The sequence below is a fragment of the Corvus hawaiiensis genome, chromosome 26 (genome assembly GCF_020740725.1).
Source record: "Corvus hawaiiensis isolate bCorHaw1 chromosome 26, bCorHaw1.pri.cur, whole genome shotgun sequence".
In the NCBI taxonomy this organism is placed as follows: domain Eukaryota; kingdom Metazoa; phylum Chordata; class Aves; order Passeriformes; family Corvidae; genus Corvus; species Corvus hawaiiensis.
The window spans coordinates 17,705,689-17,777,777 of record NC_063238.1 but is presented as its reverse complement, the minus strand read 5'-3'; the positions used below and the strand labels follow the sequence as shown (position 1 = coordinate 17,777,777).

Genomic DNA, 72,089 nt, shown 5'->3' with positions numbered 1-72,089 from the left:
CTAGGTTGAGGGGAGGTTCAGATTTAATTCTACGAAGGTGGTGAGTGTGTTTCGAAGGCTGACTTTTGATGCAATTTCCAGGAGTCAACCCTTTTGTTCCCTTCTAATTTTCTTAAATGAAATGGGCTACCCTTCTCTTTCAACACTCTAATTATCATTAGCCTCAGAAATCAATTTTCAATTCATGAAAGTCTGAATTCTTCATGTTGACAAAGCAGAACCTTAATAAAAACAAACACTTTTTGCAAACTCATTCCATGGTAATTAATAGCATAATTATATCTGTTTAATATCTGACATACATCTGCAACAGGCAAGGTTCTGTTCTCACTGTTGTCTTCCTATTGCTCAAACTTGCACACTGGAAACTCAACAGTCAGCATGTGTCTACAGTAAATTAAAAGCAATCTGTGGTAACTGTTTTACAGAATTCTGTCTGAAGCAGCCAAAAGCAACAGACATGGTCTTTCCTTAGATTATGGACAGATAGAAAGCTCAGTAAATTTCTCAGACCATTTACATTTCTGAAGATCAAAATGTTAAAACAGAAGAGGAGGAGTATCTTCCTGCCAGAACACAGGTCAGAGAGTTTGCCTGCAGCAGCAGCAAAATATTCAGTAGGTGTTTTCATGAATGGTCATGAAAAGGGAGGGACAATTGTCCTACAGTTTCTCCTGAGTAACTGAATACTCCTCCAGGGATGCAATGCCTCAGTAATCCTGCAGTGCATGAGTCAGCATCAGTGCGTGGGAGAGTTGTTTTGTTTTTTATAGATCATGATAGAAATTAGAATATTTGGAAATTTGAAACATTTTCACATTTACAAATGTAAACTTCTGTAGGATTTTTTTCAAGATTTCCATCACTACTGATGTACCCTTTTGCAGTAGTTAGAGGCTTAAAAGGATATCCATACTGTAAATATGAACGTGGCATTATAACTTCTGTGTGTAGCGAATGGAAAGGGGAAATATAATTTACTGCATCTTTTCTGTACTGGGAGGGCAGAAAAATGAATGTGAAGACTGCAATGCAGTCTACTTTGCTCCTGGATCTTTCCTCAAATGTGTGGTGCAAACACAGTCCCTGAAAACACTCCCAGGTTAAAGAGTAAAGTAACATGGATGCAACACACCTTCCAACTCCTGGTCTTTTCTCTGTTGCTCTGAGCATGCACAGAGTCATGAATCATTGTGCCTACGTGGCCCAATGGGGTGTTTTACCCACAGCATTACTGTCCTAAGTTTGCATGTGAAGAAAATGGAACATAAAATAGCTATCTGAAATATCCTCCGTATATCAGCTAATCTCTAGCAGATCTGGACATTAAACTTTCACCTTCTGAATCCTAATCCTCTGCTTATCAACCCAGGCAGTTTCCATCTAACCTGTACTCAGGTGCACAGTATCTGCTAACTGCTCACCTGTGCCAGAGGAGCTACAGGAAATGCTCCAGGAACCATGACAGAACAATACATTTGCTTCTTACTATGTTCTATCTGATTATTTATACTGATGACTAGTTACAATTCCAGGAGGATATGTATCTCAAACTCCTTCTGTTTGCATCCTCAGCTATATTACAGTGGTATGTAATAGCATTTTTGCATTAAGGCATTCTGTCCATCACTGAATTATGCATGAAGTCAGCAGCTGTCCTGATAGCTATACACAGATACGGGTTGAATTACAATGGAAAGATGTCTCTGTACATATAGTTAGGAATGACCTTATTACTTCTATGCACACTGGAAGGGAAAGGACTTCCAGGAGGAAACTGAATTTTTTCTGGAAAATGGAATTATATGAAATCAGAATGAGTGTTGTGACAAGCCATGAGGAATTATCTAGAAAGCTATTCAACTCTCTGTTTATCACTTCACCTCTGATCTATCTTTTATAGGACTCCAACATGTGAACCACTTGAGACTTACAAATAGTGTATCCTCACATTAAGCAGATTAGCTCACACTGTCTTCCCAGCTCTTTAAAAATTTATTTTAATGTATCTTGCAAAACTTTCTTCTCTGTAAAAGCAGGATTGTGGATTTTGAAGGCGTGTCCATCCACATGTTTGTGTCAGACCAAGAATTCTATGAAGCAGTAGCTGGCAAAGTTTGAGGTTTCATTACTGTCAGAGCCAAATAAGAGTTGCCCAAATGTTTTCTTTACTAGGCCTATACAAGCTTTCTGCATTCTGTGCTGTTTGCCTCTGTCATGATTTGAAATATGCCACAGGAATACTGCATACTTAGGCCAAGTATTAAATGAAAACCGTACGCTATACCAGTGTCACTGAGAATGACAGCTTGAAAAGAAACTAAATCTGTTAATTTCTAAATCTGTTTATGCTGTTTAGGCAGCAGCATTGCAGTGCATTTCCTGGATGGTTAAAGTTTTTGACTAAAAAAAATTTTGGAAAATCAGATTGTCATAAAAATGAAAAGTTTCCTATGGGAATAAAGTTCTTAACAGCAATATTAAGGTTTCTATAGGCAATTCTAAGCTTTGATCTTTAAACCCTCCCCCTAACTTTCTCCTTGCCACCTTTGGTTTTTCAAAGCAGCAATGGAATTCTAAGATAATATACTGAAAATGAGTGAAAGGCAGAATTCTTACTGAGAAGTGAATGTAGTAAATATTACTATATTTCAAAGTTTCCCTGTTAGCTGAGCAGAACTGAAAGAAATGCAGCCTATCAAAAACATCCCATGGGCACAAACTGAGACTTTTAATATTCTGTCTTTGGGCTACAGAGTGATTTGATTTAGGCTAGACATGAGTCAACTGCTCAGTATATCAGCAGCATATCAGCTGCTGAGCTATGTCAGATCATTAGGTACTGATCCCAGGACTTTCACTGAAGATACTGTTGTTTACTAGAATTTCTTAAAGCTCAGTGTTCTATGTGTGGAATGTCATGTTTAATGATACTCAGGATTCATAACATTTTTACTTGCATGGGTATGCCTTTCCCTTTTCTTTAGCAGTTGAGGAATAAAGAAGTTACATAAAGATAAAACACTACTGCAATATAAATCAGAATATATAATGGTCTTCCATAAATCATTTTATCTATCAGATATTGCACGTGGCTGTTGCCATGTAATCTAGAGCTTTTACAACACAGCTCAGTATCTTTTCTCTGGGTTTGTTTCTGGCTCCAGAACAGTCAATGCTTCCTGTTTTGAGCCTGAGATCAAAATAAGATCCATTTCATGTTTTGGGTTTCAGTCTGCCATCCATGCTTGCATTTCTACCCTCCTGTTTTCCCAGGTATCATAAATGTTGTCATATGGACATAGGTATAAATGGTCACCTGCATATAGACAAATGTCTATCTGGCACAACCACTGAACTCAAGTTTGTGGGCTAGATTCAGTATTTCCTTCTCCCATCTTCTGTTGGGATTCGTTTGGAGCAGGAGTGGTAAGAGCATTGCAGACCAGTTGGGAAACGACATGCAAAGAACCAAATTTTTGTGAACAGAACAGTTAACAAACCTTTCACTTTTTTCTTTAAATTATCTGTTCACTCACATCCTGGGTCATGTTTATGACAAGCTTTTTTTTTTCTTGATTAATTTTAGTCTGTGAAAGTAAAGAGTGAGATACCACTCAGTTCCATGTGTTATACCAGGCTGCCACAGGGGACAGACCATTTTTCACACACCAGCAACACATTTTTCGGGCCTTCCTAAGCTTTATTTTAATTCTGTTTTTTCATTTCTGTCACAAAAAGACTATATTGTGGTGAGGAACGCCACAAGGGTATATCAAGGAGATTTTTATTAAATCATAATGATGTATATACACAAAACAAAATTCTGCCAGAAGGTGAATTCCATTTTTAAAGCCTACAGTACATTTTCAGACTTGCAGTATACATGAGCTAGGGAAAATCTACCAAACCATGTTAAAATATCTTGCAGAACAACTGATTACAAAACATTCCTTCTATTTTCAGGGAGAAATTTTAGTGGTTGATCTTTAACCCAATAATGGCTTTGATTTTAAAATACATCATATTCATTGGTTAGCAGAAAGGTGGCCTCAGGAACCTCAGAGCCTGGCTCTTAATAATAGGTAAAAAAAATAACAATAGGAAAACTGTGTGCTATACTTTTAATTGCCATGGGGTCCTTCTATTTCTAGATAGCCATTATTTATTGAGTTGACAGCAAAATTATTGAGGAGGCATGAAAACACACTTGAGCATATAGAACACATGGGATTTTTTCATAAGATTTTAGTTCCTTTGTTCTCTGTTTTTGCCAGAAAATACGGGTAATTCAGGCAATTTTCAGACTATACGCTTTCATTCCTCTTCTTGATTACCTAGCTTTTCTAGATTAAAAGAGACTTTTCTAACTTTGTAACTTAAAAAAAAAAACAAAAACCAAAACACTTTTGCATAAGAATAGAATCTTACTTTATCATTTTAATTCTTGGATTTATTTTCCCTTTTCTACTGTGTTTTTTATAATCCTACCCTGCAAGTGAGGAAAATGGGAGACTAAAGAAGATGCAACAAGTTCTATAAAATGTTGAAACTGAAGTATTGAAGCTACAGGTTCCGTTCAACTGAAATCACAGTGGCTATATGTTCGTGGTGACTAATTCTGTACCACTGCAGATTCTGGATGCAGAAATGGGTTCTTCCTGAAATCTGAAATCTCTGAGTCAGTGAGGGTCTAAAATATTTTTTTTCTTTAAGAAGTTTCTATTTGTGAAGATGGCTAATGATCTCCTGTGGGACTATGTATTAGAATAATTTCCTTAAGCTTACTCAAAGTAGGAGGACAGAAGCTGATGCCTCTGGTATTAATGAATAAACTTCCTTTATAAATAAAAAGTTGGAAGCATCTGAGTATTCATTCAGCCTTAAATAAAAGTTTTGCAACAATAACAGTTACCCCTTGATTTTTATAACACTTTATGCTGAGTAATTTCCAGCACATTTGGCACTTACAGTCTTAAGAGAGAAGAGCAGTTCTGCTCTAGAGAGAAAGATTAAGCACATGGGCATCACTGTATACTTACAGTAGTTTCTACTTTTCTGTAGACTACAGAAATACAGAACCTTGGAAGACCATGTGATCCAGTCCTTTGGAATGAAGCTGATCAATGGTCTACACTAAGATCATTCTGAGAGCTAAGATCATTGTTCTCCTATGAAAGTTGTGGAGTATACTTCACCAGAGGTTTTTAGGATGGGTTAGACAAAGAACTCTCAGAATGATCTTAGTATAAATTACTAACACTTCCATTTACTGCTAATCAATGAAATGATACCACCAGTACCAAGATGTATTCAGAGGAAGGCAAGATTTTAGTTACAGGCTACCACCAAAAAAAAAAAAAAAAAAAAGGTAGTATGCATACAGACTAAGAATGAGTAAAAAGTAAATCTCACAATCTAGCCAAGCAGGCAAATTTTACTCTGGGTTGCATTCACACAGGAGCTGACAGAGATGTGGGAGGTAATTATTCCTTCTACTTGATCCCAGTAAGATGAAAAACATTTTTCTCTGTTCTGTTCCTATAAAATGTTATTGTAACGAAGATGATGATAAGTAATTCTTCAGGGCCAATGAGATAAGAACAAACATAAATTAGCTTAAATTATACCAAAATTATCTCACTGGGTATAAGAGAATACTTCTTTTTGGCTGTTAAAGCACTGAAATTGTTCTCCTACGGAAGTTGTGAAGTATCCTTCACCAGGGGTTTTAGGATGGCTTAGACAAAAAGCTCTCAGAATGATCTTAGTATAGACCATTGACCAGCTTCATTCCAAAGGACTGGATCACATGGTCTTCCAAGGTTTTGTATTTCTGCTCCTCTATGAATCTGATTGAGTTTACCACCAGCTGGATCTCTTCTTGCTGTGCTTCCCATTGCATAAATTTCTTCCTTGCTGTACAAACTTCATGTTTATTATACTGTGAGTGTACAGGGATTCAGTAAACTTCCTGTTATTTGAGTAATCTTCTCACTGGTGCATTTCTGGGGACAAATTTTCAGTGTCTCCCTGTAATTGCATGCAACAACTCAGAACAGAGTTATAGCCAAAGTAAGCGGCAACTTAGAGCCCTAATGTCCAGTGCAAGTGCTGACTCTTCCCTTTCTTCTGGCTGTGCTCCTTATTGAAAAAACCAGCAGCTTTCTGCTGCCAGATATCCCATCTCTTCCTTTGGCAGCAGGATCAAAAAAAGCTGTGCTATTTTCAGAATTTCTCTTGTAATACAATCATGACAGGGTATGAAACTGCTAGTTAAACTCCTCAAGTCATGTGGGGAAAGGTTCTTGGAAGAGTCAGTGTTTCTTCAGATGTTACTGGGCTACAGTGGCTCCTCCTGGTACGGTTTGCCAGGGTCAGCGGGGTGCCTGCAGGGCCTCCTACCAGGCTGCCTCCCACAGCAAGGACGGGACAGCCCCACACATCTGTACTATCTCATAACACTTGCCTTAGACTGGAGGTGCAGGCTTGACAGCTCAGAGCAATCTGTGGTAGTTCCATGGAGAGGTGACACCAGGAATGCTCTCCCTTGTCATCTGTACAAAATCCCTGGCATGTCACTGCAATGCTGAGCATAAGAAAGATTAAGGACTTAGGACCCTCAGTCTGAAAAGCACAGAAGAATTTAACTGGGACTTCGGCTTTAGCAGGTTTTGCTACTTAAGTATTCAAAATGCAACATTTTGCTTTGCCTTATTTTAGAGTTGTCCAAGTCTCCAGTCACTTAGGTGCTCATTAGCAAAATCTCTAAAGTTTTACTTTTAAGTGTGTTGGAAATGCCCCAGTTTTAACAATATCCCATTCTAAGGAGACAGATGATGCATAGCTCACTCAAGCTTTGCAGATGAGGTTGTTTCTATCTCTCTTGCTCAACTGAGAAGCAGTTTAGATCACATCTATCAGAAAAGGCCCTGCACAAAATATAGAGGCTGCTGGTAGTTGCAGTACTTCAGATCTACCACCTAATGACCTTTAATGGTTTAAGCATTCACAGAAGGGGGAACAAGGCCCACAACAACATTTTCTAAGAGAGTACCTGATAGTGGGCTGGAGTGGAATTCTCTTAACTTCCACTTCCCAGGGAATAATTAAATATTTATTAGATCAGAGGAAGGAAAGAAGAGTAATATGAGGACACTAAAGGGCAACGCCTTAGGCTACTCGTGGAACAGAGTACTTCTTTTCAAATATTTAAATTTGAGAGTGGAGAAAGTGAGATTCTTCTCTTCTCCCAGATGAGAATCATAAGAAAACAGTGAGCTATAGTGGCATGTTCACTCATGTCTTTTTTTCTAGGACACAGTGAATATTTAATGCATCTACGAGGATGGATATAGCTTCCACAACAAAGAATCTTTTCCACCTGAGTACCATTGGAAAAGTAATTTGGGTGTGGGAAACATAGGTTCAACCTCCTATAGCACAGGAACTAATCTATTCTAGTTGTACTTTTTTGCATAAATATCCAGATAACTCCCCCATTGGAATAGAGCCACTGTTTAGGCCATACTTGGTGAGAAGGACTGGCAGAAGGGACTCATGTCTGGTGAAGTCTGGTGGTTTGAAACCAATATGGGATTAGGGGGCTCCACACAGGCTGGAGATGTGATCTAAATCTCACCAGTTTCTATTGGCTAACATGTGCCACCTGCCCAGCTTGCTAGATTTGGGGTTATCATATGTCTAGAGCCTACATTTTTCCATGTATTGCATGTGAAGCAATGCATGAAGTTATCTACATAACTCAGGGCTGAGGCATCCTAGCAATTTGGTCTTTTAATAGTGAGTGAAAACTTCCTTGTAAACCTAGATCTGGATTTTGCATTTTCAGTCTGCACTGCAAATGGCTGCATTTCAGGAAGGAAAGACAGAATAATTGTTGCTATTTTATACTGTTGCTAAGAAGTCAAGTTTTCTGGACATCTTCCAGAGGTGAGTGTTAGCTCAGTGGGTCAGTTGCCAAGAAAACTGCTTCTTGCACATACAGGTTTTACTCTTGTGATTCATGGTGTCACTGTTTCAATGGATGTAGCTGTCACCAGAGATCATGGCCAGACTTGCACTGCCCTTCCAGTAGCATGAATCCAGGGGCCTGCAATCTTCAATGGGAGATGGTATTTAGAATGTAGTGAAATAAAGCTTAGGCACCAATGAATTTCCAGGTGACCCCTCTCAGTGGATGTTATATGCAATTGAATGGTTAACCATTCAAGGTGGTGACTTCAGGGTTATATATAGAAGGCTTTTCTCAGCAGTTGCAAAATGGTGTGGCCACAAATGGACCGCAAGTCCACATTAGAGGTGACTGTCTGCAGTCATGCACATGAGAGAAACTCTTTCCTCGCTGTGAGTCTTTGAGTTCAGACACAGAGCTAGACAATTTCCTTGTTTATTCAGCTTTTCAGAAGAGAGAAACAGGTCCTTTTGAAAACTAAAAAAATATATACTGAAAGAAAAAAATTTTTTTTTAAAAAAAAGACTCTTTAGAAAATGAGCTTGAACAAAACATTTCAGCTTTTCACAACTGTAAGTGATTCAGTTCCCTATGAAAATATTGTATCAAAGAGGAGGATATTATCTTAAACTGCTCCTCCACCATGCCATTTCTGACTCCTCTCCTGAGTTTGAGAAACAGTCGGCATCAGCAGGGTGAATCATCCCTGCTGCACACAGCCCTTCTTGGCAAAGTGCAAGCATTCATCTCCTGGGACTCTGCTCCAGTTCGCACGTTTATCCCCACTGGAGGCCCTAGCTAAAATAAGGAACACCACATCTGCAATGTGCATTTATTCTGCTTCCTGACAAAATAAGTGCAGACAGATATAAAATAATCTTTGTGAGGTGGAAGGCAGAATGTTTAGTGAATGGGGATATCTGAAGAATCTTTAAAGCTTTCTGAAGGCTGGTTAAAAGCATGAGGTAAAAGTGTGGTCAGCAGGGGAGTTTACTTGGAAACTTGTTGGACTCCTTGCAGGAAGCACAAAAGGGTTTATATATTTGGAGTCAAATGTTATATTAAAGGTTAACCCACTCTAGTAGTGTTTATTTCTCACTTCTAATTTGGGTAGTTTACCCAGATCTCATGTAAGGCAAATAAGAAAGTTTATACATACTTCATTTTTTATTATTCAGTTGTTTACAGAGTCGCTGACTTTTTATTGTTTCTTTCTTAAAGATATAGAATTTATCCCAGGACTAGCAGCTGACATTCTAGGAGTTTTATAGTATAAAATATGCCAGCTACTAAGTGAGGTAGCTGTAGTGGAAAAAGATATGTTTCCTAAGAGGCTATGGAGCAGTGTGTGGCTAAATCTGACAAAGAAGTGAATGCTTGCATTTTCCATTGATGTCAGCTCTCAGGACATCATCTTATAAATGGGAAGCTGTCTGAAGAAGTATTGCAGTCTGACAGTGAGTGGGTAGATTTAAAATAGATTAAGAAATTAGTGACATAAGGAAATACATAGCCTGAAAGGACAACGTTTTTAATGCACCTTGATACCTTGTTGTGTATTCAGAGCTACTCTAGTAAGTGTATTGGGTGTTTTTGCAACATTTATAACCAAAAAGCTCTGCTTCATCAATCCTATAACCCAGAATTATTTTAATTGTGCTGCTAGGCAGGTAATTTTGAGAGGCTTTTTCCCTTTAAAAGTCCTAACAAATGGTTAATCAATGCACGTCCATCTCTAATCACTCTTCTGTGACTATCTGAGATTATCAGCGTTCCTGTACCTAAAGGGTATGTGGTGATAGGAAAGGGGGAGATGACTTTAAACTGAAAGAGAGTAGGTCTAGATTAGATATTAGAAAGAAATTCTTTACTGTGCAGTGGTGAGGAACTGGAACAGGTTGCCCAGAGAATTTGTGGGAGCCCCCTCCCTGGAAATGTTCAACACCAGGTTGGATGGGGTCCTGAGCAACCTGGTCTAGTGGAAGGTGCCTGTGCCTATGACAGGAGGGTTGGAACTGAGTGATTTTAAGGTCACTTCCAACCCAAACTATTCTATGATTCTATGGTTCTGTGATCTAGAGAGATGGAATTATATTTAATTCTGTTGCTTCCAAAGGTGTCTCACTGAATCACTGTGTTCCCTTCTCGACATGTTGCTTTCTATACCCCCTGTAACTGAAGACACTGCACTTTGAACTGCCAATTCTATCTAAAACCACATGATATTTTTACTGTTACATGGAATCAGTTCATTCCCTAAGCAAAAGTCACCTTGAAATACTCTGAATGTCTTTGATTCCCTCAAATGTACATTTGATTCCCTAGTTCAGTGATTATTATTTATAATAACATCAAGGGAAACACACAAGAACATGAAAAGTGTTAATGATGGCTCACAAGAGGAGGTTTCCAGTGCAATTTGATCAAAAGAATGCAAGTCAGATCCGATTTAAGATCAAGAATAAATTGTAGAGCTCATTTTAGCTATTCCAGCTTGTGACTCACTGTGCAAAGCAATGCTGCTTCTAAGATATCTTTCTGTTTCACCCAGCAATAGAACTAGCTCAGGAAGCAAAGAGCAGCAGGATGAAGAGAATTAACAGCTGTGAAAAATCTCACAGTTTATAAAAGTTTTTGAAATAATAAACTGAAGCACTTAAAAGACAAAGGCTTCACTTTTGTAAATTTTATTTTTTTAAATAGGCTTCTGTTTTTCTTTAATTTCTTATCCAAATGAAATTCACTGCAGAAAATAAAGCCATTTTTTTCAGTTTGTTGTAGATTGACAAAAATGTGCTTACTTACTCACTGCTTTGCCTTAGTGCTCCTTTTCTTTCATTCTGTAGAGGGCTCAGACATTTCATTCCCTAAAGGAAGGATTCTGGATCAGCTGGGACAAGATGTTCTCACGGAAATATTCAAAAATGCAATTATTATCTGATATGTCCTCACATGTCCTTAGAGCTCACTAATCATATGATACCCTGTTCTCCTGTGGAAAAGTCAGCCTACAATCTTCCCTTTCCCCATTTTGTGGGAGATTCTAAGGAGTGGTCTGGGTCTAACATTTGCTCGGTTGGTTAGAGCAGGATAGTAACAACACAGTTGTGGGTTTGACCCCCATATGGGCCATTCACTTAATGGCTGCACTCGAGGATCCGTGTGGATCCCTTCAACTCAGAATATTCTGTGAAATCTGTGTGGGTGAGGTGGATGGCTCTACCTGAGAAGATGGGTATATTGTTGCTGTTTCTGTAAGCTCCATGACAAAGCAGAGACTTTTGAGTTTTTTCATCAGTGCTGATCACTTTTTAAACATCACCTCCTAAGGACATGGCAGCAGACAATTCCCAAATGTCAGAAGTGAAGCAGGAGACGCAGAACAGGAATCTTCTCTTGAAAATAAAGGAAAAAAGAAAGGTGTATGCCCAGTGGATATGGGAGGAATACAGCAATGTTTCTTGCCGCTGTAGGGAGAAGATTCATGTGGCCAGAGCTCAACTGGAGTTAAAACTGGACAGAAATGTGTGGGATAATAAAAATAATCTTTTCAAATATATTAATGGCAAAATGCAGCATAAAAATAACATCAGCCCATTATGGGGTGAGGATGGTCACCTCAAAAACAGGAACATAGACAAAGCAGAGGTGTTTAACTCATTCTTTATCTCTGTCTTCAATACAAATGACAGACCAAGGGGGTCTCAGTGCCCTGACCTGGAGGACCATGACTGAAAGAATAATCAACTCCCTGTCTACCCTGAAGCTGCTGCTCCAGCTGGATCCCTACAAATCTATTGGGCCTGATGGCATTTATTTGAGAATCCTAAAAGAGCTAGCTGATGTCATTAGAAAACCTCTCTTGATGATTTTTGAGTGCTCTTGGGAATCCAGAGAGGTGTGAGCTGACTGGAAGCTGACTAACCATGCCCAAGTTTTTGAGAACGGCAAGAAGGAGGACCCTGGAAACTACAGGCCTGTCAGTCTCACTTCAGTGCCTGGTAAAGTTATGGAGAGGATTATTCTGGGAAGTATTGAAAAACACCTGAAAGACAATGCAGTCTTTGATCACAGCCAGCACAGCTTCGTGAATGTCCTGCTTGTCAAACCTGATTTCCTTTTGTGACAAGGTAACCCACCTGGCTGATCAAGGGAAGCCAGTTGATCTTTTTGGATATCAGTAAAGCTTTCAATGCTGTCTCTCACAGAATCCTTCTGGATAAAATATCCAGCACACAGCTGGATAAACACATCATGTGAGCTACTGGCTCATGAGTCAGGCACAAAGGGTTACAGTGAATGGGGTGACATCAGACTGGGGACCTGTCACCAGTGAGGTTCCACAGGGCTCCATCTTAGGCCCTGTGCTCTTTAACATCTTCATAAATGACTTGGATGCAGGACTGGCAGGGACATTGAGCAAGTTTGCAGATACAAGACTGGGAGGAGCTGTTGACTCCGTCAAAGGCAGGGAGGTCCTGCAGAGAGACCTGGACAAATCAGAGGGCTGAGAAATCACCAACCATATGAAGTTGAACAAGGAAAAGTGCTGGATTCTGCACCTGGGATGGGGCAACCCTGGATGTACAGACAGACTGGGGAATGAGATGATGGAAAGCAGTGCCAAGGAAAGGGACCTGGGGGTCCTGGCTGATGGAAAGTTGAATGTGAGTCAGCAGTGCCCTGACAGCCAGGAGGGCCAAGCGTGTCCTGGGGGGCATCAGGCAGAGCATCACCAGCTGGTCAGGCCCTTGAAAGGAACAAGTTTTCAGAATACCTGAAACCTTTTCTCTTTATGTGAGAGCAGGAGGGAGAAGAGGCTCCTAGAGGTCAGCTGCATGTGTGTGTGTATATCCCTCATATCTACTGTGAAAAGCATGCACCAAGAGCTTCCTGTTCTTGGAAACACATCGATGTAACTGACACTTTCTGACACCTTTACCTGCAAACTCGGAAAAAAATCTGCCTCTTGTGTGTTACTAACAGGAATCCCTCATGTCATTCTTCCCCAAATTTCAAACCTTAGGAATATTCTGCCCCACAAGACCCAGATGGGAATGTAATTGTCATTATCCATTGTAATGTCAGTGTGATTGCTTTCTTTATCTCTTTGTGCTGTACAAGTGAGAGAGAGAATGGCCAAGGCAGAAAGTCTCGGCTTGTCCTTCTGAATTCCTCAGGAAGGAAAGCCAGACTTGCAAACATGCTTTACCAATCATATACTGTATTCTTTGCTCCATTTTACTGCTTAAAAATGTGGCCATTGAGTCTACATAATTTTTTTTCAAAATACATTATTCAAAGTCAAGAGCATATAAACTGAAGATTTATTAATATGCAGGTGGTCTAACCTGAACATCTCTTCAAGAAATATTCCATGCTTTGGTCTCTGATTTGAGTCTTCTGGTTTGTACAATAGATAACACAAAATGCAACTGATCACATTGATTATCACTAAACTCAAGAGGATTTCTGCCACAGGACTGACAACCAAGAAATTTCAACAAGAAAACTTTTCCAAGCAAATGTTATACAGATATCTCATGAAGGACTATCAATCCAGAAGGATATGCCCATGTTGTCCATAAACTTTGAGCTAAGAATTATTATCCAGACAGCACAGAGAACACCTTAACTAGGAAAACTAATTTTTGTGGGTTTGCACCATTAGTTCCTGATAGTTGCATGATAACAGGACTCTTTATAAACCCTCTTATTAACTGCTTCATGAAGTCAGTGGTAGTATTCCAGTATATATTTCTCTTATTTCACACCACCTGTCTTCTAAGAATTTTTTTTCCTGAGGGGAAAAACCTCACAAGAACTCATAGAAATGGGCTTGAAAAGTAGTTTCTAATCCTGCTTCTTAAGTGCATTTCGAACTTTCACTGAATACAGACAGATATGGCCAGAGTATCTTTTTGTTTGTTTGTAAAATGTCCATAGAGATATACACAGTGAGTGTAACACGACAGCAGGGCCAAAATGGTGTTATTCTGCTTGAAGAATTCACTTGGAGTTCTAAATGGCTATCAGGGAAAAAATCTGATTAAAAGTAATTGTAAAAGTCTCTTTTACAACAGAAATATTTTTCAGTTTCTACTGCAGGAGAAATATATCTCCAGCAATGCTTGTCAAAAAGTTGTTACCATGAAACCGCAGGCCTAGAAGCAGATAAAAATCTCTGTGGCTCAGTTTACAGAGCTATGCAAGGCAAAAGAATGTACCAGGCACACTTTTACTCTCTGTATTGCCTGTGCCTCTACGAGATGACAGCCCAACATGAAAGAGACTTCTTAGCAGTCGTGTTCAAAAGGAGCAAAAATGTTGTTGACTTTCGACTGCAATCATCCCCATTACTCCATGGCCAAGCTGAAGTGGCAGCAGCTGGCCTGGGCAAAAACTCGCCTCAGATGGCTCATTAATACTGGGATTTGGTAAACTCCTGTCTGTAAGCATGTCCATAATCTACATGGTGCTCCCAGAGGTGAGTACAGTGGGTTCAGGAGTAACAGATTTGGAAGGGGCTGTGCAAGTGATAGAGAAGGGGCCTGGTACTGGGGCAGTGGCTCAACAGCAGAGAGCGAGGGCTGGTCTACACTGAGAGGTGGGGGAGTCAATGTCCTCCAGTGGGGATATCCTTAGTCTACACCTGATGCTCTTCCTGTCGGAAAGTCCACCAACTTCTGATGGGTTAGGGATGACCTACAGACTGGCTTACTACTCTGCTTTGAAGGTGAACTTTCTGGTCATTAAAAACGTGCTTTTAGTAGAGTGTAAGATCAGATAGAGGGGGGAAGTTGATCTGTGTTAGACAGTATGCCTTGAGGTAGTTCACACAGCGGGAGAGCACTTAAAGGAGATAGCTCACTTGAGAATTCACCTTCTCCATTAATTCTCAGTGACCTAATACCTCAGTATTAGAGGTGTTCCTCAGTGAAACCGATAATCAAAGTGGATTTTTTGGGGGAAAAAAAGAGTTCATTTGGTCTTTTTCTGAAACATAAACCCATTTTTGCCGTGAAAATTGCTATTAATTGCTTGTTCTAAACATATGTGCCTTTCTCAGGGATACTGGTTCCCTTCCCCATATCAGACTGTGAACTTTCTTTAACCCAGGCCTTCTCATGTCTCTTTGACCTGAGCTGTAAAGCAGTTGACCTTCCCACCTCCACCTCCCTCATTCATATGCACTTCTTCCAAGATATCTACATGACACAGGCCATCTTTTTGGGCGAATATAAAGAGCAGTCAGACTTAACTACCTAACAACAATGCCTATGTTTTAAAAGCCCTCAACGTCTGAAAAGTATCATTATATCTTGTGTAATATATGACATTGCAGAGCACCTCTGACTCTCTAAATGATGAGGCTTACAGGGAACTGGGACAGCCATTCTCATCTCTGGATATGTGAAAGCTTTGGAGTGAAGATGTGCAGAATTGTGACAAATATTCCTCCTAAAGAAGTTAACTTAAAAACCAGAAAGGAGGCAAAGCATCCTCTGTACTTGTATTCTGTAAGCTTTGTCCCTTGGTACAATAAAGAAGCCCAAGAGACTATAATTACATTTAATTTCCTTGCAGTGTCTCCAGATGGAGAGCTATGGACACAGTGCAAACCTGTCTTCTGAGCAGGAGGCAGATCTTGCAGTTTTATGTCACATCAAGCTTAACGGAACCTCTCATACTCCCTGCTGCTTTTGGAAAGACTTTTGGAAAGACTTTCGGAAAGTGCTTTATTCCTTCAAGGTCGTATAACCCATGGACAAACACTACTTCTAAAAAAAATCTCAAAATGTCTGTTTTGTGAGTGAAATACACTTGCTTTGCACAGATATAAATAGCAGCAAATATACAATAGAAGAGAAGACGCTACTTAAATACCTTTTATTTTGAGCAATATCAAATTTGTTGCTACCAGCCACCAGAAAACATGCATGTTTCTTATGTCTTACACAGAAAAATCTATGGCATGAAATAGGCCAGCAAATAGCATTAGTTCTCCTTTTGGCAGCTGATATTTGGTGCCACCATATGTTGATCCTGCGTGCTGAAATTTGTTTCCTTCATCTAATATTACCATTTTTCCCCACAGCTGGTTTTGTAGAAAATGAGAGATCTTAGTGCAGTGGCTGCTTGCATTTGTCCTGCCAGGCTCTGCTTGCTGCAATAGACTCATTATACATCTCATTAAATAGTCAAGGTCAAACCAGCAGCTAAGATCTCCTGTATGTGGTTCTCTGTGGGTGGCTAAATAAATGAAGATTTCAATAAATATTTGATGTCTTCTGAGAGATGAGAAGTAGCTTTCTTCGTTCTTACAGAAGGTCCTTGGCTAGTACCGATTTTTAAGGGAACAGCCAGCCTGTAATGTATGTTGAAAGGCAATTGACTTGGATCCTGAAGCTACAGTATTGGCAGACCTTCATGTAAGGATAACATCTTTGCTCATATGATTTATAGTGCCTGATGCATGAATTCAGCTGGCATGGCTGAGCATCAGCTCCTGTTAGAGCTTGTGTCTAAGTATCTTAGATATCCTGTTAGAGCTTGTATCTGAGTAATACCTGCAAAGAGCAGCAGATCTCTCTCCAACTAAAATCCTGCAAAGACATTTTCATGATTATGACATTCCCTTTCTGTCGTCTACGGTCTCAAGAGGACCAATCAATTACTTGTGAAATCCCTTGAGGGAGTTGTCAGATAGCAGAGACATGGCAAACTCCTCTCTTTGCACCCAGTGACACATTTTTCTCTGAGTAGAAGCCACTGTGTCCATGCCTGGGGAGTGATTCTGCCTGGAGTCTTGTCATATATTAAAGTTTCTTCTTGTTATATTTCCCAGAAGGATTAATTGTTGGGTGACAAAAACCTGGAGCTATTTGGGACTGCCTGTTTCAAATGTAGGTGTTGAATAAACCATGTATCAAGGAAGTGAATTATCAGTAATACAGTGACCTGGAATTTTTAGGGGAGTGTTCCTCCATTCTTCCCCAAAATGCTTTGTCCAGTCTCACAGATGAGATCTCAGAGACCAGTGGTCTTTGACCATGTCAAAACAAGGCCCTGGTCCAGGATCTGGATCAGAGATTAGCTTAGTTTAGTGACAACCACGAACCAGGAAACCAGGGAAAAGGCCTTGCCATCAAATGTAGCATCACAGAGACCTGAACTGATTAGATAAATGAAAAATTGTGATCAGGTGTGCAACAAAGCTGTCAGACATCTGCTTCTGTTCTGCTTGATATCTGGTGGCAAGCTATGGCTCGCGTTGTGTGTGTGAGGCTCAGGCAGAATAAGTCTCTGGCAAGCAAATAACTTCCCTTCCACCCTTCACAACCCCCAAGGATAATGGCTGTAGAGGGTCTGTTCACTGGCAGATTACCTCAGGATAGCTGTCTTTGGGATGTAAATGTTCTGCATTTCAAAACAGGACAAAAGAAGTTAATTTGATTGTGAGGCTGAACTTTGTAGAGACTGCCTGAAGAAGATAATAGGCTTCCCTGGGGTCAATAAAAAGAATAATTAAAACTCAGGAGTTGGACCCCAAAAGCATAACTCATGATCTAATACACATGGCAAAATTTCAAAATATCTGAGGCATATTTATATGAATGCCCATTCCATCAGGATTTTAAAAACCAAATGTGATGAGCGACACTAGAAAAACTTGTACTTATTTAATGCCCCTTCTCTTTGAGCTGAAATCTGTAGGGCTGTTCATTTCTTTCCCTGATTATTCCATTTCTAGAAGTAGAACAGTAGAATTTTGTGCTGATTTACATAAGATTTACAATTATACGGTGAGCAACTGTAGACTGGATGGGCATGTATATCTTCTTTTGTGTGATAAGTCAAAGAATAAAAGTTGCATTGACAGTATCACGAAATGTAGTTATGCAGTAATTGTCAGTTTTGGTAAAAGAATATAATACTATGAGTGTTATTCTCTTGAAAATTGCAATAGCAGTTCTGTTTCATTCTGAAGCTGAATACAATCCCTGTCATTAAAACACTGCAGCTCTCTCTCCCTCCTGTGACTAGCTGAAGTTTTTCACTTCAACAAACCATGGAGTCAGTCTCAGTCCCCACTCTGACATATCCCATATAAGCTTCTGAAAATATTGCATGTCAGTACCTCCATCTGGCAAAACCAAAATGAAATATTAGCACAATCAAACAAATAGGTACTTCCAGAGTGTTACCGATAAATGGATCCCAGTAAATTCACAGTAATCCATTGAGAGATCCTTTTGTTTATAACCAGACCAAAATGGCTCCAAGTGTTTTATATTCATTCATTTTGCTCAAAATCAGACAATCTTCTTTGTTTGAAGCATTCAGAGAACATATTTTTTTCTTGCTCTTAAAACAAGTGAAAGCATTATGATCATTACAGAGCTGGTTGCCGGGACTGATAAAATGTCCCACATATTTAGCCCCTATGTAATGGCTTCTCTTTTGGAATTTTACTTGCAAAAATATTGTCAGAGAAAAAGAAACTTATAAATTAAGTTTCATTTACTTGCAAAAATATTGTCAGAGAAAAAGAAACTTATAAATTAAGTTTCATTTACTACTACACTATGCCACTGTGAGTAAAGCTGCTGTACCTTGAGATAACTAGTCAGGGCTCATCGTCATGATTGTGGTTTCTGGAGTTACTAGTTCTAACAATCATTCTCACCACTGCTGTATGTGAAAGATAAATAGAGAATAATACAGGCAAATTCAGACTGGTTGACTTTGTATTACTTGGTTGGGGGCTGGTTTTGGTTTGTTGGGTTTTTTTCTATAGCAAAATGAAGCAAATCCTTGGTGATATACCTGAGATTTTTTATGATTTCTGCAGTAATACATTCCTGAAAATTGCCACTAAACTTCAGATCTCATATACTGAGTGAATTGAAGTTGTTTCACCGCCTCCCTGGTGTGTAGGTTGGAAGAAAACCTGTCTGCAAAAAGGAGGCTGAATCACAAGTAGTACCAGGCAGCGTGCAACAGACCTTTAAAAACGAGACGTCTTGTACCATTTGCCAAACAGTGGGGAAAGTGTGAAGATGACTGAGATGATTCAAAGCCCTTTTAAAAGCCCTCACATGCCTCATCATGTTCAATTTTACAGCGAGTAATTTACTCCCACCACAACACTTTGCTACATTCAAATGAAAACCTGGAAACTGGTGTTAAGTTAGTGTAGTACTAGTGGAAGGTACTAGACCTGATCTTAGAGAGCTTTGCTCTCTGTGGGGTCTGAATGGGATTCTGGGGGGAAAGGGTAATGTAAGAAATTCATTTTATGTTCACTGCAAGAAAGCAGGAGCTAAACCGGTCTCCACGTTCATGCGGGGTGAGGACAGGAGCCTACTCACACTAATGAATTCCCAATTAGAATCTCAGGCCCTATCCTGCCTCAGGAATTGCCACCATAAACCTGAATTAATGTTGAATGCTATTATACATATTGGTCTACAGCAATAAAAAAGAGACTGCAAGACAGTAAGATGAGAAAAAGGGGTTTTACTGTCTGTTTGGGCATCAAATAGTATTTTTTTCTCACCTTACTCTTTTCATATTTTTGTAGGATTTAAGTTAGCAAATTTCAGCACAGGCTACAAGACTCCACTGCTCTTGACCAAACTCCAGGGCAGCAATTACTCCAGCTCATGCATTTTCTAAAAGATAAGACCAAGAACCAAAGAAAAAAAGAAGTTGCTTCCAGTACTGAATTACCTATTTTGTTATCAGCTCAACACATTGGGCAATGTACTGCTGCCTGCTTTCAGAAGAGAATTCCTACTTGACTCAATGTCTACCTCTTAAAAATTGATAGCATGGTAACTTCATTTGTATTTTTATTTTTGATTTCTGGGATAAATACCTTCAAGTAGTGGGAAACTGTTTAAAGTTAGTGTCCTGATAGTGTTTTATCTTTATGGCCAAAAAGAATAATCTCGGTGTAGAAAATTTCCTGTCAGTTATCTCGAGAAAGTAATGATGTTACTGACATCTCTTTTTCCCTAGTTTGCTCCTCTGTGCATGGTTTGCTGTATTCAAGAGCTTTCATGGTATAACTGATATATTTAGACATTTCTATGTCTCTCTCTAATGTATGTTGCTTTCTGTGTGGTGATGATGAAACCATGGCCTAGCCCATAATAAATCCAGGTGAGGAACATTAAACTGAAAAGAAAAAAGACACAAGATGCATATTATCCCTTTAAAGTTTATAAATGCCAAGCTTTCTTCAACAGGTGTTTAAAGATGAACGCTTAAAATATTTTCGGCATAAGAAACTGATTGACACTTTAATAGAACCCCAATTAGAACAAGCCATTCAGTTTGAATAGATAAAATATGAATGACTGGGTTTTCACCAGGTGTTGCAAATCTGTTGAAAAAAGCTTGAGTTTTATCCAAATAGAGTGATAAATAACACGGCTTGTGACATTTCACTTCTGTGAAATGGAACAGAGCACATAAACAGTGACAGAAGACTTGCTGATGCACAGTTACAGCTGCTGGTAACCACAATGTGCAGCACTTATCAGAGGCCATGGTTGTTTCAGTTCCAGAGTCTGTCTTGACTTGCTATAAGTAATCACAAAATCAACCATAATCTTCTTACACAGCACCTGATTGTGTGCCATACAACAGGAAGTGATTCTTGTGCTTACACCATCTGGGTGATGTTTGTCTCATGGTTATTTTGCCATCAGTGAACTTCCCACAGATATTCTCTATACAGAACAACTAAGAACAAATCTCAGATAAATATACTCCTGCCTGCCATCCCCCTGGGAAACAGGTTTGAAGTACCAGACGAATACTCTTTTTTCCCCTTTTTTTTCTTGATGCAGTGGTTGCAGGAGGAGATTTAACTAAGTTGTCTGGATGTAAGACTCACAGATGACCACAAAGGAAGGTGGAAAAAAGCACAGAAAAAAATATTGTCAGACATTGTTGACAACACAGCTTCTATGAGAACACCAGAAGGATTCAGTGTAGTCACAAAGCCACAACCATAAAATGGATTTGAAGGTGTATGAATTTCCAGGACCGCATTTTAAAGCTCAAACTCACAGAAGGCCACTAATAGCTCTCTGTGAAGAAACTCTGTGGCACTGGTTTAGTTTATGGTCATGAGAAAAAGCCTAGCTTTTGTGTGCAAAAAAACCCCGCAGAACTGGGGGAAGGGCTAAATAAAGGACCTTTGATTGAGACATGGGAACAGAGGTAGACAGGCTCTAATTTAGTCCTAGCATTTTTATCTGGTGAAATTCCATTGCTACAAAGTTTCGTGGTATGCCAGTTTTTGCTGTTAAATCTATTTTTATTAACATGGAAAATGAAATAATCTCAATGCTCTGGAGTAATCTGACCAGTGTTTCACATAGACGTGCAATATTTTCAGTTTTGCTGAAAGAAAAATAGCATGTGCTTATCTGGAACGCTTTCTTGCCTAGCTCCGTCCTGCAGTGATTAATTACAGTTGCATTTCAGCCCCTTGGAACAGAGGATTTATAACAGAAATACTGCACAGTGTGCCACTTTTTTTCAGCTCTGCATATCCAGACTGGGCTTGTTGCTGCAGGTTTTGAGTACATCCTAAAATGCCTTGCAAGAGCTGAAGCTGTTGCGGATATTTTCAACCTTATAAGTCTGCGGAGATCTTGCGTCACAGTCTTCATGAGGCTGGTGGTATGTGCAGCAGCCTGCAGGAGGAAAGCTCTTTGGTGCAAAGCTGTTTAAGCACAGGCTGCATGACTGGTGGTGCTACTGTCTAACCCAGATTCCCTTGACTGCTTCAAAGGGCTGAGAGCCCTCATTCTCTCAAGCACATCTCTATTGCTCTTCCAATCAGTGGCTCATTTCTTACTGCTGGGAAGTAAAAATAGTCTCATTAGTCAATGTATGAGCCTTGGGCTTTTTTCTGATTGTACAGAGGATGACTTTGGAGATCGCTTTTATTTCTGTGTTTACTTTTATTTTCTCCATTGTAAAAGGCAGGTAATAGTTCCAAATGCTTTGCTTTTAGCCACACTGCTGTCCAAAGCACAAAGGAAATTCAGTTGGACACAAAACCAGAAAACCACAGCCAAGCAGACAGGAGAATCCTAATCTCCTAACCACAAGAAAGGAGCCAGTTGCCATAACTCAGCGATTCAGTAAGTTATCACTATATTATTTTAGCAGCAACTTTTTTCTTGTCCAACTGTGACTCCTGTTTCACAGTGCCCTGGTTATCCCAGGCTCTGTATTTGCAAGACATGGAACATGAAATGGGAATCTACACTGAGGGTATGTGGTGGTCTAGACCACTGTAATGTGGTCCTAGCTGAGGAAGCAGGCAAGTGATGGATGCTGTGGGAGTTGAGAAAGTGAGGGTTGTATATGACACCTGAAGTAAGGCACAGGGAGGCAATCATCAGTGGCACCTGCTGAATAGATTCTGCACTACATTTCAGTGACTGAAGGACCAAGGCATTCAGAAAGGCCTGAAAAGTGTGGTGATTATCTGTCTTCTAAGCACACCACCTCCCTGCTGGAATCTTGGGATACTTAGTCAGCTCTAGATATGCCTCAGCAAATTTTCCCTGCTAAGAAAAGGGAACATGCTGAAGGGCTTTCAGAGCTCAGGAAGGACTGATATCTTAATGGTGTCACTGCAGGTTGTGCATATCAATATAGTTTTCCATTCGTGACATTTTGCAATGCTACCAACATTCACAAATCATTTCTTATTGAAAAATAATACATCTAAGAACCACCTCTTGAAAGTAAATTGTCATTCTTCCCTATCTCAAAGAAAATATTATTAGGATTAAAAACAATGATGTCCTAATCTTGTTTTCATATTTGATCAGTTTTGTTTCTTCACATATACTTTTATGTTTTCAGCACTCAGACCAATATAGGTCAAAATCCTCTTACTGATCTCTGTGAATACACACTAATAACACTGGGGCTTCATGGAGGCATAAATATCTGTCTGCCTACACTGCACTGCAGAAATAACAGGTTTAGTCAGTTTCCCTTTTTCTTTCATCATTTTCTAGCTTCTGCTTTCATGGTAGCTTAAGTTTTGACAAAATGCTATATCTTATCTGGCAGAATAAACAGACAACAAATTCTGAAACTGGATGGAACAAGTGTAATAACGTTTTTAGAAACCCATAATTAGCTAGGTCACAAGATAAGCATAGAGCATGTACCTAATTCTGTCAACACCCTGCTATCACAAAGTTAGGGTCTAAAAGCTATTCCTGAATCATTCATTAAATGCAGATTAGACTTGCTGTCTTACCTAATCAAGCTTGCAGGCGCTGGATTTCCTAAGAGTCTGGTGTCATTAGCTCTTCAGTCACCAGGAATTCAATGACTAGGAGTGATGGCTGCCTATGGCACACCTCCTTTTTTTCTTGTCTCCCTATCCCTCTTGGGCAAGTTTCATTTGAGTCCTTGAAACATCTTTTAATAAAGATTTTATTCAACTCTAGTGGGAATCTTTAAGCAACCATAAGCAAATCTGTGGTGTCTGAAATACACAGTATGTGTTACTGGAGCAGACATATGACCCAGTTTTTTCCTATTATGAGTAGTGAATACTTCAAAAGGTACAGTTTTTGATCAAAGTGCAAATGGCTGAAGACAAAGCGACTACTTCCTAAGCACAAAATATTGGATTGGCATGATGAGGATTATTTGTTTTGGGTGATAATTGGTATATTGCTTTTCTATTTCATATCAACTCTAAGACAAATGGTCTCTGAATGCCAAAAATAAACACTTTTTCAAAGGTTTATATTACTGAGAACATAACATGCTGAAGGAGGGCAGACTTTTCCCTCTCATGAATTGGGATTGGGATTTATCATGCAGTCAGATATATTGCAGTAGTTAGATATGAGGCCTAAGGTCCAGCAAAACATTATTCATATACTTTGTTATTATCATATAACTTTATTAAACACAGTATGGTGATTGATGACAGATGAGGTCAATTGCTCTGACATTATTCCTCAATATGAAAAAAACATCAATACTCCAAAAGTTTAGATTTTTTTTCCTGTTTGCTATTTCTCTTTCTGAAAGGCAGAGATACTTTCACAGCCCCCTCTTCTTAACCTAGATAACTGCTCAGTTGCAATATCCTCTGAGAAATAGTTACAGATTTTCTTAGGGGAATGATCTGACACTTTCATTTACCTGGAGAGTTTACAAAGATTGGATGACTAGATGGGAATAGAATTTTACTCAGCAGAAATTGTGAGCTGGATCCTGCAAGTCACTTACGAGCATGCTCAGCTTTCTTCACATGAACAGTCCCAACAGCCCAGCTCACCCTGGTTCCTCCATCCTATCCCCTTTCCACTATTCCTCAGGATAAATTCCTAAACTGAAATCAAAAGGAACAGGACACCTGACCTTTCAAGTATTCAGCCTCCTACCTCTACTACTCACAGAAGGAGAATGGCCTTTCCTGTGCAATGAGTGTGGGAAACCAATTAAACTTCAATTAATGGATAGGATTACTCATTTAAGTGATTAGTCACATCAGAGTTTTCATGATCAAGCCTTAACTTCTGGTGTTTCTTCCCCCATACCCTTGATGATGTGACGAGTTCTCCAGGGAAAGAGAACCTTAGGAAATGCAGAGCAGAAGGTGGCATTCAAGAACTCACAGCAGGGACATTTTATTCATTCTGGGACTACTGCATTTTGTATCTGTAGGGACTATCATTAATTGAACACTGTTTATGTCTCTAAATATAATTTATAATACTTTGGTTTCAAAATGCAGTCTGGGTATGACTTCTGTTACTAGTCAAAAAGTATTTAAGAGAGCCTGATGCACTTCCACAGTGAGTAGGAGGAAATTATGTTTACCACCCTCTTTTAAGCTGATCTTCAAAATGCTGTCCTTTTAAATGTCTCCCAAGAACAGATTCTGAGTGAGGATGGTACATTTTCAAGCCTTGTTTTTCTCTTTTGTTCCAACAAAATGCTGCTTTTATTTTCTTTACTTTTACTTTCCTTCTTGGAGCATGATTATTAATCACTAAAAACACTTGCTCAGTGCAAGTATCTAGAGGCATTTAGGTATTGATTTTGATTCAAGGAATACATTATTTAAGGCTGTCGTTTGAGAATAACACAATTAGACTATGTATAGTAACCTTTGATGTAACTTTTTCTACAGCTAATAAAGTGGTGAAGAGATGCACCATCCAAATTACAATATCCTGCATCAACTTATGTATCAGCCTATTAAATAGGCTCATGTTCCTCTTCTTGAATCAAGCTCAAGTCAGCTGACTGAAGAGGAATTTAAGCAAACAGGAAGCTCTTCCCTGAACTTTGAGTAATTCCAACAAAGTATTCTGTTACACAGTTTTACAAACCCAGGATCACTTGGTATACTTCTTCCTTTGCTATGGAAAGGGTGCTCCATTTCCCTGCTTAGGTGCACTGGACTCCTGAAGGCCCAGCTGTGGGGTAGAGAGGGAGAGATCCCATGAGTCATTCCACCAGCCTGCTTTTTTCTCTGTAGGTAAGGTGGCACAGGATGAGCAAAGAGGATCCTTCAGTGGTCACAAGCTCCAGTTTTTACACTGGTGAACCTTGCAGGTGGAGTCCTCCCACCTCACTGGAGTGAGGATCCTTACACTTTGGGCTTCCCAAGACAGAAGGACACCAATACGTTGCAGCGAATTTTCCAGGTCTTTGACCACTGAGTAATATTACAAGCCTCATTAAACCCTACTCCTCAGGTAAAAACATAGTTAATATCCACCTGTTACTTGTTTATTGTACACTGTGTCAATGCACTTCTTCACTCTTTCAGCGTGTGAGTTCAAAAGACCAGTGACTGCCTCTATACCTACACAGAATACCTCACACCATGCAAGATTACAAAGATGAGGCTTACGTGCTGCCTTTTTCCAAATGTCCTGAGGGTATCTTTTTACTGTTTAATACGCTGGAGTGCACTGACATCCTCACTGGACAAAACTGACTGATGGGGAATTAGGAGCAACACAGCTACTCCATGTTAGCACCAAGTCTGAGCATCTGGGTCCATCAGCTCAGGCAACAGAGCTCTGTTGCTTCGAGCTCCAAACAAAGTGAGCACTTTGAAGAGCTCCTTGTTAGGGTGAACATGAGAATCACTGCACTGTAATCCACACTGGGCTGGGGACGTACCCAAATGGCTTTGGTTTGTGGCTTGGATAAAAACAAGAGCGAAATATGCTCTAAAATTAGTTAGGGATCCCTGAAAAGTTTTGTGCATCTGCTTTTAGGAAGTTGGCGGCTGGGGAGCCCCATGGCCTGAGTGAACCACCGATGGCATTAAGGCAGCACAGCTGTTTACCATCATACGGAAAGAGGAAGTACACAGCAGTGAAATGTCCAGTTCCCAAACAGACTTAAAATATACCAAAGATCAGTGTAAGCAACTGTCACCAAGTGCTACATGAATGTACGGGGTGCTGTGGTTTGGAAGAGGAAGTGGTGGATGTTAGAGGGTCCATGGGAGTTTTTCAATAAAGCCACTGCTTGTACTTTCATCACTCCTTTTTTCTGTGGTACTAGATTTGACACAGCTGTTGCTTGCACAGTTTTTCTTTGAAGAGTCAGAAAATCCTAAAGCTGTCATTTAGTGAGTGATACTCTTCTATAAACTATCTGGACTTCTATAAATATTGCTGACTCCATGCAGGGCATCATTATCTTATCTTCCAGGGAACATCTCTAATCACAGTCTACCCGCCCATGTCAATCTAGGACACATCCAAGCCTTAGAAATAGCAGTGGAAAAATCATAAAATGTTCTAACACATGGAGTTGGCAGACAAGTGCCAGACAAGATCACAAACTGTGCAAAATGAACAGTTTGCAACTGAATGTGCTTCCCTCTTTCCCCCATCCAAGTGCTGGCTGACTCCTATGATGATTTCAAATTAATGCACTAGCCTTTTTTTCCTTCTACCTGAATTTCTCTTTAATCAGAGCTGCCTACTTGAAAGTATGTGCAGTGGAACATCTTTGGTTCCATGACCAAAGTGGTCTCGTAATTTCCATTATGAATTTACCAACAGTTTTCCAGTTAAAACAGGATGATGTTAGAATGGGTGGTGTCCGCTGTGCAACAACTGCAAGACCTAATTACAAACTCTTCATATGAGCAAGTAGTAAATAAGAATAAAGGTCAGAAAGAAGAAGTGGATGTTTCTATTCACCAGTATCTTAACTGAACCCACCATTCAGGAAATGAATTGTGAATGCCAGGGAAATTGTTTTATTTCCCGTTTGAACTATGCGTCTCCCTTAGTAAAGGTTATCCCTTACACTAGAGTTCTAACTGCAATATGTGAATTTGGGATAAGTTCATGTATCATTTTACGCTGGAGAGGGGCTGGAAACGGTTTTTTTGGGAGGATTTTGAGGTGTGGTTCTGTAATTTGGCTTACTTACAGAAATAGAAAAAAGAAGAAAAAGACCGGTATTCCCGGGTAGACCACACAAGTAAAGACACACCGCAGGCTCTTCCTGTACACCATGTATGTGATCTAGAACACCAGCTTGCAGTGTCTGGCTGAATACAGAAGTACTTTATCCTCAGCAAAGGCAAACATATGGCACTGGCACCATTCCAGGTAAACAGACTCACACAAACAAGATGATAAATACATGGCTGATGTTGATTGTCTCTGCTGTTAGTTATTATTTATGGAGCAACCTTGAAGTGTGATGGAATACAAGATTTGAAACTTTTTACTGCAGTAGTGGCTAGAACTTCAGAGGCATTTCTAGGTTTTCAACCTAGCCATTAGTTCACACTCTCTGCCATGTACCAACCTGGATAATTTTTCAGCTGTTCAGGTACCAATGAGATTATCGCTCCTCAGGAAGTCTTACTGCCTAGTATTCAGGGTATCAGAGTTGTCAAGGTATAGGTTTAGAGTTCTAAAATCCAGGGCTCTTATATTTTATTAAGTTTAGGAGTAATTCTTTTAATCATCCTTAGAGATATTCAGATGCTATTCTGGCGTGGTCCTGGGCAAACACGCTGCTGGTGGCCCAGCTTCAGCAGAAGCAGTGGAGGAGGTGAACCCTAGAGATCTCATTCAACCTCAGCCAACCTGTAATACCGTATTTCCTCTGACCTTGCTTCAGCACCTTTAAGCCACAATGAATTGGATCTGTAATTCCCACCACAGAGGTGTAACCTCTCTTGCAGTGCTTAGGAAGAATGCATAGCACTCAGACCAGGGGACGGGTGATGCTTAGAGTCAGAAAGGTACTGAAACACTCAACGTGAATTTGACAGTATAGTTGTTGTAGCAAGAGAAAAGTACCTATGTAGCTCCATGGGAAAAAAAAAAATGAACTTAGAACAACGAACCTGTGTCAAAATAACATCTGTTTTTTCTGTTTTCTGGTTTTGGGGGTTTTTTGTGGCGTAGGGTTGGAGGGTGGGCATTTTAAATATGGAAGCTTTTCAAAGGTTGAGATTTGACAGGGTTTTCTGAAGATCTCTGTATGCATTTTGAGATGGCTTCAATTCCATCTCACACATTTCAAGGTCCAGGTGCTTCAGAACATAGCCTGCCCAACTGATACCTTATAAATTACAAAGTGATTCCTGATGGGGTAGCAAACTCATAATAAGTTAACTTAGAAACTAGGACCAGAATCTAATGAGCCCATTCTTCAGTATAATTTTGTTCAAAAGTTTTGTGAAGGCATCTTTCATTATACATTCAACTTTGATAATTTGTAGTGATTGCTTAAAATTAACACTTCCTTCTGCTATCACAGAGAAGATACTCAAAGAAAATTTCTTAACATACCATATAGTCTTGCATTCATGTTCAGTATCACTGAAGTTGATTCCCAATGTGTATGTTTAGTAATTATGTTTAATATGCAACCATGTGAACAGATTAGTGACTCCTTACTGGAATTAAAATAACAGCAGGGAAGCCAAAATAGAAGTATAGATTTATTAGAGATGTTATCTAAAATACAATATTATTTTCCTTTTTAAATTAGAACATATATTATTTCAATGAAAAGGTATTTTGTATTATTTCTATGGTAATAACAACTTTTAAAGATAACATTTAATTTAGAACATTTTTAATTAAAAAACCCAACACTACCATTAAGACATAACTAAGGTTGTTGACAGTATGGGTAAAAATGCAAAACAGTCTCAAAAATATTTACATGTCAGTTTCTTAAAATCTAAGAAGTCTAATTCTAAATATTCATTTTGCTTAATTTTCTCAAAATACTTTTTTTTCTAAATAATAGCTAGATTCTGTATTCCTGTGCTTCTTACAAAGCTTCAAGTTATCGTTAGTTACGTGTACTATCACACCAGTGGATGAGGTTTCTTAAAATGGCTTATTTTGCTACCACCATATCCTCTCCCAAGCAGCCAACATCCTATTATACCAAAGTGTCAGTCGCAGTAATAGTCACCAAAATGCACACAGCCACCCACCCCCTGCCTCCCCCAACCCCACACCTTAAGAACCCTTTCCCATTTGGCCAAGAGCCTTTCACATTTCATTAGCTGGCATTTCAGATGCAGAGCAAAAGAAAGAATGGATCTGGGAGACAAGAAGTTGCCTGGGCACGCATGGCAAAGTTTGATTTGGGCTTAGCAAAAGGGGCTCCTCACAAACACAGCAATTCCTAACACTCTCAGCACTGAGGTTACTGGAAGGAAGCTCTGACTTCTCTGCTCTTCAAAGGCTGACATGGGCGCCAGTTGTCCACCATATGGCACACAGGCTCATTCTCAGCATTGAAGCAAAGGCCACGGAGTTTGCACATCTGTGGGAAAAGGCAAAAATATCCTCAAAAGTGTCCTCTCACTTCAGCAGGATTTTTCGAAACTACACATCTTGGTCTGAACCAGAGCTCCAACTAAACAGTTTTGCCAGGACCAGTAGTCTAGAGATGGCATCAGCACCCACGTGTCTGTATTTCATCCACACCATTTCCCGCCTCGACACAGGCACGAAATACCTGTCCACAAAATATCCTTGCAAGAACAACTGTGAAAGCCCAGAAAACAAGGACACAGGCACACATTTTCTGAACTCCACAAGCAAAGAGTTGTTTGTTCTTGATCCAGACCTGAGTTGAAATCCTTTCAGAGTCCTCTGCAAGTTGTACAGTTTTGGCTCTTTTTTTTTTTTTCAGTCCACTTGAAATAATAATAATTTTAAAAGGCCTTACCCTCGGGTCAAAATAAAGCTGTTGAATAAATTCAAGTTACCTTGATTTTCAAATGCTGTGAGAGGGGAAAACTGCTTCACATCAATAGGAGCATACTGTATAGTTGTGGTACTTGTTCTTAAAGTACAATTGGTGTTTGCACAATCTGATGTAACAAAAGCACCTTTATGTCTAAATAGGCATCTCCAAAGCTCATTAAAAAGACTGTGCCAAAATAGTAACCCACCCCAAAAATGATCTCACACAGAGAGGTGGAAGCGCTGATAAATGTATGTAGGTGGGAGATAGGATTTCCTACGAGTCAGGTTCTAGAACAGGAAAACCTCATTCAAGGAAAAATGTCCTCAGCAGTGATCTGTCTCCCCTGGACTTTACCTTCAGGACCAACCAGAACAAATTTCAGAGCTCAACCTCTGCCAGGAACTGCTGTGCCACTACAACAAATGATAACAGGCCTGCTACACCCTGTTGTTATATCCAGCTTCTATCTGTCTTTGGAAAACCTATCCATCTTAAACCTTGCATCAATACTCTGATACATGGTTTCTTGTTTTGATCAGTTTGAGAATGAAAAGGCAAACTGCCAGACAGTGTGGAAATGTTGATGGTAATAGGGAGGGATGAGTGGGGGAGAAACAAGTGGTGTCTTTTACCACTTGTAGGTGGTTGAAGTAGGTATAGTAGAAAAAACCCACTATTTTGGCGAGTGTGCTCCTGCCTTATAATAAGTGTTTGCAAGCTTGGAATTATCAACAGCAATAGGAATAGCCTGAAGTAAGTAAATAGGGTCAACATTAGTGCTCCCTTGCAGTTTACTAACGGCAATCAATCACTGCTATAGTTATTACTTCCAACAGTTACTCCTCATCACATATTCTATCTTCTATTATGTTAAGTTCCACAACGGCTCAGTTGCATTTTCTTTCACATCAGCAGAATAAACCCCCTAGAATTAGGTGCAGATTGTTAGCATCTCTGTCATCAATAACAGAGACTTAAGAATCTGAAGGTTAAACTAAAGCCCTTCAGGGCTAGTTTGTATTTATAGGCTCTAGAATCTATTTATAGCTCTCAAGCACACATATCTGAACCCAAGAATGGAAACTTGCCTATACGTAATTTCATTAATGGATGGCACAGAAAGCTAGGGCCAAGAGGGATTTAATCCGCACAAGCGTCCTCCTACTAGGAAGACTATCCTTCTCAGGCTGGTCAACAAGAGTATTTTCTTAGGCAGCAGACTTCTGGAATCTGCAAGTTTTGCCTCTTCCAAACAATGGGAGCTTTGTTAGCATCATCACAATTCTGCGTAGGACTTCCCAGTCTGTTCTGTGACAAATAGAACTTGCAAAAAGAGCTCTGTGCTGGAAAATCAACAGACCAACTACAGCTCTACATGTGAGACTGTGGATGCAGCACACGTGCTCCCCAGGTGCTTAGTAAACCTGGCATTTTCAGGGCAAGTACACCCAGAGAGGTGACTGCACGTACAGCGAACCTGCTGATGCTCACAACACACGCTAGACTAACTCCACATGTGCAGATGGTCCTTTCATGCATGCCTCAGTTTTCTGGATTTTTACCATACGACAGCTCTAACCATATATCCGGAAAATATCTGATACAATTTTTTAAACTTCCCTCCCCTATCTTCCCTAGATGTCCAAATAGAGGACAGCCTTACATTCTCCAGCAAACTTTACATCCACAGGCAGCAGCGTCCTGTCAGAAGAGGATTACCACTTCAGATAGGTATTTCTGACATGTGATGCTAGCTAATACCCTGCACAGCTCTGCAGTAACACTGCCACTTCACAGATCACCTAATGGGCTGAACTGAAGCCATCAGTGTAACTGCAGTACACATCTACTGGCACCATCCATTGGAAACCTACCTGCTCAGAGCTCACAGTGATGGGCTCCTTCAGAACGTGCCAGGTCACACATTCAAGCAGCGGTGGAGTGGTCAGTGAGCCAGGGTATGTCCAGTAGTCTCTGCATGCAGGAAGGAGTCCAGTGGGGTCAAAATTTGTGAAGGAAGCTTGCTTTCCCTACGATAAAGTAAGCAGATGGGCTGATGTCAGGAAGAGACCACAACACACACTGGGATTGCAGTAGTGAGGTCTCCTAGGGAAGCTCTGTATTTGGAGGAAGGCAGAAATGGAATTTGGCATCAAGTGTTGCATGCCAACTGTAGTATATTTGGGATTAAATACTCTCAGCAATGTATTTCTTACAAGATTTTCAAGATATTGTTTCTCATACCAGATGCTGCCTTTATGTTCCTTGGTCTTAGAGATAAGATTTGACCTTGCTTGAAAAACAGTGAGATTTCAGATGCCACATACATTGATTGCACTGGCAACACAGAACCTGTGAGACCTATTGAAGAGCCCATTGCAGTAAACAACAATATCCATTTACCTCAAAGGGAGCCTGATGAGAAAGATGACAGCACAGTCTCCTTTTTTACCTTTCCTGTCCACATTTCTCATTGGTACAGGCCTTTACCCACTATGAAGGTACCTAATTACTCACTAAGTACTTTTAGTTTCTCATTACTCAGCACACTAAGACCACATACAAACTATACACAATATTTAAAATACAGAAAGCCTTTTTTTCCGTAAATTATATATCCTGATCAAACTGTTTATCTAAACTCTCTCTCTAGAAACAGCCAAGAGAAGCATGTTCTCTTGGAAAAAGGAAATTGAGGCCACAGATGCACAGATGAGGGGAAATGCCTTTTCCATCTGTTACCACCGACTAGAAAGGGAACCTAGGAAAGTACTTCAGATTAGGAAGATAAATCCTACCTTACAGGTTTAAATACAGTTAAAAGACAGAGAAATCTAGTCACAAAAATAGGAAATGATCACCGTTTCTAGTACTCCACGCTCTCTACCTCAACTTCATTCCAATCTGTTTTGTTTTTAGGATTATGAGTGCCTGCACTGATGGCAGGAAGGTTTGTTTTACTTTCATACATGCAGCAGGCTGGAAGAAATTAAAAAAAAAAAAAATCTACTTTCTAAAGAAGGTAACATAGCGCAGTTGTGATAGGTGTCAATCACTGCAGACAGAAAATGTTACCTTGGTTTGAATGGAGCTCAGAGCATCCACAACCTTCTGCATCTCGGGCTTGGCATTTCCCACCTGTAACACAAACCATATGAAAATGAAAATCACCAGGCATTCTCATTACACCTTAGTTTTCTGTTACAGCTCTTAAGGAAACTTTTTTCCAGCGGCATTTCATTACATAATAGGAGTATTACAGCATAAGAGACTAAAACAGTCTCTGTAAAATCATGCCAGTTGACAGTGAGCACAAACGGGTCAGCCAAGGACATTGGACAGAATAAAGCTATTTTCATTTACAGTGTGTGGATTTATTTTTGGACCTAAGCTGTTCTTCTTTTATGGAAGTCACACGCCTAATAAAATAGTCACCCTCAGTGAGGCCATGATGGAGTACTACATACTGCTGGAGCACAGACACCTCCTCCAGCTAGCTGTGGAGGCAATTCAACTAAGACAAAACACTCTGGCCATTTAACAAAGACAAGAAAAGGAAAACAGGTGCTATTTAGGCTGGTCACACTGCAGATTCATACACACATAACTTGGTCAGTTATGCACATCCCCTTTCACTTGTAAGAGTTATGGTAGCATCACTGTCTTGATGAAGGCAAGAATGCTGCTACAGGGCTGCAACACTGATGGATGGCAGTCATAGTCCATGGCTAGTGTACAGCTTTTATAGGTAAAGTAAGGTAAGAATTTGGAGCACCACCTAGTTGGCTATGGATTTAGGCAGTATAACACAATGCTGCCTTATTCTCTGTTTTCTGCTCTTAGGTTCCCCCCCACAACACAATGAACATGATGGACAAATAATACAAAAGAAAAAGTTCAACAAACCTTCATGAAGATGCCCACCACAGCTAAACCATCAGGGTGCTTCACAGCTTCAGCAAATTTACCATATTTTACATTCCAGTGAACAATATGGAGCTAGGAGCAAGAAAACAAGAAGCACCTGTGAAGATGATATTCCATCCAGAATACTTCAAAAATGAAGATGCAGGGAAGTAATTTATTAAAAGCAAGATGGTGTTTTACTGCTGAGGTTTGAAAGCTTTTGTGTATCGTTAAGAATTTGTTGAATTATTTATCTACATTGAAGGTTCATTTATTCAAAGAGATTTCTGTAATGTATTTAATTTTGCTTCTCAGTCCTATTTCCAGATGAGTTTTAAAGGCAAGCTGTGGCTGTATCATTCTGCTTTTCATCTAGTGAAGCTCCTGTTATCTTCAGCATAAGTTTTTCTTCACTTACAGCCTGCAGGATTCTGATGTAGTACTTTAATGCTATATATCCTGGAGTTCTTACCACATTGACATACATCATCAATGTCAGAAGAGGCAGGGGAGACACATTAACTATAGATTTGACTCACAATTTGAAAGGTTTTTTTTTTTTTAAATCAGTCCTGTCCTTTTCTGGAAAGACTTGGAAAAGGATATGAAGTGAGTCTCCAGGTCATGTTAGCCAGGACCTTACTTTCTTTTTAATTTCCGAGTTATTTTTAATTTAAGTTCATCAGGCTGTTTCCCCACATCTGCAAGTCAAGTTGAACAAGTAATTATGGTACTGTGTAAGACAGAAGGCAGTTTCAAGTTTCTCACATAAGACAAAAGCTACTTCTATCTCATGAAAAAGCAGCAGAGCCAATGAATTTGTGGGGCCATTTTGTTTATCTGTCAATGCAAACCACAGGTATGTTCCACAAATGTGTACTTATGAATATATTTTGTAAGTCTGTCGCAGCACCCAGAGGTAGATTCCTGAACAGGGGACAAGGAAAGGTGGGATGCAAGGCACTGAAGTCACTCAGTTTCTGTAGTCAGACTGTAAAATGGAGTCTAAGTGCTCCGAGGGACAGCTGGAGTCACAAGGGTATCACAAAGAATGCCTGTAAAATCTCACTTTGCTGTCTGCCCTCTTCACAGCCCTTCATTCTTTGCTACCAAAATATGAAAATATCTGCCCCAAAATTATTCTGCTGCTTTTATAAATACCTCTGATGTTAAAAATTGAAGCCAGGAAAAGAGGATGTGTATGTACAGAGGTGCTGCAATTCTATTTCTTCGTAATTTCCAAGAGTCACTGAGAAAGCAGGGAAAAAACAGGTATTATTAATGTGGGGTTTTCTGCTTCACTTTGACATGGAGTAGCTGAGAAAAGTATTGCAATTCTAATCTCTGCTCTTGCAAGGAGTATGTTCTAAGGTGGCATCGTACCAAAATCTTCTATGGTAACCTCCTCCTATGAAGATCTGTAGAGAAGGTGCTACTGTGGTGAAAGACCTAAAAAAACCCCCACCTCATTATACAAAGAAGACTGGAGAAGGTAAAGCATGTCCTACCTCTGCATCATACTTCACACCATCCACAGTGTGCTCAGATCCCTGGCCATCACAGGATCCCCAGTGAATGTGAAACTGCACCAGCCTGTAGACTCCATCCAGTGCTCCTCCTTGCAGCACTGCAAAGCAAAGAAGCTTTATTAGCAACCCCCATAACTTTTGTTATCAAGTCTCCCTTCAAACTGAAACAGTTATCTCAAGTCTTCCACGTGATCTACAGTTCATTGCATGCTGCCATGCTACTCCAGATCATCCTCAATGGTACATTACTGCAATACACCAAAATCAATAATAAATGCATAAAAACATAAGTGACTTTACAGTGAGCATCTCATCAGCAATTTAACAGGCATGCTAGTATTACAAGTGATGAGGGAAGATGTAACTTTTCTGTCACCAAATAGATAAAAAAAAGCCCTTTGTAAGAGGCCCACACAGAATTACTCTAAGGAAGTACATTTGAAGACCAAATCATCTTTCATGTACTCTGTCCTTTCATTTTAGACATTTCATCCATTTAGGCCTTAATCCTGCAAATCCTGTGGAAGATTAGGTTGAGTGAAATGTTTTTGGCTCCAAATTAAACCTGAACACCTGTTAGCAATGGGTTGTAGCAAGGTAAAGCAACAAGCACAGGACAAGACAGTGCAGAGATGTGAATTCAAATCTCTTGTCCTTCCCGTTGTGGTAAAAATGGCAATGCCTACATGGGCAGATTTTTTTAAACATGGATTGGAAACTAGTTGCTTATTTATGCTCTCCATTATGTGGCACTACTTGTGCTATGGGACTGCTCCAAGTGAAGTGCCCAGCCACACTTTGAATTCTACAAGAGCAAGCTCCCTTATTCTGTTTGTTAGTTTTACCCTTCTACCCAAACTGTGACCAATCACCATTACGATATGCAGGATCAAGCCCTACCATTGCAAAATGCTCAGGCCACAGACAATGTCTCCTCCAGTGCAGCATAAAGCACAGAATAATAACAAATAGTTCTATTAAACAGAGCTATTTATCTAAGCTATCAGAGCAAGGTTTCACACTAGTTTGTGGTTTGGTTGGGGATTTTTTTCTTTTATTTTTTTCGCCTGAGCATCTCAAATCCGAATTCAAAATTATAACTTTAAGTTATTAATATTAAAAAATTTAGAAACAAAAAGTAACTTAAAGTGTTAGGATATTTTTAAGAGACCAATTTCTCTCTGTAAATATATATAATAAGTGACAGAAGAGTGTTGACATCAGATATTACATGTAAGTGTGCTCTGTGTATGTGCCACAAAATGATTCTGTGGAGTAAAGATGCTTTCCTCTCAGTCTGCGATTAGTCTAGACACTAGCACAATACGTGCATGTGTGAAAACATACATCAAATGCTGATTGGAAAAGGTGGCTGCATGTTCAGGTTTGAAAAAGTCCCATTATATACAAGCATGGACAACATCAGCCATGGATATAAACAGTAAGGTGAGAAGGATTTCACTAAAAATTTGCAATACATGAAAACAAAATAAGATTTCTTAAAAATACATTAGTTTCCACCAGTGCTCCCTACACATGCAAAATTTGGGTTCACTGGATAAATCTTGCATTTGCCTGGGGCTCCGCTGGTAAATATATTTAGAAGTCTCCCAACATGTATTTTTATTTGAAAATCACGAATCTATGTTCCACTGCAGCCTTTGTAATTTCCAATACTGTAGCCAACAGACTAGGACTTGCCCTACCTACTTCCACACTGTGTGATCCAAAGAAGAATGGCTACTTAAAGTAATCAAATAGGAACATATCTTACTCTACTTTTACATTTCTGCATGTGCTAGTTGCCAAGAAGCATAACTGTTTTAAGCACAAGACTAAAAATCTGAGTACTTTTTTTAGAATGGCAGCTGTAAATGGGCATTAGCTCCTTTTGGAAATGAAGTAACTGGTTCCTGTGTCTTTACAGATGCAAAATCATTTAATCCATACAATATTGTGTCTCATTTTAAAATGATGCCATGGAGTTGCAAAGTTTCAGTTCCTTTAGCTCGTGGTCTTGCTGGTCCTTGCAGATATAAGTGGACTGAGGTTCCACCACTCCTTCACCTCAGAAAGCACTAGCACAGCACAGGTTAATCTGCCATTATTAATCAATGGAAAGCATGCTGAAAAGCAGAAACATGCAACGTTCTTGAATTCATTTACAGTGTTATTTCTCTACACAAAGTTTGCTATAGTCTCAAAAACCCAAAAGATGCAGAAAAATCTCTTTGCAGTTTTTGCTTACTTTTCTCATTCTGTGGTTCTCAAATCCAGCACTAGCTTATTTTGACTCACAGCAGAGCATTCAAAGAAAGTAATAATTAGATTAGTGTGAATGAATACAAATTCAGCAGGCTTAATTACAGAACAGCCCTCTTGTTCTAGCCTACGTTAAGCAGTTATTTTATTTTTACTACTTCTCAGCCTTTCCAAAGAAGTAAAATTTAAAACTAAACTTAAAAGGCAAAATAGAAATGATAGAACTGCTTTTTTCTCCAGAACAAGCTTTTTAAACCATAAATAAATGTTACCAGCTTTTGCAACATAGAAGTTCAGAGAATCAGAACAACATTCACACCAGCAACTTCCCTGTCTTTGTTCCATGTGACAGGAATATCAACTCGAGGCTACATTGAAAAGAAGCCTAACCTTTCCATCCCCTTTTTAAAAAGGATGGGGAAGTTCTGATCCATATTGGAGCACTTCATCATTAGCTCCCTTACTTTTGAAATTAGTATTAGTGAAAACCATCCTGAAAATACGTATGTAGCTGTGATCCCTTCTGTTTTATAGCACAGCTTCAGATGCAATGCTGTCTGAAGACAGCACAAGATGAGCTGAAAAAAAGTTATTTTCTCACAGATTTCATCTACTCAAGACAGTTTACATCATAACCTGGTCTTGTGTTACAGCCTGTCTACGTGACAGCTTGACAGTGCCCTTTTTTCTTTTCCACTATTAGATACATTAGACAAATTTGGAGCTACTTTCTTTAGATTAAGAAATGGTAACTGTTTTCCCATTACCATTTTATCTTCTACCCTTTACTGGAGAAGTTATTGTAGTATAACATCCAGTAATTATATTTCACTGTTAAATGATCTCGTAACATGGCCTGAATTAGGTGCATGTAAGTATTAGCAGCACTAATTCAGAAAGTCAAATAACCACACAAACTCTTCCATTTATGTGACTTATACCAACTGTGGGATTTCTTGGATACAGAAGGTGAAGTTGATTTGACTCCATTACACTTTCTTGGGATATCTGAAAACACACAGAAATCAAAGGGCATTTTGTTGTGTCTGGTACAGCTGTTTACTGAGGCTACACACCTTCCCTCTTCTATTTAAAGGCAAGCTGGTGGGCAGTCATCCTTCCAATGTAAAACAGAACAGCCTTGTAAAAAATACTGTGGACCACTGCATACCTTTTTTCAGAAAGTGGCAGCATTCACATCTAAATTTTTGCAGGAATACTGTGGGAATTACTGCTATTCAGCTAACTCCCATGGGATGCTCTCTATACAGAGCAAAAGACTAATAAAACTCATCAAGCCAATAAACATGTCAATGGAATTATCAAAATGGAGGAACTACATGATTGTTTAATGAGTTAGGTTGATTTCCTTCCTGTCATACAACTTAGTGTGACAAGAAAAAATGTTACTGTAAAGTTTGTTAATCTGAGAAAATGCAGAATGAGAAAGTGTTCTTCAAATGACAATCATTGACAACAAAGCTCCTTCCAGTAGCTGAAATAATTGGTCCACTAGAGCACAGTAGATGTCCAAAGCTCCAAACTTGGAGAATTAATTCTAATTGAGATTCTGCCAAACAAAAACCCAACAGCAGGACATTTCAGGCATCTACCTTTGAGAACAGCCCTCTTGCACACACATTGCTTTAGCGCAAAGGAAACCATGATGTCTATCAGCCTCCAGTAGATGTGCACATGTGAATAACATTCTAGGAATATATTTATGTAAACATATGCATAGTACATACTTTAATGTTAATATTTTGTAAGCTTTTGTGTATACAGAGACATCTGTACAATGGAAAACAGAACTTGAAGAGACAAAGCAGATGAAGCATTACTTGAGGAAAGAAAAAAACCTACTTGAGCACCATGTACTGTTAATGACATGAAAAAGGTTCTTATGAGGATGCTCAGGAATTAGCCTTGTGTTCTTACGCAAGGATGGGCTTTCTCATCTGGCAGACTAGAGTTCAGTTAGGGTGAGTTGTCACTTCCATGAAACGTGGAGTACAAAGAGTCACATTTCGTGAGATGTTTCCTTCTTTATGTTATCTCTTTCAGACATTCCTCCTAGGACGTTGTATCATGACAAGCAAGAAAAGCAAGAAAAGCATTGAATCATCTGACTGTAGGGCTCATATTTACAGAAAACATCTGTAATTGGTTTCACTATGAGGAAAAAAAAATTGGTATATGAGGGAAAAAAAACCAAAACAAACCTACTTCTGACCTTGCTAGAAATTTAGCCTGATAAGGCTACAAGGATGTTCCACAGAGATAGACCAGAATGAAACAGCTGCCAGAACACAGCCAGTCTGAAGACGTGTCTATCTGCAGCAGGTCAGTGGTTCCAATTCACCTCAGTTGAACTATTTCATTCAGACTGGGCAGCAGCCAGAAAGACTCTGACCTGCTTCAGGATACAAAGTCATTTAGGTTCTTAACATTCCTCCAACTGCCTGGGACAAGTAGAGCTTATTTCTCTTGTAGGTTCTTAAACAGAGATTCTCTGAGAATCGTAAGATGCTGTACTGAGTCTGTGACCAGCCTTCAGCCCTCACATGTCACACTACATAGGCTGACAACAATTTAGGAACCAAGCCGGAAGCATTAAAATTCTCTTGAAAGTAACAATTGGTTTAATTTCTGATAGTAATACTTAAATACTAATCCAGTGGCTGCTTACTGTACTGAAAATTGTGTATTGGACAGTGATCATACTACGTTGAGATCTAATGACCGACTAACAAACTCAAGGTGTGAGCATTGCCTCTAAGTATGCAGCAGTCCCTCACGCCTGTGAGTAAATAAACAAATTATCAGCTGGGAAGAGTGTTAATCATGACATCTGGCACACAGCTTCATTACATCTTAAAAATAAACTTTTCCAAGTGGCCCCAGCTGATAACAGCTGCCTAGTTTCTCCTGGTTTTGCATTAAAAGCGCCTCTAGAGGACGGATTTGGCAAAAGGGAAGGAAGTTTCCAGGATTCCTAAATGCATAATCCAGGTCAAATTTCTGCTCAGAAGTTGCATGTTAAGATAAAACAAAGAAACAAACAACCCCTACCAACAAACAAAACACACAAACAAAAAAAACCCCACCAACAAACCAACCCCACCCCAGTGTAAATGGAGAAGGGCACTTCTGTGTTCTGTAAAGAAACTAAGACCTGAAACACGCAGGACTGATCTCAAGTCCTCTCATCTTCCTTTCCAGTTCCTGGAAATACTGGAGCTATTCAAGTTACTTGTTTACACACACTTTACAGCTTCTGGTGATCCCAGTTACAGGAAAAATGATTTAAAGATCACATGCCCTTGAAACCTCCGACATTTTAGCCAAGCCATGCACAACATTACTTGTGACATAAGCAGGTGTCTGAATACAGTCCCCTGCACCTATAATCAATCAGTTCTCTTATTTCTGATCCCAAAGGATCAAGACATTCACTGCTTAAGTTATATTGCACTGTGGACCTTCAATCCATGATCCTATACTGATGACATGCAGTATTATTCTGGCACAGCTAATATTATATCTTTGGATCTGGTAAGCCTAAAAATAGACCAGTAGCAGTGACTTTAAGAGTTGTGCCTTAAAGACAGCAGACCTACATATTTGTGCTTCCATTTACCAATTTAGGTGGCAGCGTAGGAAAAGAGCAACAGTGGCACTACTTTCAAAGAAAATATCTGCCAACAGAGCGGTGCTAATGCATTGGCTCTTCAATAACCACTGTAACAAAATAGATTAGTTTATTTACAGTGAGTCATAATTTAAGACAGCTGAAGTGTACACATTAATATTTACAAGTATAGAAAGAATCAAGTAACATATTGGATTACAACTACTGAAAGACTCTCAAGGGAAGCTAGCAACAAGATGAATACAGTATTTTCATTTTCAAGGTCTTCTCATAAATTTTAAGTTCTACTATGACTTAATATTTGCAAAAATGTCAGATTTACTTGGGACACTGACTTGAATTTCAATAGTCTTTCTAGCTCAGCAGCAAGGAGAAGGAAACAATTAAGAGACTTACCCACTAGAATGAATTACCAGCACATTTTGTAATGTCTCTAGTTTTTCACCATAGTTGCAAATCACTTCTGTCAGGTTCTACAGCTAAAATATGGTATTCTAACATTCTTGTTATAGAATAAATTCATGGCTGATTGACTTCTTTCTTTTATAAGTTCATCAAACACTTGATCAGAAAATACAGAATACATAATCTACTGCTGTGAACATGTCTCATTTGAATTTCAGAACTTAGATAAATTCTCAAACATTTTCTGCGAAAACTCACACAGAACACATTTTACATATGTTACAAAACCTTTCAGGCTCTTGAGGGTTTTTTGAGTGAACTCACATCCTGTGGTTTTATGGCTCTGAGAAGTCACTGTTTACTTCTGTCTTCTAAAGTGAGGGAAACAATATGCAAGTCCTTACAGAAGACTAGAATGTGCAATGTTTAATATGATAAAAGAAGTACCCTTAATGAGACTCTGCTATAAATTCCTAGATTACAGTAACCTCATTTTAAGAATTATCATCACCACATACTTCACTCATGCATGTACGGTCTGGTCCCATTAGAAGAGTGGATGAACCTGAATTCAAAGTTTTATTCCCAGTGACACTGTTTTTCTGTCAAAGTTAAGAAGAAATTTAAAAAATTAAAGAATCTTAGAGATGAATCCCTATAAATACTTCACCTTCCACTACTATTAAAAGACAGTGGACATGCAAATTAAGAAAGCAACTGCAAGAACGGAAGGAGAAGACTGACAAAGTAACAACTGAAAGGGGAAGTTCACAGTTCAGTTTCTACACACAAACCCAAGAAAGCATTCCAAAAGGCTCCAAGGATATAAGATAGAATACTATATTATGGAAGGGACAAACATGGAATTTTTCCAAACAAAAAATGTTCATAAACATGGCAAAGCTGGCTTGTGACTATCCTTTCCATACACCATTTCTACCAACTTGTAACTGTGAAATATGAAGGGGATTCACTTTGGGAATTAACAGAGCCTTTACAAGTATATTCTGGAGTCTAACAGCTGTCACACAACCCAAGACAGTTGCTACAAGAACTGAAATCAAAGATTTGGAGGTAATTGCTTAGGAAGAGAGTTTTTCTGAGCATTGTTAGTAACATCTAGGCATATGTAAAAAAAATTAACATGAAAGTAAAACAAAGTCAGGTTCCAAAGCTATCAAAAAATCAATATAATTTCTCTGGTAGAAATTCATTTTAAGAGAAGACTGTATAGGTCATAAGCATAATTACAACCTGAATCAAGAGTTATGTCTTTAAAGCTCCACCGATTAATAAAGATATCTTCTGAAAGCAAAGAAGAAAACATTTTCTTCTGTGAAGTTACATCAGTCACATAAATTGCACATAAAGTTATTTTTGTTGAAAAAGCTGAACTTCTATTTTGCTTTCTTACCCAAAGTAATATAGATATTTTAAGGAATTCCAATTTTTCTTTTTGTTTTTCACAAATATGGGCAGAAGCTTCATACAACTTTCCTGATGCATACATGTAATGTAACAAATATACATTCTGAAAGAAAAATACCAAAATTTTTATTATTCTTATATCTACTTGTTCTTAATTGTGATCAACATTATCCACATTACATATTTTCTGAATCAAAGAAGTAAGTAACAGCTGTTTTCAGAGCATACATGTAATGTAACAAATATACATTCTGAAAGAAAAATACCAAAATTTTTATTATTCTTATATCTACTTGTTCTTAATTGTGATCAACATTATCCACATTACATATTTTCTGAATCAAAGAAATAAGTAACAGCTGTTTTCAGAGCATTTTATCCAAATATACATTTTAGCTTTCTTACCTATTTTTATTATGCTACTACTACCTGTTTGGGGTTTTTTTTTAACCGCAAGAAATCATTCTGTATACTCAGAAGAGCAGGAGTGATCAAACAGACATTAAGACCTAGAACTGCTGTTCAGTTTGCTTCAGTGTCATTAGTTACAAGGCTGAAGATTCTTAAGGAAATGGATCTACTTTGCGTGCAGTTACTCATCTTGAAGATGATTCACAAACAGTGATCTTATTACTTCATTTTGCACCTACTACTACAGATAATTCATTACCACATATGGGACAGCTCACAGAAACAAGCAATACAACCTGTGGGAAGTATTTTCAGGGTATTATTCCATTGTCTTCTGTAAAAAATACCAGCACATCACATAAACTCAAATAGCTTCTCCTTGTCACTGCTGTGTGATGTCTAACCAAGAACTGGGGATGCATGTTTGAGTCTCAAATTCAGAATCAAGCAGATACAAGTAAAAGACAGCTCTATTTTGTGTAAGGAAAGTAGGTTACCTAGTTAACAGCATACAAATGAAGCCATTAAGTGTGCTGCCAGGTAGATTCTAAGCACTGTAAATTTCAGTAGGAAGTCTAGTACTGAATGATCCACCCTTACCTAGCTTCACAGAAATCTGTTTAGTGGTTTTTTTTTCTAAAGAATAATAATTTTCTGATTCACTAATAGAGATACTGAGAATATTTCTGCTTGCATCTCCTATCCTCCCACTCTGAAAGCTGTGTCACTGTGTATTTGTCAAAGGATCCCTGTCACAGATGTTCTGGTTCTGCACTGACTTCTCATAAAAAGCATTCTTTCTACAGACGTTTCTTTAAATTATTTTATGTTTCTGCCATTTTTTCCTCACAACCCAATTTTCACAGTTCTTTCCAGACTTAGGCACACACAAAGTGAACACAATAGTTTCTTATTCTGTGGAGACCTGAACCTGATTCCTTTGGGCTCAGTGAGAGAAGGATGGCAGCAAGAGCAGACTTGCATGTATATGGTACAAAAAGAATACCTTTTTTTGTACTCTGGATCATCTACCTTATTCTCCATGACACTGTTATTGAACATGATGCAGCTCCTTTAGCTTCCCAGGGTTTCAGAAAAATAAACACTAAGAGGTCAGAATACCTTTTTCCTCTCTTTTTAAAATCCATACAAATATTAATGTTGATGCTCTTTGCAAATTATATATGGACCTATGTGTATTTATGCAACTGTTAACACTTATATCTGACCACTTAATATTGTTCAGCATAAAGACTATAATTAAAATACAAAGTCAAATTCTTAAGAGCACTGCTGAATGTCTGTTATACTGTTGTATTACATTAGTTACAAAAATCTCATATTTTCAGTAGGCACAGATCATTTGGTTTCAGCACCATTCCCTAAATGACATGGCCAACAAAACACTTAGGAAAAATAGGACACTTGCTCAAGCAAGTTAAATCAGGCACTGTCCATAGAGAAGGCAGTGACTTACAACAGGATTGTTTTTGTTGTCGAAATTAAAAATAAAGGCACATTCATTGTGGCAGGGCGATCATTTCTGCAAATGCAGCCAGATGAAAAACTACAGTTAAAGACAACCTACTAAACCCTTGTTGCAAGGACAGCTTGGATTCAGTCTGTCCATCAGAAAGGCCATTCCTTTCAGTAAGGATTACTTATGGTTTGCTGGTTTCAGTGCTTTATTTCACCACACAACACAATGAACAGCAAGACACTGTGGACCGACCGCCTGCGACAAACTTTGTAGGAGTGCATCAGACACTTTATCTAGAAAGCCCAGCATCAAGAAATTTCAGCGATAATGGTTTTTTTTGAATTACAAAAGAACAAAGAGGTATTTTCTAATCACTCCTCTGTTTCTGTACTAACCTGGGAGCATACTGGCTTCAGAAATGTGAAATAATATTTTGATAACCAAAGAAAGTATTTCCAAACTATTTCCACTTCAAATTGTTAACTGTAATCCTTTGCTATTCTAAGGCAAATTTTTCCTACAATGTATTTTGCCTCTTCTTTTAACCATTTATCAGTAGCTTATGTCAACCTATGCCTAAAATTATTCTTGTTAAATACTTTTAAACTTTTTTCTTTCCACAGCCAAGCCCTTATCCAGATCCTTTTGATTTATACAAAAATAAAACAATTCACTTCACTGGAGTTTAGCTGCTCAGATAGCCTTAGTTTTCTTTTAACAGGATCTCAGTCTCCTGTTTGCTGAATCCTCACCTTACAGAAGCCAGAACATTTTGGTATGTTTTCATCCTTAGAAAACCTTTACGGATTTAGTGTATGTTTTAGTAGGAATCTTAGTAGCAATTTCTGCGATTCTCCTCCTGCACACGAATGTGAGGTCTCACCTGACTTGTCAGAAGAATCATCAAACTCCACATTGAAGGAGTGCCCGTTGTTGACGATGCTTCTGGCCGTGCTGGCATCATAACTGAAACTGAGAGGCTTCAGAGAGGAGTCATACTTGGCGGACTTGCTGCAAATGTCAATAGGGGACTGGCGCTCTCCATTGGCGATGGGAAAGTGCTCATGCCAGTGAGCGGGTCCTGCAAGACAGCGGAAAGAAACTCAGTGGGAAACATAAAGTTCGGGGGATATAAACGATAACCCTCCCTCTGGGAAACGGATGTTCAAAACACCAGCCTTTTAACTCCCACTTGGGAGGGCTGGCGGCAGCGGCAGCACAAGCGAGCGAAGATCCCACCTGGGCACCGAGGCACCCGGCAGCCTCACAGCCTCGGTGGCCGAGGCGGGAGCTGTACCGGGGAGTCCTCGGGGCGACCCTGTCCTGTGGAGTAGCGCCCGTCACTCCCTTCCCGAAGTAAAGGAATGTCACCAAGGAAGCAGGAGATGCGCCAGCACAGCGTGCGGAGCGCCGGACGGGCTGCCCGGGCGCAGGTGCATTTCAAGGTTACGATAAAAAAGCGCCACCGAGCTCATTGCCGCTTCGAGCAAGGGCTCCGCGGGGCAGCAGCGGGCACGTTACGGGCGCGGCTACCGGGGACCTGCCGGCAGGTGTCCTGCACCGCCGGGCACTCACACTCACCGTCGTGGCTGCCGTATCCCCAGTGGTGGGACATGGTGCGCGGCCCTGCTCTGCCTGCGGAGGCTGTCACAGCGCCGTGGCCCCAGCACGCTCTCAGGAGCTTTTATAGGCTCCCGCCAACTCCATGCCCTTCTCGGCGGCCGGAGGAGGGGAGGGGAGTGAGGGCGAGGGCGGAGGGAGATTCCGCTGGGGGCGGAGAGAGCGGTCCCTTATAATCCGCGGTCGGCGGCGGAGCTGTGGCGGGCCCGGTGAACAGCGCCCTCCGCAGGCGGGCGGGCGGCGCTATGCGGTCCGGTGCGGCCGCGGGCAGCCTGGGCCGCCCCGCGCGCTGCCGCCCTCCTTCCGCGCATCGCGCACCTGCGGGCGGTGCGCGGGCACTGCGGGGCGCCGTGACCTTGGGAGGTGCCGGCGGCTGGGCCGAGCAGCGTGCCGAGAGCCGGTGCGGGGCGGGCGGCAGGTGCGAGAGTGCGGTGTGAGAGAGGGAGCGGGTGCGCGTCCGTGTGTCCCTCTGTGTGTGCCAGTGTGTGTGTACGTGCGCGGCGCGGCGCGGCAGGGCGGTCGGGTGCTGCTCCCTGCTGGGAGCGGAGGGAAAGGAGGGAAGAGGGCAGCTGGGCATGGCAGTTTGGCCGTGCGGGAGCCGTGGCGGAGGGTCCTGCAGCCAGGGTTTGCCATAGGTGCCAGGTTTTGGAGGCGGAGATCGGCGGAGTTGCGGAGAGGAGCTGCGGTGGGGCTTCAGAAGAGTGGGGACGTCACCGGTTATTGCTCCGTAGTGCATTTTTCCTGATCGCCTCCGGAGAAGCTGCAGGTCGAGCTGGGCTTACGTTTAATTCTTACCACTTAGGCAATACACACTTAACGGTGAGTGCGGCTGAGCTACCGCTCTCGAGGCTGGATTAGCGAGAACAAAACTGAGCAATACATATTTTAGATGTTTTCCTATTGCGCAACGCTCCGGTGTTCTATGGCGGGACAGGAGGGATCGGACCTCGGCAGCCCTTTCGGCGGCGGCTCCGTTGCGTGTCGTGCCGGCTTCCCTCGGCCCGGCGCTGTGGTGGGGCGGGCTGGCCCCGAGGGGCAGCTCCTACCCGAGTGCGTTTGCAGATGGTCCTGTTTGAAGGCTTTTCTGTGTCTTGCTCTGAGCAGTTTTCGGTATGGAAATGACATTGTAACTTAACCCCATTTTCTTAAGATGGTTTATTCAAATCTGGTTTTAATATTATTCTGTTGTGGTTTAACTACAGGGGTCTAAATTCTGTTTTCAGTGAGGTCATTGTAAATCTAGAATAACAACACCAGAATGACTTCATCGTTTACATTCAGCATTGTAAAATCTGTGTCTTTTGTTTGTATTTGTAAGAGGAGGGAGAAAAGTCTGTTTGTATAATGGGTACTGTTGGTAACAGCAAACGTAACCAGCTGGAAATTGCTTACAAAAATTAAAGGCGTTTCTCAGACCCTTTCAAGTATAAGCAGAAAATATTTAAAGCTTATTAGTGACTAACACAGTGTGTCCTCACATTTGCATGCCTCAGTATGGTTTAGCGACCATAAAATGGAAATGTGATGGCAAAACTGTATACACAGAAATTAGTTAGAAATGGCTGTGGCGTGTGATGTAGAACAACAAATGGAAATGCATATTACACTTTTATTAGGCATTCCTTCTTTGCTCATTATTTATACTTTGCATCAATCACTTTTAAATCTGCCCGTCGTGCTATCCAGTATATCAACAGTCTCATAAATGCATAGATACAAATCCATATAGGTAAGAACCCTTGAAGAACATAGCAAAAAACATCCCTTTATGTTGTAAGGAGGAATAAGATTTCAGTACTTTTCAGAAGGTTTCCTTCCATTCAATTTTGCTTGAAAAAAATCCATTCAGCCTCATTCCTCTGCACTCTGACAAGTCAAGTCTCCACTGACGTCAACAGGAGTACCACATAAAGGACAAGTACAGGATTAAACACGACACAGTGTTTGGCATGGTAGGCTTCCTAAAAGATCTTAGGGTTCTTACCAGGGAAATGAAGTCAGTCACAAGCATCACCAAGGGACTGGGATTTTTAGTTACTTGAATCTTCGTTTTCATATCAGTAAACATGTGATACATGCTAAGCACACAGACATACATCCACAAATAGAAGGTCCATTGCTCTTAAAATCTAATACCTATTCTCCTTGATCATTCAGCAGTACTTGCGGGCTTGAGCCCATGCCAAGGGACTGTTGAGAGCCTGGCATTGACTTGGGCTTGTTGATTCCAGCCTCTTTCTTTTCTGTCTCCCACCTGCATCAGACTCATAATCTGTGACTGTGGTTTTATGGCAGAATGCAGTGCCTCAGAGAAAGCCATAAGCTAGCCCTGAGAGGAAAGTGGATACTAGAAACAGTACAATCAATAGTACTGCACATGGGTGAAGCTGCAAGGCGTACTAGCAATAGCAAAAGGACACAATACACATCAGCTCAGTGCCTGCAGCAGTTCAGGCTTCTCACGGAAATCCAGACTATGCTCCATGAGGCTGCTCTTCTCTGCCACAGTTGCGATGAAGTCAGTGGAATGACGCACACCAGTGAGGCCTACTTGGATGTACAGAATGTGTAGGAGCAGTTCCTAGAGCACATGTTCCCAAATCCTGTGGCAACAGAAGCATTATAAATACATTTCAAGCAATACAAATACAGGGAACAGATTAGGTAATTACTGTAGCCATTTGATTACTTGTGATTGACATTAATATTTTGGGTAGAAAAGATGCCAGTGTAATCTTGTCTCCCTTTTTTGTCACTACTGGTACCACATACTGGGAAGGTTTTTGGAAACTAATAAAACCAGATGCTATTCTTCATCTGTCCTCAATTTCTTAGAGTCAGATCACATCTGAATGTGGTAAACAAATGGGTGTTTCTAGATTTGATGGTACTTTTGAATCATATTAGTAAATACAAATAGAAGCAGCATCAATAGCTTTAGTAAGTGCAAACTCTTCACTCACTCAGATACCTCCGTGTCATTTATGGTACTCATTCATGGGCAAAGGACAGTACAAAGCCCGTATATCACTTAGGCCCCACTTGAATTCTGCTTTGAAGCTTTACATGTCACAGAACATTTATTGACTCTGTGCACAGGAAGGGCACATCCTGTTTGTGTATGTTTTATGAAATTTCCTGAAATATATTTTTATTCTCATTATTATTACTTGTGAAGCACAGAAAATGTCAGTACAGATGGAAAATGACACAGATTCTTCCATATCAAAGTCTTTTTTTTCCTCAGTAAATTGCCTACTTCTAGTAGTACTCTGGCTGCAGAAGTGATGATATGTCACACAGGTTTTAACCTGCTAGACAGTTTCAGCAGAAGTGCATACAATGATTATGCTGTAAATCTACCTTTTAATTTTCATGGTAGATTTTCAACTCCAAGAATCTATTTGTGGGCTTTTTTTAACATTAACAGTCATGTTACTGTTCAGTGCCAAGCAAGATGCAGAAGAACCCTGAAGTATTCTGATTCATTCCAGCAACTGTGAAAGTTAAATGCAATTATGAAAATAAAAGTAATTTTTGGTCCTTCAGAGATGTCAGGTTCCAGTCCTTTCCTGAATTACAAAAATGATGCTTTACTACTAATTTCTAGTGAGAGACTAATGCAAGTACTAGCAAGGCAAGCTTCATGACATGTCCGTGCAGTGGAAAAAGCCTGATTGCCTCTCTTGCTGACTTCTAACTATTGCTGATACAAGCTGCTTTAATGCATTTTGATACACTTTGAAATATACCATATTTAAGTAATCTCTATTGTAAAAATGAACAAGCTTGACTACATGAATAAACTAGTTTCCAGACAAAAACTATTTGTCATGGTTCAGTGAAATTACATCCACATAATAAACCCCTGTGCAGTGTAAAATTAATGTCAATAAGGACATTTTAGTTAAGTCCTGCATCTTTAGGGAAATCTGTGTGTGTGTGCCTTCTCATACCAGGCTAATGTATTGGTTCACTAGCTGCCATGATGTTTTGAACTGTCTCACAACCTGGCCTTTAGTTGTCTGGTCTTTACAGTTCCAGGTGCCATTTCCTTGTTCATGTGATAGTGTGCCTTCCTCCTCACACATGAATGTATCCGTGGTCATCATCCTGACTTCTCACTATGTAGGTTTTTGTAAATATACTCCAAAATGTTTTGAAAACCTCAGCCTCCTGCAATTGGCATGGTGCATGCAGTGAACCTAGGTCAACTCCCACTGGAAGTCTGTTACCAGGATGCACATGAGCATATTGCAAGGCAACAGCAGCAGCAGCAGCTCACCCCTCTGACAGTACAACACTGCACGTGCAAAGGATTTAAAACTGGTTTATAAAATAATCAAAGCCATCAGCTTCCAGCTGGTCATGGGAAAGTCACTTACTATTCCTCTGACAAGAGGTGCCAGCACTATTTGGAGAATAGAGGACATAATGTTAACTCTAGAGTTCCTGCCTACCAAGGTCAGCAAGTTATAGATTCCTCTTTTTAAAAGTTACTAGCATCCAAAAGGTTCTTGCTTCTGAAAGTCTCAGTAAGTTCTGGAACCAAAAAGTTACATTTGGCTAGAACATAAAATATTTTTATTGTACTGGTACACTGACTGATGAAAATGAAAGGCTTTTCTCTGCTGTAGTGAAAAATAGTTGATGTAGCACATACTCATATTTGGACTCACCAAATATTACAGCTTTAGGAACATTAAAATGAGTGCAGCATGGGTGAGAAGGGAATTCTCAAAAGACAGAACAAAGAGTTTCAAAGTAAACTTTTGTATCTTTCTAAAAGCAAAAGAAAAGGTAGGAAATCAGTTTATGAAATTGAACTACAGAAGAGGGAAATGGAAACAAAAAGAGAGGAGGACCTAATTATACATGCTACGAGATAGCTATGGGAAAAGGATCAAACCTTACCTCTATGTACAGCTGAAAGAAATAAAGAAAATAGGTTTGTGAGAAATTTAGTATTTACCTGGGTGCCAACTATTACCATTCAAATGTTCATATACATAAATAATTGTATGCATGTAATTCTGCTGGGTTCTCTGATGAGTTTATTAATGCCATGTGTCCTGCTAAATGTAGATCAGTTAAATCACCTGAACTTAAACCACCAAAACCAAACATATCGCTTTCACTTTGATTGCAGGTAAAAATGTAAAATGTAGAAAGAGATGAGATTTGAACTTCTGTGACAACTTCTTACTTTTATTTCAAATTAAACAAACCAAACAAAAACACAGAGCACACTGTGACGTATTCTATTTTTGTTATTAGAGACCATGCCATACTCTGCTTTTGTTTGCTGGTTGTGTAAAGTGAAGGCACTGGAAATAGTATTCAATGAGATACCACTGTAATGGGTATTCTAAAATTTACTTTACATGAGATTCTATACAAAGCTCTTACTTTGAACACAGGAATGCTGCTTCTCAGGGTACAAGAAAATGGTGACAAGTTCCTCTTTTACCCTTTGAAAGACCTTTCTACTCCAGCTATAGACACTGTCATGAAAATGCTCATGGGTTGGGAAAACCAATGCTAAGCACACAGAGGGACTATGAGCTGTGTGAAGAGCAGTGACCAAGGAGAGCTTCCACAGGAGCTCTCTGAGTTGCCTGCAGGATGGGAGGGAGTTAGATGGTGGCTGAACACCAATGACTACACTGTGCAAAGCTGCCAAGTGTCATGTCACAAGGGAATAAATACTGATTTTTTCTTTTGTTTCTCTTGCTCAGGTTTCACATCCAAATGAGAAGGAAATAGCAGAGCAAACCCTCTTAATAACAAAAGACCTTCACATGAATCTGTGTCTTTTGCTATCAATGGGTGTAAAGAAGAAGGATGGATACAAACCCTAACCTTTGATCCAAAGCCTGCACCTGAGGCCTCTAGTTCAAATGAAATACTGCAAATTGAACTGGACAATCCTAGCAGCTATGTGAATCTGTCACTGAATTGGAGGTAGTTTAAAAGTAGCAATGAAACCTGCCAAGGTTTGCAAATACTTAATAAATCAATGAAATGGCCACATAATGCATACCTCTTTTTTGGTCCTGGGAAAATAGTTGAGTTTTATTTTGATAAAATATCTGTTGGTTCATTTAAGTTTCTGTCTAGGAAAAACTTACAGTAAGATATTGAGAAATCTCTTTTGCTATATATTTCTACATCAAGCTGCCACTAAGTGAAAGCTTCTGCATTCTCTGTGAAATTCTGTGATAGGCTGACATATTGGGCAAAGGACCTTCAGATTCTCTGGGGTTAAGTGTAAGTCCGAATTGTAACAAGCTTGTATCTCAGAACTAATGTTTCTTTCTCTACACTATTAACTGCTCACTCATTCTTTTCTACCTGGGTAAAAAATTAACATTATTGTCCTACTTGTGTCAGCATTAGATGCCTTACTGACTGATAAGGAAACAACCTCGTGACTTCAGCAAGAATTCTTTGGAACCTTTCCCATTCTTATATGCATATACTGATTTTTGGACTTTAAAGGCTACAGAAACCAACAGGAAGTGCACACACTATTGTAGGCTGGTTTTGTTTACATTTCCTCTCCTCCACTTTATCTTCCTTTCTCTTATTCCAGAGAGGTATGAGACATGCACACACATACACAAAGACATAATTTTTCAGATTTTTACATGATTCCAATGCTAGGCTTTTTTAAACTTTGTTTTAGGGAGGAGAGAGCTGTACTGCATTCAGCAGTGATGAACAGTAACTTCACTCATGAAAAATGAAAATAAACTCACCTGCTTTATTTTTAGGGTTTTTTTGGTTTTTTTAAATTTTTTTGGTTTGGTTTGGGTTTTTATGTAAGATACCTCAGTATCTGGCAATGGAAAATTTGGTATTGGAAAATCTGGCAGTAAAATATTGTTTATTTAAAAATAAATTCTATTCACAGAAATTGAAAGAGGAAAGCTCATTATGGGTACTATGTATGGTTAAGGCTTTGTATTTACTCAGCCAAGGTTTAAGCCCAAATTGGTGGGTTTAAACAGCTTAGTACAACAGCTGCTATCCATCTCACAAAGTTCAAATCAGTTCAACCTTTTCACTGGCATATGCAATCAAAGCAAACTGTAAAGCCAGCCTTGTAGAACAAGCTAAACTGTTTTCAGCACAGACTGAAAAAATAAAAAGTTCTTTCACGTCAGTTTTCTGAATGTTGACCCGTGGAGTTGCTGATAGCTTCCTCACCCCTTGACATAAAGTACTGGGATAACTGTTTCAGATATGTTATCTCTCAAACAGTTTAAACTGAGGATAATACTTCATCTCCTACTCATGTCAGAGCTTGACCCCAGAATGTCCCCTGCAGATTAAGGCCTGAGGTGGTGTGAAAAGAAAAAGCAGTACAAAGCTGGCCGAACCAGTTTTTAGTCAGAAGGTCATTGAAAAATCAGCCCCTGTCAGTGGATAACATCACTGGTTATCCTAGCCACGTTTAAGGCTTTGTGTTGGAATGGATATTGTCTGCTCTCCACCCTATTCCTTTCTGTGAAAATCTTTTACATGCTTTTCCATCCTGGAGTGATGTGGATTTCATGGAACATCTCTTCTATTTGCTTAGGATGCAGCTACCTTGCAACAGCCGGGCTAACTGAAAATATTAGTGTCACCCTGCAGCACTCTGCACAAATTAGTAAAACATCAGTGACAGAAGTCAGCTTTTTGGTTTTCTTTGGAAAATACAGTTTTAGGTAAAGTGAAATTGCCTACCTGCTGCTATTAGAGGAATGGTAATTATCTTCAGAAAGAAGCAGTGGGGTGACAGTATTTTCAAAAAGCATAGGAAAACAGAAAAAATAAAAGTTCAAGACTTTTTATGTTTTTAGCCTTTTAAGATGCTTACTTTGGACTAATGTAAGTTAGCACCCATTAAAAATAAAGATTACTGTTAGAAGCTCATCAGAGTTTAGACACTTTACAAAGTCATGGATTTTAAAATGCTTCTACAGAGTTCTTTTTGTTATTCATATCTGTCCAAGCTTTTTTATTTTTCTGAAGAAGTAGAAAATGGAGGAAAATTAAGAATCCAAATTCATCTCTACTTTACAGCTAGAGGAAGACCCTACTTGTAGGTAGAATGCAGGACTTGATCTTCAACAAGAATGAATACAAAGTACATACTTTGAATTTGGATTGCTCTAAACTAATCAAAACTGAAAACTACAGTGTTACCTGAATACTTCTAATTTATCATATTCTAATTTATTATGTAGCTCACAAAGTCAACTTTTCCACTCAGAAAGCAAAGTTCAGTAATGTAACTACTGTTTTTATATTTCTCCATTTTTCATGGTGTTTCTCGCATGCAACTCTGAAAACTTCTATTCAGTAAGCATTAGCATTAGTCAGCCTTCTTAAGGATTCTGACTGGATTAGTATTTTCCCAGGATTGATATACTACACAAAACTGGTATGATTATGCAGCTCATTGAAAAAAGCCTTTCAAAATGTACAAATAACTGTACATTGTGTACCAAATTGTCTGCTATTAAAGGTAACAAGTGCAAATAATGATGAGCAGCTACCACCTCTTTTATATCAAAGCATTACAGAAATTATGTTTGCCTTTAAATTCTAAGTGGCTTTCTATATTGGACTGGCAGCAGGATATAATCTCTTTCCCACCACTTGTTTTGAGCTGAACATTCTTCAAAGAATGAACTCAAACTGAATTTAGACATAGAAATTAATTGCATCTCATTGCCAGAGTTCAGAGGAGAAAGAGTTGCTTATAAAAGCTGATTTTACCAAGAATGTGGTTTTGGTAGTCATGACTTTGTCTGTCAGCAATTCCCCGGGAAACAGGCTTGGCTGACCAGTTAAACTATGTATGTGGCTTTGTCAGAATGCACAGCTGACATTTTTTGAATAATAATTTTTAACATGTAAATTGTTGGTTACAAAAATGGTGAAAACCCCTAAATAATAAGTTCACGAAATTGGAGACAGTAAGCACAGGGATGTATTGACCCAGAAGAAATCCACGATGGTGCTGTATAAGATGTTATAGCTCTCCCACTGTCAGTGATGTGTCGCAGTTGCCAGCGCTGGGGACAAATCCAGTAGAAAGGGATGCAGGCAGAAGGATGGTAACATGGGGATAAAGCTGTGTACAGCCAGCCTAGAATACAGGATGCTGTAAATAAAATCAATAAAAAGACAACAATGCTCTTCTGTGCTTGATAACTTCCAACTGGGAATTAAGACTACTAGATAAACTTCTAAAAATGGCCTATTTTCCTAAAAGACATCACATGCTGTGTCTGCTGATTTTTTTTTTTTTTTTTTTCTGTGATCAAAACCAAACATTATGGCAGTCAGTTACAGCTACCATTGGGAATTTCTATGCACAGAGCAGAAAATTATGGAACCTCCTTCCAGAATGCAAAGTAACACTGCAGGGCAACTGGCATAGCTGCTGTGCTGAATAAAAATAGCTAGTGAGGTTGACTGTGCAAAGTCACAGAGACTATGCTTTATTTGAAGAAACAGCTCAGATGAGGCTTGTCATTTGACACAGGGATGGTTTGACAGTATGAAGTGGAAGCATCCAAGCTGATTTGCCAGCAGTAATAAGGCCAGTCAGCTTCTGTTTGAAAAGGAAACCAGCACTTCTCAGACTTGTTATCTTGGTCAGACATACTTGCTGACAAACTGGATTTAAGGTCGTTTGTCACTGAATCCAGATCAAGTTGTATGACATGAAAGACTTCTGTGGTAGAGCACCACTGTTACAGTATTCATACACTGCCAATACTTATTTTAGGAAATCAAAAAGCAGATTTCATGCAAACAATAGGAATTTTTTTAATAGCAGTTATCACCATAGAAAGATAGGAAAAGGAAGAAATAAAACTTAATACATTTACATCGCTTCAATGAGTTTATTAAAACCTCTGATGCAATCAGAAACCCAGACTTTGAAGATTCCTGCAAAGTCTCTCCTGTCCTAGAGCAGTTATTAATTTTGAAGTATCTCCATGATGAGATGCAAGGTAAAGTTCAGTCAAGCTTTTTCAAGCACTTTGTTTTTATAAGGAAGATTAAAACAGGATGCATCTTGAAGCACATCCTGCTTGTCCTGCTTAGGCCATGAGGCATGATGATCTGCAACCTCCAAAATAGGTCCTCAGACTCAATTTAGACTGCAAAAGTCTGGGTTTTTCCAAGCACCTTTGTAGAGGGATTAATAGGAAGTGTTCATGCTAGTGATTTAGTTACTGAACAACTCTGAATAAATTGCTAAGACTGTTTATCAGAAAGTTCTGGAAAAAAGTGTGTAACTTTCGTTTTGTCTCCATCAATAGAACTAAGTTTTAAGTCATTAATGAGTTTGCTTAATTTAGAAGCACCTTCTCATTAGAGACACACAGGTGATCTCCTATAAAAGGAAAGAACCATCATTTCTGATGAATTTTCACAGTGACTATATGGTCAACACAGGACCAAGCTCTCTGCTAGAGTAAAGCTGTACCAAGCTCTTGTACCTACCTCTCTGCTAGACAAGCACAAAATCTGGCTATTTAACAGAAGATGACTTCTCACAACCAACATTGGCGAATTTATAAGGTGATATAACAAGCTGATCTATGATGAAGCCTTGCAGCACGCTGACTGCATTATCATCAAGACATTATTGAGGATAGTTCCATCGTGATGGGCAAAACTCTTAACACAGTTTGAGGTGTGAAGGACTAAGCAGCTCTTTATAGGGAAAGAAAGAATTTGAAAAGAAGACTCATAGCTGATAACAGTGAGAGCCAGGAACTGGTGAGCCACAACCCAAAACTTCATTTGACTGGTCATGAGACATGTACCAGATCCTTTGAGAAGCTGAGGGAAGGGAGAACTCTGGGGATAGTTCACACATGACAGCAGCTTCTCACCGTGAGCAGGGCCAGGTTGTGCTTGCAGCATGTACACCAAGTGCTGGTGTGACTAGCTGGATTCATCAGCTTGTACCAGCTCACTTCTTCCCACAGCTAGGGGCTACTCATGAGATCCTACACTAGCACAGACTCCCTGTCAGTCAAATGGCACACTCCTCTAGCGTGGGAGCTGTGCCTGAATTGCTGGCAAGTGACAGGGAACTTACAAGCCAAATTACAGCCAACTCTGTCCCAAAAGACACAATTGACTAAGTGTGGTTAACATCAATTCATATCAATTATTTGCTGCACAGAATAATGGAGACTGAGATAAGGCAAAAGCCCCTTTGGGCAGGAATAGCTTTATTTTGGACTGGAGTGCACACAAGGCAAAGGACTGATCAATAGTGTTGGCAGAAACAACAGCTGCAAACAGAAGAGCTCTGAACACCACTGCAAGTTGTGCAATACTGGGTGTTTATTGCATATAGACTGGCACAGCCAGTTGTGCGCTCCCTGACCTTGTTAGCTCACCCTCTCTGCCTCATGATTGTTCTTTACAAGCGATGTACAACAGTCTGGCATTTCCCCACAATAAGGGTCCTGGGGAAAACATTACTCAGGATCCACCTGTAGCAAAACTATTTCAGACCCAAGAAGCTACTACGAAACCGAATGCCACTCTGGACAGTAACTATATGGCACTTCACTAGCAAATTACTATTTTTTCAATTATATAATTTGATCAGTTACAATAACATTCCAGAGGCAGCCTTACACACACACACAAATATAAAACTGTCTTTATAATTACTTTTACAAGAATCTGTAATTGTTCCCAGGAAAAAACTGCAATAGAGCCAAATTCAGAATGCATGGATTTTTTTTAATATGACTATTACATATGAAAACTCGGTCTAAACTGTATTAAGGGCAAAAACATAGAGTGATATTTCAAAATTTAAACTGTCTTATAAACAGGCTGTTTTAAGATTTTAAGACACCTCTTAAAATAGTTTTATCAGAAAAAAAAATTAAATGAGGCTTAATTCAAAATTTTTGGACTTTCTGCTTGATGACATTTTTATGCATCAGCTGTATAGTTTTTGCCAATAAACTCCTTTAACTGATAAACAAACTATATCTTCTCTGAAAAATATCGCCCATGTCCCTTCCAGATGAACAACCAACATCACTCTTAAATCCCTCCCACTTCTCTTGTTTGACTTTACCTCACAAAAGAATAAGGTAGTAGGTGTGGATAGCTCAGAATTATGTATATGGGATAATCATATCTTGATCTTTGTTAAAATTCGAAGCACAGAATTATGACAGACTTGATAAGGAGATTTTATTCAATGGCTTCAGTGTAGGCCTTTCATATCAATTTGTGTCCTCTTGCTTGGCAGTATTGGTAAAAATGACCCTAACTTACCTGCCAGCCTTAGGTTTGGTCAGAACGGAGACAGAACTCAGGAAAGGAATTTGTATCATCAAAGTCTATTGTCTCTACCTGCTCTACAGCCTGCCTATTAATATATTCATGCCAGCATCAAACCTCCTTAAATGCTATGCTGCATTTATCCATCATTATATACCAGGAAGAGTCTGTGTAATAGCAGCAGCACATGACTGCAATGACCTAATTAAAAAGGAATTATTTTTCCTTGAGAAGACAGATAAGAGATAAGAGGGTATCCTTTAGTGTCAATAAAATATGAAATAGACTTGACTGCATGGGATTCGGCTTTGAAACAACCTAAATATTTTGTTTGATTACAAAGTATTTAATGGCTTGTGGATGTGGTATTGATCTGAGACATCTATTTTATGCTAATATTTGTACAGGAGATGAACAGGTTCTTTTAGCTTAAGTGTTCTTAACATAAAAGGCTGATTCAGGTAATAGTGTAGACACAAAATATAACATAATTTACCTTTTCTCCTAACTGGCTCCTACTTTAGCTTCCAAGATTCATGAACTAAATGCTGGTATTATTAGTATGTAATTTTTTCTATGATTTTTATTCTTTAATTCAAGTTTCTTCTCTTTATAAATTATGCTTATTTCAGTAAATACTATTCAGTAAATATCCACATTTCTTTTGAAGCATCTCAGTCTCTGTCCACTCTTAAGTCAATCTTTCTGATGTGCCTTATTTTCATTCTACTATCTAGAAGGGTCCGTTTTGGAGCTGACATTTTCCTTTCTCCAAACTCTCTGCTATATTATTATCTTTCTCCTTTAAGAATGCCTCTCTTTCCTTTCTCACTTCGAGTCTACTTCTGTGGCTAATTAATGGAAATTATCCAGGCCTTTTGTCTCTCTTTTTCTGCAAATACTCAGCAATTCATCTTGCTCTGGTTTTCACTGTGATTTGATGGATTTCTGACAATATCAGTTCATGCCTTATTTTTCAGCCATCTTAGCTTGTCTTTTGATCTTCCTGGCTGTTTCCTAAAGAGCTCTGTTTGAACTAAATATGTCATTTCTACCTCTTTTCTCCCTGACATTTTCCATAGTGCACATGCAATATTTGACTCTTCTGGAGGACATCTAAACTCTTCCAATAAAAGACTTGTCTACATCACAAGCACTTTTATTGTTAATGACATCTATGCTCCAATCCCACAACTATGATTTCAACACCTTTATATGTCTGCAATGATAGATAGCAGCCTGAGTTAGCAGACTTACCTTATGGGATAGTAAGATCTGAATTGGCAAAATAATTTTAGAAGAATATAACTGAGTTAGAAAACTAAAGCTTACCTTCTTTTTTTCCCATAATTTCTCAGTTAATGGCTATTGTCATGCAAGTTATTGTTTCTCTAATGGAACACTTACTTTAACTATGAGGAAAAGGCAAGTAAATACCTTCCCATGCTGCTTTTCCTTTCCTAACCCCGCTGATGTCCCCTTAATCAACACACTTTCCTACCAGAAAGAGAAAAAAATTTCAGTAGTCAAGCCCTTCCTGCATTATGCTACCACTCCATTATAATACCACTGTTGCAATTTTACATGAATAAGCCCTGTGTAGGTGAAGGCAATAATTTTCTAAAACTGGTGAGAGACAGTGGGTGCAGAAAAACTCAGACCATGATAAGTCTGTTTAATATGTCAGTTTTCATTCCTACAGTTATCAGGGATCACAGTCTTAGGTTGCACAGAAAACGTCCAGGAAAACAGGATAAATAGAAGCAAGACAGAGTAGATGAGGTGGTTCCGAATTCATAAATCACATGTCTGAAATGCTCCCTGTGACCCACTTTTATGAAACTCAGGGAGCAGCAGTCAGCAGTCAGCAGGTTTCACTCTTTTTTCTTTTTTGCAGGTTGAAGTACTGTGACTTTTCAGCCCTTCAGACCCACTCCAGATCATACAGACATTATTGCATAGTGCAAAGTGCAGGATTTGGACGCTCTTAGGGCTGCTGGGGAACCAGAAATTCCAGGCATTTGGGGAAGGGAGGTATAAACAGCAAAACAATAAGCTCATGTGCTCAAGCCCCTGCAGCACAGTACAAGGTGTGCTAAACATTTTATCAGGGTGGAGAGGGGGGGTAGGAAGGGCTCTGCAGAAAGCCAATGAATTATTGCTATTATACAACTGCTGTTAGGCAGGCTGCCTGCAAGCTTTTGTTGAACTGCCGTTTCATGAACTTAGGGTTAATTATTTCACTATGTCCTGCTGTACTTGTATTATTTTGCTGGCTACTTTTCCTCTATTTACTTAATATCTTTTGTTTTCTTGCACAGTTTTAAGCTTACAAGGAAATAAATATGGATATTTGAGCATAAAAGTTTCATGAAAATTCGAGGATACATCTGCACCTTGGAATATAAACCTAGCTTTATTACACAAAATCTGTAAGAGAATTCAACATAAATTGATGCTAGCAGAAGAAAAACCCTCAACAACATGCAGATACAAAAAGAAAATATTTTCTCCATAAAATGCAAGGACAATGCAAAGAATGCAAAGACATACCTAGTCACAGTTACAGCAGCTCCATTTTCTAGGCCTCCTACATAACTTGGAAACTAAGCAACACCTAGATAAAATCATGCATCAGATGACCTCTGTCAGTAAAAACATATATGTGTTCTCATTCAGTCACTCACAGATTTCACTTTGACTTCAACAAGTATTAATTATCTTGGGTGTATTTTCAAAATCTATTGGTGTACAGAGCAGATCAGATAATCCAAAAAACATAGCATACTTCCTATTTTGATAAACAAAGAAAGGAGAAACAATAATAATAAACTCACTGAGGCACAAAATCACAGATTTAAGGGAGGTAGGGAAGACATTGTACAGGGCAAAATGTCATACAAAAGAAATCATGCTAAATAATTGTCATTAAATGCAACAGTTCTAGAAAAAAGCTCCAGCTCTTGAGTTTTATGGCAATGTTCATGTTTACCTCTGAGGACAGAGAAAAACAGTGGCTTGGCCAGCACCAGGTGCAGCCGAGCTCTCTGTGGTTTTCTTCCTGCCCACCCTGAGAGACCTGGCAAATGAAAGCAGGTTGGAACATTTCTTCTGTGGCTGTGCAGAGGTCCCATTAAGAAAACTTCTGTAATCACCTGCCACTGCTGCTGGGGTCTGCCAAGGAGCAACTGGAGAGAAGCACTTCCTACAGCTTTACTAAGGCCACTTCTCAGTTCAGATAAATTCTAAATCAATCTATATTGTGCCAAGGGGATATTGACTTAGAATTATTCCCAAAGTTAGAGAAAATATGACTTATCTAATAGAAATAGTTCCTCCATTGTTTGGGGGTTCATCTTTATTCCTTTTTTCTTTCCTCAGATAAAAGGACTTAAACATGTGTGAGAGATAAAACTGTCTCTCATTTACTCCCTGAAACACAGCGGACAACATGCCATACCAGATCTGGAAGCCTGGCCCTGCTGGACCTTAAGCAGGAATTTCAGAACCACAGGTCCATGACTTTTTGGTTCTTCAACCTGTAGCAGAAAAGCCTTGCAAGCTGCTCTGCTGATTTAGGCTTTACATTTTAAACCCTGCCATCTAACACCAGTGAGTCTTTCTTCTGCCTCTGACAAGGTTTATAAGGCTCGTTTCTGGCTGCATCATGGAAATTTTAACTACTTGGATATAGTGTGCCTAGCACAGGGCATACCGAGTAGGAGAGCATCTGAAGGGCTACAGGAAAATGGCACAATAGGGCTGACCCAAGAAGACACCAAAAACAATGGAGCTGAAAACCACAGCATATTCAGAAGGCACAGTCTCAGCTGCATTTGCCGGTGTCTGCCTGCATTATTACTGTCGCTCAGATGTGCATATAAATGTGGTTTATGTTCTATCTCTACTGCACTGGGTCTTGTGACTGCATGGAACTCTTATCAGTGACGGCACCCCTGTAGTGACGAGAAGTTTCTCTGAAAGGTGAAAGCAAAGGTGTACATTTGTGCTATTAAATCCAACGTGCATATACGGGGGAGGAAAGCTTATACCAAACATAAACACACTGCAAACGCCCGAACACGTCCCGCCCAGTTCCCTCCGCTGGGAGTTCAAATCCTCATTAATCTGCTCCCTGCTTGCAGCTCACAACCGATTATATCTCCCCGTGCCCCACATCTCGGCCCACACGCTTGGCTGTGCCATGGGGTATGCTCAGCCCAGTACGACGATGGCTATTCAGGCTGCTCCCCAAATCCCAGGCTGCTCCCCCGCTTCCCAGGCTGGGCCGGTGGGAGAGGGCAGAGCCTGCGCCTCGGCAGAGGCCGGGTTTCGCCCTCGTTCAGCGCCACAGTTCGCACCGGGTAACCCGGGACATGTACTGGGGACCGACAGAGCGGGACACGAGCGGACAGTGGCTCAGCCTGCCCATCGCCGCATTCGCTTCTCCGTATGATGAACTGCACTGTCACAGCAGGCGGCCGGTGCTCTTCACAGACCGTCGGGAGCGCTGCCAGGCGGGCTGGCATCGGGGCTCCCGGCAACTCCTACGTTGAGACTGCCCGTGAGCAGGGAGGAATGTGGCGCCAGCCCCAGCGGAGCGCCGCAGCGGGCAGCGAGCCCAGCCCATCCCGGCCCATCCCGGCCCATCCCGGCGAGGCGAGGGGCGAAGCTGCCGCAGCCCCGGGCCGCTGCTGCCGCTTGGCGGGCGGAGCGCGGCGCTGCCCGGCGGGAGGCGGGCGGGGCCCGGCGTCTGGGGCTTGTCCCGGCCGGGCGGCTGTCGAGACGCTGGCACTGAGCACTCATCGGCACAAGCGGGACGCGACGGGAAACGTCCCCCGATTTCATCTGGTTCTGTGGAAAGTGCGGGCTGCCCAGCGCCCATTCGTGGGTGACTGCTGTGAGCTCAGTCTGTAGCAAGTTCAGCCTCTCACCGGTGCCCACGTTAGGAACTGCAAGGCCTGTTCAGAAACTCAAATCGTCGAGCACATAAAACAAGTAGAAATTAACTGTCATGTACGACTTCACAAATCAAAGGACTTGCTCAAAGCTGTCCTGTCCACCTATGTGGGTCAGGCTTCCTGAGAGAGGCTGAATAAACACCAGGCCCTTCCACCCAATCCCTGTGCACGCACTGGCTGGAATAATGCTCCTTCAAACACACTCCATCCCCTGATCTTTATGCGGAGGGTGTCAGAGCACTGGAACAAGCTACCCGGGGAGATTGTGGAGTATTTGTCTCTGGAGACATTCAAAATCCACATAGATGTGTTCCCATGTAGCCTGCTCTAGGTGACCCTGTCTTGGCAGGAGGTTGGACTAGATGACCCCCAGAGGTCTGTTCCAACCCTAACGATTCTCTGATTCTGCAATCTTGTTCAGAAAGATGCAGATAGAATCATAAAATCACTGAGGTTTGAAAAGACCACTAAGATCACCAAGTCCAACCACAACACACTTCATAAATATTTTCTTCTGAAAATAGGAGAGCAAATTTTATTTAAAATGTGACATTTCACACTAAAAGTGAGATATCAGAGGGCTGGAAATTTGCTGACCATGACCAAAAATATTTCTTCACACCTGTTTGTGTTGAATGCTGCTGCAAACATTTATATTTTTTTAAGCTTACCCACCTCTAGTACACCCCTACTTTTATCTATTCTCTTCAGTTTCATCAACTACAGGCAACTATTCTACATAGCCCCACAACAGGGAAAACATAATTTTATTCTCTAAGGCGAAGTCCTGAGCACTTAAAAACTTACTCGAATGTCTGCTGCTAAAAAGCAGCCAGGGCCAGGTAGTACGTCCTTTGAGGGGAAGAACTGTATATTTATTTTATGTGTACCCAGTACCTAAGTACCTCATATAGCTAGATAATGCCATGTGATTGAAGATATTGCCACCATACACACAGCTAAATATAAGAATGAACATTGCATCCCATTATATGGGGGCAGTATGCTAGCTCATTATTTTTAAATGGTAAAATCCTACAATTAAAAAAATAAAATCTGCCAAAATGCAATGAGCAATTACTAATTATATTTTTTCTGACAAGAATCAAATGAACAGTTTTGAATTGCCTTTGGCTTAGTCCCATTCTTGATGTTCCATATACATGCTATGTTTTTTGCAGGGGGAGAGGAGGGAAGATAACTAGCACTTCTAGACCAGACTTGGAAGATTATTTGTAACATGGGTTTTACACTCAAGGAAATAGCATATACACTGGTTTTGGGTAAAGCAGTTACTCGCAAGAAGAAAATTATTATTCTCCATGGCAGTGCTGTTTTAAAACACAGATGGAAAATTAAACCCCACTTAAGCTGCTCCCATCCCCTGCTGGTGAGAATGAGACTAAAAGCAGAGATTCTGAGTTGAGATAAGAATGGCTGCATTGAAAGAGTTGCAGTCAATGGCAAGTGAAGGGGAGGAGCCTGCATCCAGCAACCCAATTGCTGTCAAATGAAATTAACTCTCCTCGCTACCAAAAGCCCAGTGTCTGACCAACAGCATCTTAGGTCAATCCTAAAGGGCACTCCCTCTCTGTAATAGAGACACTGTAGGGATAGTAAAATTGCTGACACTTTGATAAATTCAACTTCTGGCAATTGTTTTTCTGTTCAGATAATTGTTGTCCATAAGTGCTACATAAGTGCTCAAAATTTAAGTACTCTGTGTAGTATAGTGGGAATGTAAACTTCCATTTCTTTCAGTTAAAAATCGTTTTGTGTGGTTTTGTGTGATCATTTATAAAACTCCTTATGTTTCATGATAATTAATGGGTACTGTACAACTAAGCTAAGGTTGACATTTTTGCTCACATTAGTATGCCATACAAATATGTCTGCTTATTTTTTGTAAAAAATGGATAACAATGATATCACTTGAGAACCAAAGTCTTAGGCTTAAGTTAACGCAAGGTTTTGTACAGCTGTGTTTAAATACTAGTATTGACCAGCTCATCTGAATGTAGAGCTGCCTGGAAGGCACTTCCAAATTTCTTATTCATGGTACTGAAGTTATTTGATATTTTGAAACTTGTCCTTGCATGCTGGTGTGATCCCATCAGCTTGTGGCTGCAAAATACAGATCCTTATTTCTGACTCAGCTATCTATATTGCATAGCATCAGCTACAGATTTATCTGTGCCTCAGACAAAAGCAGGGTCATTCCTGAGTCACTGTTCCCTCAGGGACAAAAATGCCAAGATACTGTTATTTTGCCCGCCTGAGTATATCTGTTTTAGTATGAAATTAATTTAGACTACAAAGATAAGTGCTGACTCACTGGTCCAGTTTTTTGCAGCATGTTTTTCATCTCAGCTGGGATTCAGGTTCTTTTTTCAGTATTATCATCACTAGGTTTGAAAGAGGAATGGATAATTCATCTGATAGCTGGGCAGATCTATGCATACTGTTCAGAAGAACATTTGGCCTGATACAAAGAGGAAAATGACCACTTTGATGGATATTTAATTAATCTGGCAGTGTCACATTGATTTGGAGTTTCATTATTTCAGAGGTAATTATTTGTCACTCATAAATTCACCTACATGTATGGTGGCAACACCTTCAATCATGAGACATTACCCAGCAATAGTGGGTATTTAGGTACTGCAGACACATGCAATAAATACATGGCCCTTGCCCTCAGAGGACTTACAACCTAATGCCAGACCCTGGCTGATTTTTAGTAGCAGACATTCTAGTAAGATTTTAAGTGCTCAGGACTTTTCCTTAGAGAGTAAAACAATGCCCTTTGTAGGGCAGGGACACTGGGGCAGATTTTTAGGACTGTGCAACAGGTGCTCTGGGAGTAATGACTTCACACCAGCTGGTGGGTCAGTGCCACACAGGAACACAACCTTCAGGCTGGCTTTGCAATTCCACCTCTGTGTGTGGCATTGGTGGCAATGGCAGGTGTGTGCACCCATTGATACAGAGGCATGTGGCTGCAAGTAGGTAAAACAGATGCAAAATGCTACCCGTGGTTTCCATCACACCAGCTAGAGAATTTTAAGCTTTCTCATAACAATGAAATAAACTGGTATCTCTGTTTATAGCTGCTCAAAGGGTGGATCAAATATTCATTTTGCTTTAATGTTGTAGTCAGTAATCATGGATATATGTGCTACCTTGTAGTAGCATAAATTCTCTGTCTTTGCTCACCACTGAAGTGAAGGAATTGCTAGGTAACTGCCTTACCTCTTCTTTTGTGGGAACATTGGTTTTTCTCTTCTCCTGTTTCCTTATGTCTTGGTTTTGGGTGGGGAAAGCATATAGCTAAGACAGTTCTGCCAATTCTATCTTTGGTTTCAGAGATGTGAGCCCTAACTGCGTCATTAAGGCATGTGTATTCCAAGGATGTTCTCTAACAGATTCATGTTCTCTAGGACGTCAGCGCGGCTGATCTCACATTGTATTTTTATCCTGATTTCTGGGACCAATAATTATTCTATCACAAATCATGAATTTTCAGGTAGACGTGATTAGAATTGGTCCATTGGGTCAGAATTTTAGCCTGTACTAAATGATGAATGATAGATGAGAAGCAGAACAGGAGACAGTCGTAATGGGTTTGCCTGTGCAGAATCCAAGAAGCTTAGAATAGGCTGCATTGGAAGGGACCCACAAGAATCTAGAGGTTGTTAAACTAAAAGAAAAAATAATCTTTGCAGCAGCAATCAGCATACAAACAAGTGTGGAGAAACATTTTTATTTTTGGTCATGGTCAGTGAATTTCCATCCCACTGATATCACACTCCTAGTGTGGAATGTCACATTTTAAATAAACTTTACTCTCTTATTTTCAGAAGGAAATATTTATGAAGTGTCAAAGATTTTTCATTTTTCCAAGTTTAATATCCAGATAAAGAGCAGAGTCTTTGCCATGTGCAGATCAGTAAAAGAAATCCTCCCTATGAAATGCCAGGGGGATGAGTACCATATGGCTCATGGCAGGTCCTGCACTGTACACGAAATGAGTGTCTCCAGAGTCTCTGGGCCACTTTTAATCACAAAATTTCATCTGTTTTGAATATGCCATTAGTCTTGGTCAGGGCCTGAAACTTGAAAATTATTGCTCCTGGTTTTTAATTATATGTCATTGGTTTAAGGTAGATGATGCAAAGTAGTCTTGTAAACTGGCATCTGTTTATAAATGTACAACATGGAAGACCTTGAAACACACTGTCTTGCATGTACTTTTAGGTATTTTCAGATGAATGGCTGTTATGATTCAATGTTAAAGTCCTCTGCCCAAATTAAGGTACAAGTGAGACCAAACGGTGGTTCAACAATACCAGGTTTATTTTGTAAAATTATTTGTATAGAGGAACAAGAGAGAAAGACAAACAGAGCAAGAAAAAGGGAGTAGGAGACAGACACTGCAAAGATAATCAGCACCGTGGATCCAGTAGCATCCCATTGGTCCTTCAGTGTCCTGGGCTTCTTGCTGGTGGGGTCCTACCCAGTTAATTCCCTGAGTTTCTTTATACAGTCCCTCATTAGCATGACAGGCGAGAGAATGTGTGTTTATACCACCCTGTTTTCTCGGGTCTCAATTTGGTGGTTGTGGGGGGTCTGCTCTGGGGGTCGCAATGGAAGGTTGTGATGAAAAGTATCAGTTTTGGTCCTGCCTCAGCAAGGCTAGATCTGAGACTTTGTTCCATTTGCAGCTTCTGCATGGGCACCCATGATGTTTTCTGCAACAGATTTCACCACCCAGTGCTAGTTTAAGGCATACACTGCAAATGTCATTAAGCCTTTACTTCCAATGGCCCCCATCATATACTGGTGCAGAGAGTTGTTGCTCCCCAGATGCAGCACTTCATATTTCTCCTTGTTGAACTTCATGACATTCCTGTTGGCCCATTTCTCCAGCTTGCCAAGGTCCCTCTGGATGGCAGCACGACCCTTGGGTGCTTCAGTCACTCCTCCCAGTTTTGAGGCACCAGCAGAATTGCTGTTGGCATACTGCCCCATTATTGAAGATGTTAAACAGGACTGAACGCAGTATTGACTCCCAGGATACACCAGTAGTTACTGACTTCCAGCTAGGTGCCATGCTTCTCAAGACCACCCTCTGGACCTGGCCATTCAGGCAGTTTTTGGTCCCCCTAAGTGTCTGCTCATCCAGCTTTTCTATGAGGATCTTATAGGAGACATTATCAAAGGCCTCACTGAAGTCCAGGTAGACAATATCTGCAGCACTTTCCTCATCTGTCAGGTCACTCATGTCATTGTAGAACTTTATCAAGTTGGTCAAGCAAGACTTCCCCTTGGTGAAGCCATGCTGACTACTCCTGAATAATTTCTTGTCCCTAATGTGCCTAGAAATGGCTTTCAGAATTAGTTGCTTCAGAAGTAGTTAGAAGATGATGAGATCACACCAGCAATGCAAGGACAATGCAAGTTGTTTTCTGAGCATCTGGAGAAAGCACTTTGAGGTAGCAGAAAATAATGTTTCCAAAAGAAGGATTAATTAAGGCAAAACAACAAAAGATTCCTTAGGGGTCTTCTATACTGAGTGTTTGGCAGTGGTAGAAAGATGTCAGGCCTAAACTTGAAAACCAGTGCCTGTCCTTATGAGAAAGAATTAAAACTTCCAGCAGACACCAGTTCTGCAGACTGGGGTGATAACTCACAGTTTGAATTAAACATCCCGATTATTCAATGTATTAAATGTTGTCTTTGTGCTGTTCCTTTACAATATGAAAAAGAAGCTGCGGAGCTAAAAAAAAAATTACTTGGTACAATTAAATTGCAGAAATGAATAAGCTTTTGTGTCACCATAATCCTGGTGTAATAATGAACACTGAGCAGGCACTTCATCTCACAGAGTTATTATAAAAATTTGATAGTAAAGATAAAGTAACTAGAAAAGTCAAAGGAGCTACCAAATGCAATTCTAAATGTTCCCTTGTTCAGTATGGCCCTGGCTGCATTGGGATCATAAGTAATGAAAGCAGGAACAAACAACAATAATACACTTTTCATTGAAATGAACACATGACCTTGTGTCCTGTGATAATGGGGTAATTTTTTGCCACTGATCACATGCAAGAAAATGATAGAAAGGATTAGTTGGATATAAATTTTACTGTTGATAAGAAGTGCAAAGAATGATACAAATCATCTTGCGTATGTATTTACTCACTCGTCATGAGCGTGTATTTTTGTTTTCAGACAGAAGCAATAAAGGTTTACGGAGCACTTTGTGACCTGTTTTTGAGAGTAATGCTTTTCTTGGCTGTAAAACACAAAAATTCCTTATTACAAACTTGACTTTGGTGTTATATTATGTTTTCTAGTTTTATGGCTTTGTAGTGATTGTTTCACAGGTTATTGCATTGCATTCAGATTCGAAATAGTTCAAACTGATGCACTCAAGAGACAACACTGGAAATTGTGTCTCACCAAAACACTGGTGATTCAGCATACCTGTCATCATATCCCCAGATGTGCCCAATTTTTGACATATGAGGGGGAAAAAGACAAAAATATAATATCTATTCAACGAGATCCAAATAGTCTGGTCTGTGGGTTGTATCTCTCTCTTCTGGGGGTTTTGGGTTTTTTTTTTCCTGAAGAAAAAATAATGATTGCCCACATTTCGCTGGAAAATACTGCTCCTGCCTCAGAGAGATGAGGCTGAAGAGTTACCTTCTTCTACAATGCTTTCAACTGTAGCCTACAAGGAAGATATTGGAACCATCAATGATGAAAACACCTTGTTAATTAAGCCCAGAGTTTGAAAGAAAAAAACCACCACTCCCCAAAAAAACCCAGCAAACAAACAAAAAACCCAAAACAAACACCCTAATAAATTATTCTAGTTCCCAAAGGCAGAATGATGAGTTTCTGCACTAAAATTCTTGATGTCAGTTTTGTCCTTAGTACAAAACTCAAAACCATGAAATCAAAAAAAGACATTAAAAGCTTCCTCATACTTCACCAGGTCTAAGGCTAAAAGGAGTGTCTCTAAAATATACACGCGTGCACAAGAAGTCGAAGGCATCTACAAACATACAAATGCTGCTGATAGATTTTTTTCAAGCAAATGGAATTACAGGGATTATTTTTAATAAATTTTGATAAATTTAGCCATGCTTAAGCCCAGGAAAAACTGAATCATTTAGGTTGCATGTGATCTCTTCAGATCATCTAGTCCAATCCCCGTGCTCAAGCAGTACAAGCTGGTGCAGGTTGTCCAGGACCACGTCCATTCAGGTTCTTGAATGTCTTCAAGGATGGAGACTCCACAGTCCTCCTGGGCCAGGATTCATAGCACCTTTCAGGGGTTCATAGCAGTGCACACTGGGCTCTGCTGCGAGGCCTGCTGATGTTCCTAGCACCTTGTCCCGGCGCAGAGCCCCAGGGAGTGTGGTTCAACGGGAGAGGGAGGCACCGGAGCCACAGGCCGGCACTAGAGGGCAGGACAGGCTGCGAGAAGCGGGGGCAGCGAGCTGGGCGGCGCCGACGGATTCACCGTCACAGAAACACTCGGGACACGAGCTGGGCTCCCTTCACACACTACATGTTCAAGGTCCGGTCATATTTCTGACGTGCGACCCCTTCAGAAGAAGGGGATAGGTGTCTGTCGTCGCTGATGTCACATAAAGCGAGGCAGAAAATGGGCATTTACAGTGACGGAAAGAGGTGCTGAACGGCCCACACTTGTGCCTTCAGAACAGAAACAAAACAGAAGAGTATGGACTGGGAAATCAAGAGTGCCATGTTAATGAAAAACAGGCCAGAAACTGTCAGTCCTTTGCAGAGACAGTGCTTTGCACTT

General features: G+C 40.0%; 1 protein-coding gene across 2 annotated transcripts; it reads right to left on the bottom strand.

The window, feature by feature from the left end:
• Nucleotides 1-28,975: 28,975 nt before the first annotated feature.
• On the bottom strand, nucleotides 28,976-47,052 carry LOC125317247 (carbonic anhydrase 2). 2 transcript variants are annotated; one of them, XM_048286977.1, is made up of 7 exons: nucleotides 46,914-47,052; nucleotides 46,216-46,413; nucleotides 35,674-35,792; nucleotides 34,166-34,258; nucleotides 33,335-33,397; nucleotides 32,134-32,289; nucleotides 28,976-29,830 (listed from the first exon to the last, which is right to left on the bottom strand). In XM_048286977.1, exons 1-7 carry the CDS (start codon nucleotides 46,945-46,947, stop codon nucleotides 29,711-29,713), a joined length of 783 nt encoding a protein of 260 aa, XP_048142934.1. In that variant the 5' UTR covers nucleotides 46,948-47,052; the 3' UTR covers nucleotides 28,976-29,710. The 2 variants fall into 2 exon arrangements, with proteins under 2 accessions (XP_048142934.1, XP_048142935.1); XM_048286978.1 differs by lacking the exons at nucleotides 46,216-46,413; nucleotides 46,914-47,052 and adding an exon at nucleotides 37,943-37,962.
• Nucleotides 47,053-72,089: the final 25,037 nt, after the last annotated feature.

Bases quoted from the DNA above. Each gene is read 5' to 3' on its own strand.
- LOC125317247 (XM_048286977.1), bottom strand. From the start codon at position 46,947: ATGTCCCACCACTGGGGATACGGCAGCCACGACG. The intron at 32,290-33,334 runs GTAACATTTTCT...ACTTTATCGTAG, and splicing joins TGAGCTCCATTCAAACCAAG to GGAAAGCAAGCTTCCTTCAC. The intron at 29,831-32,133 runs GTAGGTTTCCAA...CTTTTCCCACAG, and splicing joins TCACTGTGAGCTCTGAGCAG to ATGTGCAAACTCCGTGGCCT.